The sequence below is a fragment of the Vicia villosa genome, unplaced genomic scaffold (assembly GCF_029867415.1).
Source record: "Vicia villosa cultivar HV-30 ecotype Madison, WI unplaced genomic scaffold, Vvil1.0 ctg.000339F_1_1, whole genome shotgun sequence".
Lineage (NCBI taxonomy): Eukaryota > Viridiplantae > Streptophyta > Magnoliopsida > Fabales > Fabaceae > Vicia > Vicia villosa.
In genome coordinates, this window is record NW_026705151.1 from 883870 (window position 1) to 944817 (window position 60948).

At 33.5% G+C, this 60948-nt stretch overlaps 2 protein-coding genes across 2 annotated transcripts; both read left to right on the forward strand.

The window, feature by feature from the left end:
* The first annotated feature begins 16882 nt into the window (after positions 1–16882).
* On the forward strand, positions 16883–39094 carry LOC131626983 (phytyl ester synthase 1, chloroplastic-like). Its single transcript, XM_058897818.1, has 14 exons — positions 16883–17404; positions 22233–22261; positions 33505–33612; positions 33717–33875; positions 34405–34509; positions 34893–34999; positions 35305–35426; positions 35944–36052; positions 36197–36327; positions 36569–36938; positions 37185–37298; positions 37463–37548; positions 37695–37804; positions 37879–39094. Exons 1-14 carry the CDS (start codon positions 17148–17150, stop codon positions 38067–38069), a joined length of 1998 nt encoding a protein of 665 aa, XP_058753801.1. The 5' UTR covers positions 16883–17147; the 3' UTR covers positions 38070–39094.
* A 3009-nt stretch (positions 39095–42103) lies between these two features.
* Positions 42104–42758, forward strand: LOC131626964 (protein MAIN-LIKE 1-like). Its single transcript, XM_058897797.1, has 2 exons — positions 42104–42205; positions 42273–42758. The coding sequence occupies exons 1-2, from the start codon at positions 42104–42106 to the stop codon at positions 42756–42758; spliced, it is 588 nt and encodes a 195-aa protein (XP_058753780.1).
* The last annotated feature ends 18190 nt before the right edge of the window (positions 42759–60948 follow it).

A 60948-nucleotide genomic window follows, 5' to 3' on the forward strand; every position in this document is an offset into this window, starting at 1 on the left:
CCATAAATTAGGAATACAAAGTTGCTCAAAATTAGCGGTGACAAAATGTGGCTGGTCTGTCCGGTATGTTTGTTTTGTCCATATTTTTCGTGTGGCGAACTAAGTTTTAGGTTTGCCCCCTCTATCGTGTCTGCCTTTGTCCTGTTTATTGTGGGTGCGTGCATTAATATAAATTTTTGTAATTTTTAGATTAGGAGTGCAAGGTTTGTCGGCTGTGCTCCGCCCTCATTTTTTTCGTAAGACAAACTAATAGTTTAGGTCTACAACCTCTACTATATTTGTCAAATCCTTTTTTTATAGGTTTTTGCGGAACATGACTAAACAGGACAAATATGTACATTGGCCACCCCTGCTTAAAAATAACGTAGAGCATGTAGGCCGATACTAAAAAAAACTTAACACATGATGGATAAATGATGAAAAGAGAGAAAGACAAAAGTATTGGGCATTGGTGAGGTGAGTATAAGTGAGCACAAGTTGCCTCAACGGGCATTAATGATGAGCATAGAGATGATGATGGTGGTTCAAGAGGACCAAAGGGGTGGAAGATGGCCGGAGCACATGCATTACTTTGATACAAAGCATGAGAAAATGGAGACAAGAGAGCCACGTGAAGAGCACCAAACTGTTACATGATATTTTTTTCATTAAAAACCTAACACATTTTAGATTGGTTACAACATAAACCAATGTAAAAAAACAATTTTACTGATAGAATAAGAATCAATTGTAAAAAACCACCATTCTTCAGATACATCCTTCAAGCAATGTGTTTGTCACATTTCCTCGTATATTTGACGACAAAGGGTGAATATGTATTATAATCTTCAGATGCACTTATGAGATAATTTTCTTTTTTTAAGGATAACTGAGATAATATTGTTGGTAAAGTTATAGTGGTAGTTTTGGATAACATAAATCATTAGTCATTCATAAACTAAATTTGTTTCTAACAAAAAGTGAATTTTCATAAGATATTTACACATTAGTCATTTGCATAAATCATTCACATATCATTCATTTGCATAAATTACATATAATTTATAACATAGTCATTCAAAATGTTTACATTAAAATACAATTGCAACAATACAATGATTTATGTTATAAACAATACATCTATGTTGGTGGAGAATATATGAGTCGTATGTTTCATAAGGGATGGTTGAATGGACCATTCCACTAAATCATTTTATCAAAACCATTTTCTTAAAAAAAATTAAAATGTTATAAATAAATTCACATTTAACAGGCGCAAGAAACATATAGAGGAGGAGGTTTTATAAATCGCCTAACACTGAACACTTCAAAGTCAATTAACGTTTAAGCCAACACATGGTTAAACATGAGTTTTTTTCTATTGTATCAAAACACTCTAAACTATTAACATCACAAGATCATCTTTTGATCTTGACATAAGAATCCTGTTAGACACAAAGTTCTGCTCCAGACTTCCATTCCATATCGATATTTACTCTATCCTACCGGTTCCTTGTTTGAACCCTTATTCTACCTATATATCATGGAAACTCCTAATTTATTCGGTAGCTACCTTATTTTGATACTACTGAAGTATTTAGTGGAGTACAAAATAATATATTCTTTGCTAGAAGTAATTCTCCAATCACCATAATCACAAGATTGAATATTCAATCTGATACACACAAAAATTTCACAAAAAGTTTAGATTCTCTGATGTACCTTATATCTACCCCTCACACTCAATCTTTAGAGTTAGGGACTAAAATGATGGGATTTCTTGTTTCAAAGTTGAAGGTAATTAGGTTTCTTAAAGAAACTCACACAATGTCTAAAGAGGTCTATCTTAATCACCATACTATGACGTTTATCTATATGTTAGACTTGAGAGAGAATGTGTGAACTAAAGAACGTTCATGATTTTTTTAGATTTGTGAAAAGTATGACTTGAGATTTGTACTTCCTAAAAAGTAAGATGAGGGTAAACCTGTATTTGGAGGACTATCTGTGGTGTTTATGGTTGTTGGTGGTGTTTAGAGATAACATATACAGAGTGATAAAAAAGTTATGTATATAAATTTCTAGGGGAAAAGATTTATCCCCTCTCATAAAGTTTTGATTTGAATCAAAGGAAATGATGGTTTTAAACAAGGTGATAAAGTCTAGAAGTGGCTTATTTGATTCGAAACATATGATTCGAATCAAACAAATGTCTGATTGGAGTCACACAACCAAGGGTGACCATGATTTCTGTCATGTCTAACTGTGATTCGAGTCAAGGTGTCTTCTAATTTGTGTCACTGATATAATTCCAAAATCTAAGTTTCACAGAATTATTAATCCAAGTCAATCATATGCTTGATTCAAATAAAACATAAAAAACTACTTGTATCAAGATTTTTGACTTGTAATTAAAGACACACATATAGTTAACTTTGAACAATTACTCAAACTAAAAAACAATTGTAATAGTTTCAACATTTGAAAGTGAAAAGGATAACTTAAGGTACACTACTTTGATAAAATGACGAAATCAAATAACAAATAAAATCATACAATAAAATGATATAATGAAATTACACATAAATTGACAATCGAAAAATATCAAAAAATGAAGAAAATCATCAAAATTGCAAAGATGAACTAAACAAAATCAACATTGTTATTGATCGTGAAATTTCAATTCACGACATGGTTCGTCCTTGTCTGTTTCTCTTATAATAACTCCTGATGAACTGACCTAGGGTGATCTCTGTCTAACACTGGTGTCATATAAGGATGAGACACTATAAAACCATTAGATGTAAATGTATATCGTACTCCATGGAAGAGGAGCTGACACACCAAATACATCCTCTAAAACTAGATACTAATTGTAGTTAGAATATCATTAGCAAACACAAACCAAATGATAAGCATACAAGTCAGTTTAAAATTCAGGATAAGTATAATGAAAATGGATATTATAGATTGTACCTTGTTCCTAGCATATGAACTCTTTTATACCTTGGGTCTAGTAGAGTGGACTTGAGATGGTTTGGGCCTTGATCACTAGGATCATTTGTTGGTCCAAAAAAGTGGCCCCTAAGGATTTGTTGGGATATGAAGGAGTTGTGGGAAACCTTAGGTATCATTGAATGACCTTCATGTCGTGATCTAACGCATAATATAACTGAAATACTTGGGATCAGTTTATGAAAAAGTAACGGGGAGAGGAACATATAATGCGGTCCCATCATTGAAAAGCTTCATCACCCTTTTTTCTAGCATGTGTTTTGACGTAACTAGTTATTGTATGGTGCAATCTATAGAGTCCTTGAGTAAACTCGAGTTGGTATGTATCCATGAATGGAAATCTAGTCATTGATCTTATGATTTCTTTCCATAGTTGATCTCGATCTTTCAGTCGTTATTGCTTATAAATAAAGTGAATTGAGAACTTTTAAGTTTTCACAACCTTTTAGTTTTCATGCTTACAAATACTTTCCAGAAAAAATGTTTTCGTTCCTTCCTCTTCGAGAGTATCACTAGAAGTGATTCAATGGTTCCCTTAAATATTTTTCTTTTTCATTCGTCATGCTACATCAACCTCCAACAACCAGGTATCCTTCTAACTCAAGCTTTAGTTCTAGCATTTCCAATTTTCTAGTTAAGATGAGTGATAATATTGATGATTTAGTGAGCAATTTTGAAGTGGAAACTTCATCTGGGTCATTCCCCGATTCCGCTCATCTTCTCTTAGTGGTGATCGTGTAGGATCGAAAATCATAGCCCTTTTTGTAGACTCTGGATCAGATTAGGCATTTGAGATTTCCTTGGAAGAAGAAATTTTTTTCTTCTGGGTCGTTAGATGCCCTCACATCGAATATTGGTGGAGGAGTAAGTTGCACTGGGATCCCTATGTCCCCTTATATCTTATCTGAAAAGGAGGTACGGGCCAATTTGCAAAGAAGGGAATGTGCTAGAAATTTAATTCATGATTGTTTGCAAACAGAAGGTTGTGAGCCTAGCGATGTTGAGGTGCTAGAACACTTAAATCTTCCATGTTGGCCAGTTGCATCGAAGTATAACTAGGTAGACGCAAAGGTAGTGGGAGTTTCCTGGGTTCTAAGCATTGAGGCTTCCCTGAGTGGTGTTGACATCATGGTCGACAAGCTTTTAAAATGGATGGTCCTTTTGGTATCAGGGGAGAAAAGGATATGCAGTTCTTTAGATGATTGCATGGTCCAGTTTTATGAGTGCATGTTTACAAGAATAGGACTTTGACTGCCTTTTTATGAATTTGAGGTAACCTTTTTGAAACATTTAAGATTTTCTCCTTTCTAGCTTCATTCAGGGTAATGGGCATGCATAAGGCACTTCCAACTCTACGCCTAGTATAAATTCTGGAAACCCTCTCTTAGCTTATTTTTTGATCTTTTCCATCTTAGGTGTACGTCCCTAAGGACTTATTGACTTCTATTCTGGAGAGTCAAATGAAAGACTCCTATCCTAAACTATTTGCTTGAGATATGTTTTTTAGGACGAAAACTCTTTTAGTGGGGGAGAATTGTAACACCCCATATTTTCTATTTTAATTTTATTGAGATTTAAATTAATTATTTGGAATTATTTAGTATTTTAATCGGATTATATTGGAGAATTGGGAAATAAGGTAACTGGGCCAGTGTTGTGATTAGTAAAGGGGAGGTACTAAGTGTTAGGCCTTTACTAAATTTATGTTCTATTTTTCATAAAAGAAGGAAAATAAGGAAATTGGAAAATAGAAGAGCAAAGGAGCAAAAGAGGAGAAAAAGAAGAACGTGAAAGAGCTTTGGAAGAGGAAGAACCCAAGAATTTGGCAAAGGTAAGAGGGGACTCTTCCGATTATCATCTTTTATCAGTTTATGGATAGTAGGACTGAATTTGTGTATTGTTTGATTCAATTCGGATGTATGTTAGGTTTTAGGGGTTTGGGGTTTAAGGTTCAATATCATGGATTATATGCAATTGAGTGTTTGTGAACGGTTGGTGATGTTTGATAGACTTGTGTTTGATAATATGGTGTGAAACATCTGAAATTAGCTTTGTAATTGTGTTATAATCGAACTGGTACGATTTGGATTGAGTGGAGAAGTTGAAATGCTGTCAAAAACGAAGTTGCTGCTGCAGAAGGGGTGTAGTCGGTTACGGTAACTGGTTACACTGAGTGTGTTTTCCAAAGAATTTCATTTTCGAGCTCGTAATCGGTTACGGTAACCGATTACAACCTGTTTGGAATAACGGCGAATAGGTTACTTCAAGCCTAACAGGCTACGCCATTTCCCGTAACCGGTTACACTGGGCATATTTTGAAAAATAAATGGTTTTTGTGTGTGTGTAATCGGTTACACCATATTGGTAACCGGTTACACTGTAGCTTTTTGGAAAAAAATTATTAATTTCTAAAACTCATAACTTTTGAACCGTAAGTCCGTTTTGAGCGCCGTTTTGTGTGTTGAAAAGGTGATTTAATTTTCTATCTAATAAAATAGATTAAAGAGCAGTAGCTCAATTTTATTTTAAAAAATGGTATTTGGTGGTGGTGAATTATACTTGTATGCATAAGTAATACATGTGTTATGCAGTGGTGTTGCGGCAATATAATTGCTCTGTCGATGTTGTGGTTGGTGTTATGTATATATTACATGATTGTTAAATGATGTTAAAATATAAATGCATTATTCGGTGTTAAATTCGTGAGTTGGATTATGATAAATGGTGTTCATTTATGATCAGTGTTGATGATTAGTATGTTATAGGTGATGCACGCATTCATAATCATATGTGTGGTTGTATCCTGGTGGTGTTGGATCAGCGGTAGCTAATTCCCATTGTATGGAATTAGTGAGTGGAAGTAGTCGTATCCTTAACGATGGAGGATCGGTGAGATGTGTTAATCCTATGATTAGTACCACATACATGTAGTTGCATTGTATTAGGATGTATGAATTATTATAACATGAATGGAATATGTCCAATGTTATAATGTGATAGAATTGATTTAATTGGTGTAGTTGGTGAATGTTGCTGTGAATCTTAATATATTTGCAATTGGGTGAATAATATACTAATGATGTTTTATTGTTTATGAGCTTATAACATTTTTTTAATTGTGAATGAGACTCACCCTTACTGTTGACATTTTTCAGATTGAGGAATAGCGGCTTTTACGCAACGGTGAGGATGACTCGTAGAGTAATTCGTTTAGAGTCAGTTGTGTCGGGTGTCATGTTCTGGTCTTGTAACACTGGGGGAACGCTCGTTTGTTTCAGAGTTGTTGATAACTCTTAATTTTATTTTGTTTAATAATTTTATTGGGTTTTGATGTGATTACCTGTTGGAGATGATAAACTTAGGTTTTGATATATGATAAACTTTTGTAGCATCCTTACTACATGTTTTACTCTGAATTTATTATATTATTCTGTGGGGTTTAGAAAGGTGTTACAATAGTGGTATCAGAGAATAGTCAGTCGTTGAGACCAGAGTCTTGTTATTATTCCCTTGTATGCGACTAGTGTGAGTATCACTGTCGATACTTTTGTTCTAACAAAATTGTTTTGTGGTTAGCAGAACAATGGCTGGAGGAGGTGGAAGGAATGATGATGCTATTGCAAAGGCTCTGGGCATGATTGTTGGTGTGCTAGGAGGGAATGCCAATGGAGCGGGGATTGGTGCTAACAGGAAGCTGGGGGAATTTCAGAGGAACAATCCTCCGTTGTTCAAAGGCACCTACGATCCTGATGGTGCTCAGAAGCGGATGAAGGAAATTGAAAGGATCTTCCGGGTGATTGATTGTGCAGAGAACCTAAAGGTGAGGTATGGTAGCATTTGTTGTCTGAGGAAGCTGACGATTGGTGGGTTACTACTAGAGCTGAACTTGATGTTGATGGTGTGGCAATCACTTGGGCTATTTTCAGAAGAGAATTTCTTAGAAAGTACTTTCCTGAAGATGTTCGGGGCAGGAAAGAGATTGAATTCTTAGAGCTGAAGCAGGGTAGTATGACGGTGCTTGAGTATGCTTCCAAATGTGTTGAGCTGGCTAAGTACTATACTCACTACAACAATGATGAGGCTAACGAATTCTCAAGGTGTATTAAGTTTGAGAATGGCCTCCGAGATGAAATTAAGCAAGGTATCAGATATCAGAGGATTCGCAGATTTGCTGATTTGGTGGATTGCAGTCGGATCTTTGAAGAAGATAACATAAAGTTAAAGTCATCTCACTCCCGCGAGTTGGTTGACAAAAAGGGAAAGAAGCCAATGGATAGAGGTAAGTCATATGTTAAAGGTAATCCTAAAGCTGGAGGTTGAAAGAGGCCTAGTGGGGGAGACTCCGGTGCTCCTGTTAGATGCTATAAGTGCAGTGAGCCTGGACATTGCATCCATGAATGCAAAAGTGAAGAGAAGAAGTGTTATAGGTGTGGTAAAGCGGGTCATGTTATTGCAGATTGTAAAGGAAAGACCGTGACTTACTACAACTGCGGCGAAGAGGGTTATATTAGCCCACAGTGTCCTAAGCCAAGGAAGAATCAAGCTGATGGTAAAGTTTTTACTTATTTGGGTCAGAGACTACTCCCGAAGATCGATTAATTAAAGGTACGTGTTTTATCCATGGCACACCTTTAATTGCAATTATAGATACTGGAGCAACTTATTCGTTTATTTTTATGGATTGTGCTAAAAGATTGAATTTCGAAATATCTGATATAAATGGAAGTATGGTTATTGAAACTCCAGCGTCAGGTTCAGTGACTATTTCATTTGCTTGTCTGAATTGCCCTATTGATATATTTGGTAGAGAGTTTGGAATGGACTTAGTGTGCCTTTCGCCGAACAACTTGATGTCATCCTAGGAATGAACTGGTTACAATTCAATCGGGTTCACATCAATTATTTTATGAAGACAGTTATTTTTCCTGAAGAGGTAAGTGTTGAAGACTTGGCGATGACTGCGAGACAGGTGGATGCAGCGGTTAAGGACGGGGCATACGTGTTTATGTTGTTTGCATCTATGGAATTGAAAGGAAAGGCAGTAGGGAGTGAATTACCAGTAGTATGTGATTTTCCGGAAGTTTTTCCAGAAGATGTTAGAGAGTTGCCACCTGAGAGAGAAGCGGAATTTGCTATTGATCTGATTCCTGGAACTAGTCCTGTGTCGATGGCACCTTATCCTATGTCAGTATCTGGGTTGACTGAATTGAAGAGTCAATTAGAAGAGTTGCTTGAGAAGGAATTTATTCGTCCTAGTGTTTCACCGTGGGGTGCCCCGGTGTTGCTAGTGAAGAAGAAGGAAGGTTCTATGAGATTGTGTGTGGATTATAGAAAGTTGAATAAAGTTACTATCAAGAATCGGTATCCGTTGCCGAGGATTGATGATTTAATGGACCAACTGGTTGGAGCGTGTGTATTCAGTATGATTGATCTTGAGGTCTGGGTATCATCAAATTCGTGTAAAGGCGGACGATATTCAGAAGACTGCATTCAGAACAAGGTATGGTCATTACGAGTATACAGTGATTCCATTTGGAGTGACTAATGCACCTGGTGTTTTTATGGAATATATGAATAGGATCTTCCATCCCTATCTCGACAAGTTCGTGGTGGTGTTTATAGATGATATTCTGATATATTCCAAGAATGAAGAAGAGCATGCAGATCATGTTAGAGTTGTAATAGAACTACTGAAAGAGAAAAAACTTTATGTGAAATTGTCAAAGTGTGAGTTCCGGTTAAGTGAAGTAAGCTTTCTTGTCCATGTGATTTCCAAGAATGGTATTGCTGTAGATCCTGCGAAAGTAGAAGCGGTATCTCAGTGGGAAGCTCCGAAGTCTGTTTCCCAGATTCGTAGTTTTCTTGGTCTTGCCGGTTACTACAGGAAGTTTATAGAAGGATTTTTGAAGTTAGCATTCCCGTTAACTAAGTTGACTAGGAAGGGTCAAGCATTCATTTGGGATTCGAAGTGCAAAGAAGGATTTCAAGAGTTGAAGAAGAGGTTGACCAGTGCTCCTATTATGATTTTTTCGAATTCGATAGATTCTTTAATAGTATATTGTGATGCTTCATTGATGGGATTAGGTGGTGTATTAATGCAAAATCAACAGGTAGTGGCTTATGCGTTTAGACAACTCAAAGTTCATGAAAGGAATTATCCAACTCATGATTTAGAATTGGCAGCCGTGATATTTGTGTTGAAATTATGGAGACACTATTTATATGGTTTGAGGTTCGAAGTATTCAGTGGTCACAAGAGTCTGAAGTATCTCTTTGATCAGAAAGAGCTTAATATGAGGCAGAGGAGATGGTTAGAGTTTCTCAAGGACTATGATTTTGGATTGAATTACCATCCGGGTAAAGTGAACGTTGTTGCTGATTCATTGAGTAGGAAGTCCTTACATATGTCTAAGCTAATGGTGCGAGAATTGGATTTAATTGAACAATTCAGAGATTTGAGTTTAGTATGCGAAGTTACTCCTAATAGTGTTAAATTGGACATGTTAAAGCTGACAAGTAACATTTTGGATGAGATTAGAGCGGGTCAGAAAACTGATGTCGACTTGGTTGATAAATTGGCTTTGATTAACCAAGGAAAAGGAGGTGAATTCAGAATTGACGAGAATGGTATATTGAGGTTTGGTGATCGAGTATGTGTCCCTAATGTTGTTGAGCTTAGAAAGAGTATTCTTGAAGAAGGACACCATAGTGGATTGAGTATTCATTATGGTTCTACCAAGATGTATCATGACTTGAAAAAGTTGTTTTGGTGGCCTGGAATGAAAAAGGAAATATCTGAGTTTGTTTATTCTTGTTTGACTTTTCAGAAGTCAAAGATTGAGCATCAGAAGCTGTATGGATTTATGCAACTGTTGTTTATTCCTGAATGGAAGTGGGATAGTATATCTATGAGTTTTGTTTATGGTTTACCGAGGACATTTAAGAATTGTAAAGCTATCTGGGTGATTGTGGACAGATTTACGAAGTCTTCTCACTTTATACCGATGCAAATGGATTACTCAATGAAGAAATTAGCTCAGTTGTATATTAGGAAGATAGTGAGTCTGCATGGTATCCTTTCGAGTATTGTGTCAGATAGAGATCCAAGATTTACATCAAAATTCTAGGAAGGTTTGTAGAAAGCTTTGAGTACTAATTTGAGATTGAGTTCTGCTTATCATCCGCAAACTGATGGTCAGACAGAAAGAACGATTCAATCGTCGGAAGACTTGTTGCGTGCATGTGTGTTAGAGAAAGGCGGTGCTTGGGATAGTTATCTACCCTTGATTGAATTTACTTACAACAATAGCTATCATTCGAGTATTAGTATGACTCTGTTTGAGGCCTTGTATGGTCGAAGGTGTAGGACACCATTATGCTGGTATGAATCTGGTGAAAGTGTCGTGATTGGACCAGAGATTGTGCAACAAACTACAGAGAAGATTAAGATGATTCTGGAGAAGATGAAAGCTTCTCAGAGTCGTCAGAAGAGCTATCATGATAAGAGGAAAAGGACACTTGAATTTCAAGAGGGAGATCATGTATTTCTGAGAGTGACTCCTATGACTAGTGTTGGTCGAGCTTTGAAGTCAAAGAAGTTGGCGCCGCGCTTCATTGGTCCGTTTCAGATTACGGAAAGGGTGGGAGAAGTATCATATCGCATTGCTCTGCCGCCGACACTTGCAAATTTGCACGATGTGTTCCATGTGTTGCAGTTGAGAAAGTATATTGCTGATCCGTCTCATGTGATCCAAGTGGATGATGTACAAGTGAAAGACAATCTTACAATTGAAGCTTTGCCTGTAAGGATTGAAGACTGAAAGTTGAAGAAATTACGTGGTAAAGAGATATCATTGGTCAGAGTAGTTTGGGAGGACCAACAGGTGGAAATGTTACCTGGGAGCTGGAGAGTCAAATGAAAGACTCCTATCCTGAACTGTTTGCTTGAGGTATGTTTTCGAGAACGAAAACTCTTTTAGTGGGGGAGAGATGTAACACCCCATATTTTCCATTTTAATTTAATTCAGATTTAAATTAATTATTTGGAATTATTTAGTATTTTAATCGGATTATATTAAAGAATTGGGAAATAAGGTAATTGGTCCAGTGTTGTGATTAGTAAAAGGGAGGTGCTAAGTGTTAGGCCTTTACTAAAGTTATGTTCTAATTTTTATAAAAGAAGGAAAATAAGGAAATTGGGAAATAGAAGAGCAAAAGAGCAAAAGAGGAGAAAAAGAAGAACGTGAAAAAGCTTTGGAAGAGGAAGAATCCAAGAATTTGGCTAAGGTAAGGGGGACTCTTCCGATTATCATCTTTTATCGGTATATGGATAGTAGGACTGAATTTGTGTTTTGTTTGATTCAATTCGGATGTATGTTAGGTTTTGGGGGTTTGGGGTTTAAGGTTCAATTTCATGGATTATATGCAATTGAGTGTTTGTGAAAGATTGGTGATGTTTGATAGACTTGTGTTTAATAATATGGTGTGAAACATATGAAATTAGCTCTGTAATTGTGTTATAATTGAACTTGTACGATTTGGATTGAGTGGAGAAGCTGAAATGCTGTAAAAAACGAAGTCGCGGTTGCAGAAGGGGTGTAATCGGTTACGGTAACCGGTTACACTGAGTGTGTTTTCCAAAGAATTTCATTTTCGAGCTCGTAATCGGTTACGGTAACCGATTACAACCTGTTTGAAATAATAGCGAATAGGTTACGTCAAGCGTAATCAGTTGTGCTATTTCCCATAACCGGTTACACTGGGCATATTTTGAAAAATAAATGGTTTTTCGTGTGTGTAATCGGTTACACCATATTGGTAACCGGTTACACTGTAGCTTTTTGGGAAAAAATTAATAATTTCTAAAACTCATAACGTTCAAACTGTAAGTCTGTTTTGAGCGCCGTTTTGTGCGTTGAAAAGGTGATTTAATTTTCTATCTAATAAAATAGCTTAAAGAGTAGTAGCTCAATTTTATTTAAAAACTGGTATTTAGTGGTGGTGAATTATACTTGTATGCATAAGTAATACATGTGTTAAGTAGTGGTGTTGCGGAAATATAATTGCTCTGTTGATGTTGTGGTTGGTGTGATGTATATATTACATGATTGTTGAATGGTGTTCATTTATGATCAGTGTTGATGATTAGCATGCTATAGGTGATGCATGCATTCATAATCATATGTGTGGTTGTATCCTGGTGGTGTTGGATCAGCGGTAGCTAATTCCCATTGTGTGGAATTAGTGAGTGGAAGTAGTCGTATCCTTGACGATGGTGGATCAGTGAGATGGGTTAATCCCATTATTGTTACCACATGCATGTAGTTGCATTGCATTAGGATGTATGAATTATTATAACATGAATGGAAGATGTCCAATGTTATACTGTGATAGAATTGATTTAATTGGTGTGGTTGGTGAATGTTGCTGTGAATCTGAATATATTTGCAATTGGGTGAATAATATACTAATGATGTTTTATTGTTTATGAGCTTATAACATTTGTTAATTGTGAATGAGACTCACCCTTACTGTTGACATTTTTTAGATTGAGGAGTAACGACTTTTACGCTTCGGTGAGGATGACTCGTAGAGTAATCCGTTTAGAGTCAGTTGTTTCGGGTGTCATACTCTGGTCTTGTAACACTAGGAGAACGCTCGTTTGTTTCAGAGTTGTTGATAACTCTTAATTTTATTTTGTTGAATAATTTTTGTTGGGTTTTGATGTGATTACCTGTTGGAGATGATAAACTTTGGTTTTGATATATTATTCAACTTATGAACTGATTTCCGCTGTGTTAACATGTTTTGTGAAAATGAGTTATTGTGTTTCCTCGTGATAAGCATGACATACGGACTTTTAAAATATTATTTGACGAATTGTAGCATCCTTACTACATGTTTTACTCTGAATTTATTATATTATTCCGTGGGGTTTAGAAGGGTGTTACAAGTATCGGTGCCTCGACTGCCGATGTTTAGACATGATTTTCCTTTTGCTTTGTATTATTATTATTATTATTTCGTGCAATATTTCCCAGGCTTTTGTGTTTTAGATGTAATAATATTTGATATTTAATGGAAATATTATACCTCGATGATTCAAGTGTTATTCACTATGGAGCTTTCCGCTTGTCATTTCTTTATCATTATTGTCGTTTACGAATTATTGTAACTCTAGGGCTTTCACTTTTACCCTGCATAGTATTTATTCACTTTAGAGGTTATGCTAAACTTCCAGTCTTCATCACCTATGGCGAGATGTAAGTTTTAGGTGTGAGAGCCTTATCTACTTTCTCTACTAAGGAAACAATGCATTTGATTATAGTGAAGTGGCAGATACACCTATAGAATTTTCCTACTTTTTTCAACGTGATGCATTGAATAATGTTAGCTATTATTTTTGGTTGCTAAACTCGTTTATTGGATTTAGTGCTTGTCGTAGTAGTGTATTAATTTATATATCACATTTGGTGATTTTCTTGTGTTCCACAGGGCGAGGTGTGGAGTTGGCAAAGTCGATTTCATTTGGTCGTACTTTTTATTGTGTTCCATGTCAAAGTGGATTGTTTCTTGACCAAGAGCCAGATCCCCATCCCAGCCCCGAGGCTTGGTTTGAATAAAGGTGGACATCTCCAAGATCCACCACCTATGCCTTGGGATTGTAGTAGATCCGGGGGGTTAGTAAGCTAAAGAAAAGTGTGTTTAATAAACCTCAGATGAGGAGTCAAACGAGGTGTGTGTTTGAGCCGTAGGAGAATCATAGAAGTGTGTTAAGTCTTCATCTGATACACAATATGACATGGAATGTACTTAGGCCATATCAGAATTACAAAAATGTCTCAAGTCTATATCAGTTATACTTCCATGCAGTCGGTGCGTTTAAGTCGTATCATAATTGAATAGATGCGTTAAGTGTGTATCAAATACGCAATTCTGTATATACTGTGTTTCAGTCATACCAGAATCATGAAGATGAGTTAATTCTATATCAGATATGCACTTGGACATTTTGTCTTCATTCCCCGATCTCAAGTGATCAAGTAGAAAGAGAGACAAAGAAGCATACAACAGGTGAAATAAGAGGATGTATATGAATTGAATTCGGCATAAATAAACGTTGAAATGAAGAGGTAGCTAACCTTCAATAGTGACCCTGGCGTGGTTGGAAGGCGTCTAGAGTCTTTGGCCATTGTATTTTATCGAGGCTCCAGGCTGGATACACGTCGAACTTCAAGCGTCTTCTTTAGTTGGGTGATGTCTGAGGTGTCCCGCCATGTATTTTCTTGCTCAAATACGCATGGATGTTTGGCTTCTATAGGGACATAGCTTGAAGATGACCACAAGTATCTTAAGACCACCAAAATTGCTTTATTGAACACGCCAACTGGATGCTTCTTGACCGCTGTAATTGGAACTCCCCAACTTCCTCCTTACTCGAGAGTTAGGATATACCTAAAGTACTCCACAGGAGACCAATAGGTATGATACTTTACTTACAGGGGATTTAGTCTTATGGTGAAACCTCTTTTGACCCAGAAAGAAGGTTGGATGTAAATGACGTTCTTTGAGAGAACCCTCCTGCTTGTCTTATGCGAGATGAGATCGGATAGCACACCCTTTATAGTATTTCCTTTGGGAAAGATATGTCAGTCGTAATTCCAAAGTTATGATCAATAGGTCACTTTACCATCAGAACCCGAGGCGTCCTTTCTTTGATTTTATAGTCGGCTAGCTATTCTGGTCAGTTGAGTCCAAAGCCTATTTTTCTCGATATATTGCTATGGGATAATGGCAATGAGGTGGTTCATCAATAGGTCGTTGTTGGAATCAATTGTTGTCTCAGGGGTTATAAACCCAAGCGATCATGGAAATTGCCTTATCAGACCTTAGTGTAACCCTAAATCTAGATCTGAGACTCCGTGGGTTGTGCATGGTGAAAATTGAAGGTGATTGTAGATCCTTCGAATGTGTAGAATAAAAAATCGACTTGTCTTTGCTTCAGTGATTTAAAGAGCTTACGAATTGGTAAATCAAATATTTGGATCAGAAATGCAAGAACCCAGATCTAGAATTTTTTTAGTTTTGTTCAGTGGTGTTTGTGATTTCGAGGAAATCGTAGGAATTAGAAATTAATTTTTTTGTACTACACCAATGTTCCATATGAGAACCAGAAATGGATGCTCTTGCTCCACTTAGGAACTAAAAACGAAGATAGTTGGATAACTGACAATCTTTAACGGAGGCTCTAATCTCCTTTATGGTGGCGTGGGGTGGGACAACATGGCTAGCACTCCAACGCCCAAGTTAGTTCATGATTCAAGATAAGTATAATGAAAGTGGAGATCAAAGATTATACCTTGCTCTTAACATGTAACTTATTTTATACCTTGAGTCGAGTGGAGTGGACTTGAGATGGATTGGGCCTTGGTCAGTTGGGACTTTGGCCGATCAAGAACAATATCCATCACTTTGTTTCCAAATTCTTTTTGACACAAATTAGTTTCCATTTGCCACCATGTCAAATATTTCACCCCTTAAAAACTCTCGGTCTTTCTTCTGTAAACCTTCCACTCACCGATCACTCCATAACAACCCCAAACAGATACCCATATGTTATTCACCGTTTAGATAATTCTTCAATTGTTCTTGTCACCCCTATACTTACAGGTGATAACTACGGTTCATGGAGTTGTGCATTGACAAAGGCACTTTGTGCAAGAAACAAACTAGATTTTGTTGATGGGTCACTTACCATCCCAAAGAAAAAAGAAGGTGTTCCTATGTGACAACGATGCAATGATTTGGTTGCAAGTTGGATTCTTAATTCAGTTCCAACTGAGATTCATCCTAGTATTTTATATGCTGAAACTACAACATAAATCTGGTCCGACATAAAGGATCTATTTTCTCAATAAAATGCTCCTAAAATATATCAATTAAAACAATCAACTTCTTCCATCAAACAAGAAGGCATGTTCGTTTCTCTCTATTTCACTCAACTCAAATCTCTCTGGGATGAACTCAACTCTATTGTTCCCGTCAATCTATGTATATATTTGTGGTAATGCTAAAAGCAATCTTGACCAACGTAATCAAGAACGCGTCATGGAATTCCTTCAAGGTGTTCATGATCGTTTTTCGGCTGTTCACAATCAAATTCTTTAGATGGACTTTATTTCCCCTTTGATTAGTTAGGTTTCTCTCGCCACCACCATCAAAAAAGTTTATTGTAACAGTTAAGCTGCCATTCACATTTGCCAAAAATCAAGTTTTTCACAAACACACAAAACACATTGAAATTTATTGTCATTTTGTTTGTGAGAATATCAAATAAGGTCTTATCATTCTTTCATATTCTTCAATCTTCTGACCAACTAGCTGACATATTTACTAAACCATTTGAAAGTGATGCATATTTACACCTCTAATCTAACTTAAGCAAGAAGTGTAAATAGATGTCAGTCAACTCAACACACATCAAAACAAACATATTAATTAGGGGTGGTAAAACGAATCGTGGTCAGATTCGTTTAATGTCCAAATTCCTTTTATACTTATACTTATATATAGAAAGTAAATAATATGAATAAATAAATAACACTTTGTATCAATTTATTTCTTTATTCTATAAAAATATTAGTATGTGGATATATTTTTGCAAAAAAATCAAAATCAAAATTTATTATACAATAAAATTAATTAAATAAAATTTTATTTTAATTTTTATATGTATATAAATAATATGAAATATTCAAAAAGATCAATTGACTTAAAAAATATTTATCATTAGAAAGTAATAATTAGACACCCCATAATTTTTCAACACATTTTATAACACGTTATATTATCTTTATCGTTATTTCTCTCTCTATGTTCTTCTTATCCCATCGCATCTATTACACCACTTTTTGTATATCTTTTTCTCTGAAATGAAATGCACCTAGATAGGATATCCACAAAACAAGTCTCTATTATTTTGTTGAATAGAAAACAAAACGTTAAACAAGTGTTTATATCAAAGAAAGAAAACAACGTACGTTATATCTCCTTTGCATTTTGTATATATCTTATATGACTACTAGTAGTAGTTACTAGTTAGTAATAACTAATTCAAATCTCCTGCAACCTCTGCTGAGATACCAAAAACAGCCATGATTGCCGCTGGAGCTTGTTTCTCCTCGCTTTTCCGCCGCAAGCAGCCGTTTCAGGCCTTGAAACTTAAGTCAGGCAGTATACGGAGCATAACCTCTGCTCGGTTTGCCATGTCAATCAACAGTGTTGGAGCAATGGAGGAGAAGCAGAGACTGAGCGGTTGGAAGGAATACTTGGAGCAAGCGAAAGAGGTGATAAAAGCAGACGGTGGACCTCCGCGGTGGTTTTCGCCGTTAGACTGCGGTTTGCCGTTGGAGAATTCTATTAAATAATACATAATGTATATTAGTTTAGGCCCATTAGGTCCATTAGGCCCATTAGGTCCATTAGGTCTTCAGTGCAGAGTCCATATATATTTGTAATACTCTGCTAATGTTCGTATTATGAAATACACATTGATAATTTCAAATTACTTTTTAGCCGCGCAAGTTCATCTTCAACAATGGTCAATTCACCATTGTAATATGGTATCAGAAGACTAAAACCTTTTTCATCATCTTCCTTCTCTGTCTACACCATCATCATACTCATCTTCTCATGGCGTCTGACAGCGAGGAAGAACCCACCACACCCATTAAAACTCTTCATTCTTCAAAGAAAGACCCAATCGATCCATCTCTAAACCCTAGAAATCCATACTATCTGCATCCCGGTGAAAATCCCGGCGCCACCATTGTCGCACCACCGTTAGACGACAACAACTACTACAACTGGAGCAAATCAATGCGCCGTGCCCTCACCTCCAAGAACAAACTCGCCTTCATCAATGGCAATCTTCCTAAACCAGCATCATCTGACCCTAATTTCGAGCTATGGGATCGCGCAAACAGCATGGTAATTTCTTGGCTCAATCGTACTCTTTCTCCACATATTGCTCAAAGCACTATTTGTTTCGATTCGGCATACGATCTCTGGGAAGATTTGCGAGAAAGATTCACCAAAGGTAATCACTTCCGCTTCTCCGATCTTCTTCGTGATATCCATTCCATTCAACAGGGCGACAGATCTTTATCCACATACTTCACTGATCTAAAGATCCTATGGGATGAATTAGAAGACCTGCGCCCTACGCCTTCTTGTACATGTTCTACACCCTGCACCTGCGATCTATCACAAGCTGTGCGAAAATTCAAACACATGGAGTACGTTACTTGTTTCTTGAAAGGTTTAAATGATAATTACCAAAACATTCGAACTCAGATCTTGCTTCTCGATCCCTTACCTAGCATAAGTCGTGTTTACTCCCTCATTGTTCAACAACAAATCGTCCCTGCTGCAAATCCCAGTCCTCTCATTCTATATGCTAACCAAAAGGAAAATTCACGCAACAAAGGCAAACCAAATACCAAAACCTCTATGATATGTACCAATTGCACTAAAACAAATCATACTATCGAGAACTGTTACTTTAAGCATGGATTTCCCCCTGGATATCGCAGCAAGAACTCCAAAAACACCTCTGAAACCAAAGCTTCAACAGCTTCGGATAAAGAACATGTCCTCTCAAAAGAAGACTACCAACATCTCATGATGCTGCTTCAACAATCGCGCAAAAATCAGACACCAGATCCACAGGACAATGATAAATCCTCCAATCATGACACAGGAGTGATCTCAGGTATGTTTTCAGGTAATCCCTTTCATCAAAACTCTACATGGATTCTGGATTCTGGTGCTTCACACCACGTTTGTCCTCATATTACCTGCTTCTCTGACATTGATGCTATCAAACCTATCAAAATTTTTCTCCCAAATGGTATATACCTAACTGCTCATTATTCTGGAACTGTTATACTTGAGGCTTCATTAAGTTTACACAATGTCATATATTTACCTGCATTCAAATTTAGCTTAATTTCAATTTCTAAACTATGTCAAAACAATCAATATAGCATCTCTTTCTCACACAATTCCTGCTTTATTCAGGATGTGTATACCAGACAAATGATTGGCCATGTGACTCAACATAACAACCTATATCTGCTGCACACACAACCTATCCATCATTTTTCTGTTTTGAATAGCTGCAATTCTTCTACTAGTTATAATCACTCAAACACTAATGATTCCCTATGGCATTGTCGCCTAGGTCATCCTTCTAATGAGGTCCTACACACAATGTCCCAAAATTTTACTACTATTACACATTGTAAAGTCTCTGCTTGTAACACATGCCATTTATCAAAGCAATGCAAACTCCCTTTTCCCACTAGTAAATCTGTTTCCTTAAAATGTTTTGATTTAGTCCATATGGACATATGGGGACCTATATCTACTGCTTCTATGGATGGATTTCAATACTTCTTAACTGTTGTAGATGACTTTTCTAAGTATACATGGATATTTTTAATGCTTCACAAATCTGAAACTAGAACACATATTAAGAACTTCATTGCATACTGTGAAACTCAATTCTCTTGCAGGATTAAAATCATTAGAAGTGACAATGGGGCAGAATTTCTCATGCCTTCATACTATGCCTCTTTAGGTATTGTTCATCAAAGGAGTTGTGTTGAAACACCTCAACAAAACTCCACTGTTGAAAGAAAGCATCGCCACTTACTTAATGTTACTAGATCTTTATTATTTCATGCCCATTTACCCAAAATTTTCTGGTCTTTTGCATTATGTCATGCTGTTTTTTTAATAAATAGATTATGTAGTCCCACCATTGATAACCACACACCCTATGAGCTGCTTTTTAAAACTGCCCCTACTTATGATACACTTAAAACCTTTGGATGTTTGACTTATGCCACTACTCTTGCAAAACAGAGAGATAAACTAGATCCTAGAAGTATCAAATGCATCTTCTTAGGTTTTACCTTAGGCATAAAAGGATACCTCCTTTTTAACCTCACCAACAGATCCCTTTTCACCAGTAGGAATTGTATTTTTTATGAGAATATCTACCCTTATACACCTTCTCCTCTACCTCAAACCAATGAAATTCCTATCACAGATACCTCCAACCACCCATTTATATTTGACATACCAAACAGCCCACATAACAATATTCCTACACAATCCAACCAAACACCTATCCAACACCATAACCCTCACAACAGCCCCACCATCACTACTCCACACTCCATACAACAAACAGATTTAGCAAACCAAAACAATCCCCCTTCTCCTAACCCCTATGATACTGATCCCTCACCCATTAATGTCCAACATAGACAATCTACTAGATTAAAGACAGCACCTGCATACCTTAAGGATTTCATTTGCCATCATTCATACAAATGCATTCCTCATGACATATCAAATTATATATGCTATCAAAATATTTCTCCTGACCATCATTCATACATATCATCCATAACTGCCATTACTGATCCTAAAAACTATAAACAAGCCTCAACAGACCCACTTTGGGTTACTGCTATGCAAACAGAACTTCAGGCTTTAATTGACAATCAGACTTGGATTTTGACAACTCTTCCAAATGGTAAGAAAGCCATCGGATGCAAGTGGGTTTATAAAACCAAATTCAAATCTGATGGTACTATAGAACGACACAAGGCTCGATTAGTAGCACAAGGCTTTAACCAAACACAAGGTATTGACTTCTTTGAAACCTTTTCACCTGTAGCAAAACTTACATCTGTCAGGTTAATTCTTGCCCTTGCCTCTTCTATGAATTTACATTTACACCAATTAGACGTTTATAACGCTTTTCTTCATGGAGATTTAGATGAAGATGTTTATATGACTCCTCCTAAAGGTCTAAAAACATCTCATCCAAATCAAGTTTGTAAACTATTGAAATCTCTATATGGATTGAAACAATCCAGTAGAAAGTGGTTTGAGAAGCTATCCAACATTCTTATAACTCACAAATACAAACAATGCTCCTCCGATCATTCTTTATTTATACAACACACTGATCAACATTTTACTTGTGTTTTGATATACGTTGATGACCTTCTTATTGCAGGAAACAATTTGCACCACATCAACCAAACCAAAGCTCTCCTGCATCAACACTTCCGTATCAAAGATTTGGGCACTTTGAAGTACTTCTTAGGCCTGGAAATTGCACGCAACGCCTCCGGCATCAACATATGTCAACGCAAATACACCTTGGATTTACTAAACAACACAGGTTTACTTGGATGCAAGCCTGCCAAAACACCTATGGCACGAGATACTCGCCTCCAATCAACCGATGGTACTCCATTAGCTGATGCAACAAAATTCCGAAGACTAGTTGGCCAACTCATATACTTGCTCAACACACGACCGGATATTTCATATGCAGTACAACAGCTGAGCCAACATATGCAACAACCAACTGACACACACTATAACGCTGCACTACGAGTTCTTCACTACCTGAAGAATTCTCCTGGTCAAGGCATTTTCTTCCCCAGCAAAACACCACTGCAACTTAAGGCTTTCTCCGACTCAGACTGGGCTACCTGTCCAGAAACGCGAAGATCTATTACCGGATTCTGCATATACCTTGGTGACTCTCTTATCTCTTGGAAATCCAAGAAACAACCCACAATATCCAGAAGTTCTACTGAAGCTGAATATAGATCTATGGCGTCTGCTGTTTGTGAACTCCAATGGTTAACAAACATTCTACATGAACTCGGTATCTCATTCAAACAACCAGCATTGTTGTACTGCGACAATGCGTCTGCGCGTCACATTGCAACAAACTCCTCCTTCCATGAAAGAACCAAACACATCGAATTAGATTGCCACCTTGTCCGAGAAAAACTACAACAACACTTGTTCCATCTTCTACCCGTGACTTCCTCTCAACAAGTTGCTGACGTTTTCACGAAACCTTTGGACACTAAACCATTTTACTGTAACATCCGTAAGCTTGGCATTCATTCCATATACCCCCAAGCTTATGGGGGGGTATTAAATAATACATAATGTATATTAGTTTAGGCCCATTAGGTCCATTAGGCCCATTAGGTCCATTAGGTCTTCAGTGCAGAGTCCATATATATTTGTAATACTCTGCTAATGTTCGTATTATGAAATACACATTGATAATTTCAAATTACTTTTTAGCCGCGCAAGTTCATCTTCAACAATGGTCAATTCACCATTGTAATAAATTCTCCGCTGATGCTGTTCTTGCCAGGTCAGTCATTGTTTTGTTATTAATTAGTTGCTGAAAAACTTCTAAACCAATACATAAATCCAACGTAGATTCAAGCATCATAGAACGACAAAATCCAATGAAGATTTTTATGAAAAAGAAATTTACAGAAGATAGTAAATTCTTGTTTTATTTTACAGTAGTTATATTTTAGAAGTGGCGCCACCATTCGATAAAACGTTTCTGTATCAAACGAATCTATCAATTCCACATTTATTTGACACCTAATTATTTTATTTCTTCTTTTGACAAAACATAAGTTTTTTATTCCTTTATCTATTAATAGTAGATAGATGATAAGTCGACAAAACAATAAATAGACCAATTTTTTTTAATTGAACAAACTAAAAATTTGAAAATAAAGTATGGCGAGATTAAAATCGTACCAAAGTATCGGGAGAAAATACACTTGGGTCGAAAATACCTTAATCTGCAAGTCTAAAGACGTTGGTTCAACATAGGTCAAATTGATTTTTTTTTAACAAAATGTTAAATTGATTTTAAAAGTGTATAATTGAATATTTGTATTGATATAAAATATTACAGTATATTAATATTTTATTAATAAGTTTTAAATATTCTACTAACAACAATAATTTGAATAAACCATCAATTTTGGGCCCGTTTATTTTGGCTTTTTTTAAAAATGATTTTTATAGTGTTACTAAATTTTGCGAAAAATTTTTTTACAAAGAAACTTTTTATAAAAGCTTGAAATGAAAAATCTGTTTGAATAGTTATTCTTAAAATGTGATTTTAGGTATTTCATCTATTTATGGGGAAAAATTTTGGATATCAAAATTTTAAAAAATCACTTAATTTTGAAGCTATTTCAAATAGATTTTCATAAAAATCATTTTTGAAATACAATTTTTTGAAAAAAAATTATGATTTTGACTAAGTTTTGGTCTTCAATTATGTATGTTTATGTTATAGGATGTCAAATTAAGTGTTTCATTTTAGAAAAAACGAATATAAAAAAACTTGTAATATTTTGAAAAACGGTTTTAGAAAATCTATTTTCAAAAATACAAAGAAAAAATCCATTTTTTTAAAGCTGAAACAAACTGGCCCTTTATGCGACAACTAACATATAAAATATATTTAATACACGTATAAATTTAAATGAATTATTTGTAAAATAATAATATCATATAAACTCAATTGTATTAAATAATTATATAAAAATAAAAAAATAAAAACCCATAAAATAAAAAAATAAAATTAAAAAAAAAGTTTCTTTTGTATTTATCTCTCAAATAAAGACAATTATAGTAAAATAGACACATGTCCCGATGGTGATGTGTTAATTTGTCATAGATAAATCAATTTCATGAACTCCCTCAATTTTCCTTTCACTATAAATTATTTATACTCAAAAAAGAGTATTTGACTAATCAAGTCATGTTTACCTTTTTAATTCTCATCTTCATTACAACATATCATGTCTTAATTTTAACAATCTACTATATATTTAACTCTTTCTAAAATTGACATGTGACATTCATTTTTCAACCTTCATTAATTAAATTACAATTAAATATTACATTCACTCGTTCTCTCTGGATTAAAATTTCAAATTTCTCTCACATTTCTTTTTCCCACTCATTCTCACTTTTATTTTAATTTTTTCTCTATTTATTTACCATCACTAAAAATACTAATAATCTATTTTTTTATTTTAATAAAATTAACCGTTTTATTTTATCTCACAGATTACTATCAACACAATATTTATTTTATTTTAATCAACCACTGCCTTAATTTGAAAAACAATCTTTATTTCTAAATATTAATTTTTTTTTCTCCATCTCACAACTACTTTTTTCTTCCTTTTTGTATAACTATTTAATATAATTAAATTCATATGATTATTATTCATTTTACAATTAAGTCAATCATTTTAAGTTTTACATATGTATCTAAATACAATTTATATGGTACCAAATAATTTATTTTAACTCACGAATCATTCAGTATACTGTCTATTTTATTTTAATCAACAATTTATCTTGATTTGAAAGATAGAATCCTTATTTTAAAATCTCAAACTTTTTATTTTAGGGGTCACTATCAGCAGAATACGTATTTTATTTTAATAAACAATTAGTTTATTTTAAAAGATAAAAATCTTATTTTTAAATATTAAATACTCAATTTTCTTTCATCTCACGAATCATTTTTTTCTCTTTGTATTTTAATACAATTGATTTTATATAATTATTGTTCATTTAAAATTAACTAAAAAAATATTTGTTCATCCACATGGATAAATTTATTTAATATGATATAAATTTTATTTAGATATACATATAAATTTGAAATGAATTATTTAATTATAAAGTTAATAATGATAATATAAATTCAATTGTATCAAACAATTATACAAAAAATAAAAAAAGTTTGTAAAATGGAGAAAGAAAAAAAATAAAATCTTGAAAATTGAAAATAAAAATTTTCTGTTTCTAATAAAGGCAATTGTTAATTAAATAAAATAGGTACTTTGCTGATAGTGACCCGTGAAAAAAAAGAAATTTTAGCAATTGAAAAATAAGAATTTTGTGTCTCCAAATAAAGACAATTGTTGATCTTATCCCGTGAGAAAAAAAATGACGTTTAAAAATAAGAATCTCGTGTGTCAAATAAAGACAATTTTGATTAAAATATAATATGTATTTTATTGATAAAGTCCTATGAGAAAAAGAGAAAAATTGACATTTGAAAATAATAATTGTGTCCTAAATAAAACTAATTGTTAATTAAAATAAAATAGGTATTTTGTTGATAGTGACCCGTGAAAAAAAAAAGGAAGTTTGACATTTGCAAATAAAAATCCTGTGTGTTAAATAAAGACAATTGTTAATTAAAATAAAATAGATACTTTATTGATAGTGACTTGTGAGGAAAAAGGAAGAAATTTGATATTTAATAATAAAAAATTTGTATCTCAAATAATAAAAATTATTAATTAAAAATATTTATTTTTCGGATAGGGATTCTCTAACTTTGCCTTCTCTACCTTTGGTGACTTTTAGCAATTTTTTGAAGAAAAAAGTGAGAAAAAAAAAAGAAGAAAAGGGAGGGGAATATGATGAGAGAGAGTATGTAATAGGAGAGAGACAGAAGAAAAGTTAGAGGGAAGTTTCCTCCTTAAAGTTAGAGGATCTCAATTAGTATTTTTTTATATAGTGATCTGTGAAATAGAAAGTTAGTTGTGTGTAGCTATTTAAAATAGATTAATAAATAATTTTTATAATAATAAATAAATAAAATTGATTAAATTTATCGTAAAAACAAAACTAAATGTCATCATTATATATATATATATATATATATATATATATATATATATATTTATACACTAATAAATATTTAATATGATAATCATATACTCTAATTATACATTTTAATATATTCAAAATAATTAAGAGAAAATAAAATAATTAGGTATAAAAGATAAAATAATGAAACAAAAAGAGAAAGAAATATAAAAGAAAAATGAATGTAATTTGAAAGAATAATGAAATGGTGAGTGAAAGAGAGGGAAGTGGAATAAAAAGTTAAATTTGAAAAGTGTCAAATAAGAACTTGACACTTGGTAGCATTTGGTTGAAGTAGAGTGAATTAATTGAAGACTTATATTTTTACTATTTTAATATTTTGTAAGTGTAAAAAATCTTAAAGTAAAGGGCATTATTGGTAGTTTGGTGGTATTTAATTTTAATAGATAGGTAGTTGATTGATAGCTTATTTCAAATTTAGATATGTATTTAAATATAATTTATATCGTATCAAATAATGGTGGTTTGGTGCTAGTTAATTTTGATAAATAGATAATTGATTGATAGTTGATAGTTGAAGCCAATATACAATTAGTAGTTAAGAGCATCTCTAATGGTAGTTTTGAGAGGTTTATGAAAGCTTAATTTTATTTTTCAAATGTAATCTATATTATTATAATACTTTAAAAATTAAAAAATAATGCACTTTCGTTTATTATTCTATACAAAAATATAATTTTAAAAAATATTACAGTTTTCTCTATAATTTTAAAAAAAATTATAGTTTTCTCTATTTTTTTCTTTAGATTTTATTTGAGAGTTTGAAAAGGAAGGGAGGTGAAAGTTTTGAAAAAAAGAGAAGATAGAATGGAAAGAATTGAAAAATTTTGGAAAGGAGAATTTTGAAGAAATTATTTCTACATAATACAAAATCCTCGGGGAACTCAAAATTATTTTAGAAAAATTGCATAAATTTTTCAAATATATATTTGTGTTGTTCAAAAAATACAAGTGTCCATGTTACCGTCGCAACGACAGGGACACTCAAAAGTCAGTAGGTGTATGACAAATTATGGTGGTTAGGACTTATCCACGACGGTGAGAAGTCCTGTAAAACAAAATTAAAAATACTTTTGTCTTATAGCTGTGAGATTTTCGATTGAACTCTATTATCTCGACAAGGATAACTTCTTGTTTGACATAGGTTAAGCATGTTGTCGAAATTTGTTCACATGCTAATGTCGAAGTCCTGCATGATGTAGTCGAAATGTATTCTAGCATGCAATAGTCGATAATTCTAGGCTTCTTAGCATGTCAAATTAGGCCTGTTTGTTTAGCTCATTCATTTAAGTTAGTTTGTAGCTTAACTTAGCTTAGTAGTCTATAAATTGACTAGTTCTCTTAGGTTGTTGGGAGAAGTTAGTTGTATTTATTCACTTGTAATCTTTGAATCCTTATTGAGTAAGTGAATAGTAAAATAATTATAACCAATCTTGAAATTTTTCTTCTTCTTCTGTCTCTTTAGTGAAAACCTAATAAATGTGTTTGTTCAAGAAACTCAATATTTCTTATAGTTTTGGTTTGTTCTTGACGGCACTCCGTTACAACAAACTAGTACGGTGAGCATGGAAAAGAAGATGTCGTCAATGAAATATGAGATTGAGAAATTTACCGGTGTGAATAACTTTGGTTTGTGGCGCTTGAAGATGCAAGCCTTTCTTGTTCAAAAAGGTTTGTTAGAAGAATTGAAAGGATCAGAGATGATGGATGTTGCTTTATCGGAGAAGGAGATAACGATGATGGTAGAGAAAACCCACATCGCCATCGTATTGAGCCTTGTTGATAAGGTTCTCCGACAGGTTTCGAAGGAGAAGACGACGACGGGTGTGTGGAAGAAACTCGAAAGGTCGTACATGACCAAATCGTTGGTCATTCACCTCTATCTGAAGCAAGCTCTATATTTATTCAAGATGAGTGAAGACAAAGTCTTGACTGAGCAGTTGGATATGTTCAAAAAATTGCTTCTTGATCTTGAAAATATCGATGTCAAGATTATTGGTGAAGATTAAGCATTGTTGTTGTTGTTGTGTGCTTTACCATGTTCTCATGCTCATTTCAAAGAAACTCTATTGTATTAAAGATATTCCTTAACCTTTGAAAATTTTAATCCACCTTGTACTCAAAGTACTTGAACAAGAGGAAGGAGCATAAACCATCGTTTGTTGGTGAAGGTTTGTCTGTTAAGGGGAAATTCTTGAAAACAAATGGTAAGTTTGAAAAGAAGAAGGGTAAAGGTCAGCAGAAATATTATGATGGTGATACTTTTACAATTTGGAGTTATCACTGTAAGAAAGAGGGTCACACACAAAAAAGGCGTGCCCTGATCAACAGTGGTTGTAACGACAATGGTAATGCAACCATTGTGCAACATGATTTTGAATCATCTGATGTTCTTGTAGTTTTAAGTAGCAATTCTTGCAAGGAATGGTTCATGGATTCATATTGAACTTGGCACATGACACCAAACAAAGATGTGTTTGAGGAATGTTGTGATCAAGATGGTGGATTAGTGCTGCTAGGAAACAATAAAGCTTTCAAAATTGCAGGAATTAGATTTGTAAGATTCAAGCTCCATGATGAGTCAATACACCTATTGACCAATGTTACATATGTACCTAATTTAAAGAGAAGTTTGATTTATCTTGGTGAATTTGACAAGAAAATATATGTTTTCAAAGGAGAGCAAGGTATCCTAAGGGTAATAAGGGGTCGAAGGAAGTCTTGAGAGGCATAAAAAGTAAAGGCTTGTATATCCTTGAGGATGAGGTTGTGAATGGTTCAACAGATGTGGTGTCCACAAAACCTGTGTCGAAGAATGAGCTATGGCACAAGAGACTTAGCCACGTCAATAAAAGGGGCCTGGTCAAATTGTCAAAACAAAATCTGCTATGTGGTGACAAGGTCGAAAAGCTGGAGTTTTATGAACCTTATGTATCTGGTAAATCCTGTTGGGTGAAGTTTAACAAAGGTAAACAAAGAACACATGGATCCCTTGATTATATTCATGCTGATCTTTGGGGGCTTGTAAGGTGTCCTTCACACTCAGGTGCAAGGTATTTTCTATACATAGTTGATGATTATTCCAGAAAGTTATGGGCATTCATTCAAAAAGCTAAGGATGAAACTTTTGAAAATTTGAGAAGTTGGAAGACTCTGGTTGAAAAATAAATCGAAAGGAAGGTTAAGAGGTTGAGGACCTACAATAGTCTTGAATTTTTCAATGAGGTGTTTGATAGCTACTATGTTGTATTTGGTATTGCAAGACACATAACTACTGCAGGTACTACCCAACAAAATGGTTTAGCAGAAAGGTTTAGTCGGGCCGTTTTAAAAAGAGTTAGATGCATGTTAGTTAGTGTTGGATTGAAGAAGATGTTTTAGGCTGAAGCTATTTTGTCAAAAGCATATCTGATAAATAGATTTCCCTCGACTGCCTTGAGGATGAAGACACATGAACAAGGCTGGTCGGTACATCCACCTGATCTCGAGAGACTTAGATTACTTTGTTGTGTAGGCTATGCTCACATTAGGAAAGACAAGGTCGAACCTAGAGCTCTGAGATGTATGTTCATGGGGTAACTTGAAGGAGTCAAAAATTATAGGTTGTGGTGCCTAGAGACGGTTATAAGAGGTGTATCACCGGGAAGTAGTTTTCAACGAATCAGAAATGGTATTAAAAAAACTGATGATGTAGGTCAAATTGCAAAAATCTATGGAGAAGAGCTGGAACAGGAAGAGATTCTTGTTGAGGTGGAACATAGTGATGCTGAATTACACAACCTAGATGAAGTCGAAGAAGAAACCCAAGTTGATGATGAAGAAACTGAGGAAACAGTTGATGACTACCTGTTGGCAAGAGACAGGTCGAGAGTAATCATTGAGCCACCTTAGAAACTTGGTTATGCATATCTCTTAGCCTTTGCCTTAATCTCTGCATGTGAGGTCCTTGATGAAGAACTTATAGACTTCAAGGAAGCTGTGAGGAGTTGAAATAAGACTGAATGGCTGAAATCCATGGATGATGAGATAAAATCTCTCCATGATAATAATACTTGGGAGCTGATCAAGAAACTTCCAGGGCCAGGTTAGTCAACTATCAGTGGATTTTCAAGGTTAAGGAAGGAATTGAATGAGTGATGTCGAAGAGATACAAGGAAATATTGGTTGCTAGGGGGTTCACTCAGAAATAAGGAGTAGACTTCAATGATGTGTTCTCACCTATTATGAAGCACATATCCATTCGAATGCTGCTTGCCATGGTGGGAAAGTTCGACCTAGAGTTGAAATAGATGGATGTGAAGAATGCTTTCTTGTATGGTGATCTAGATGAAATAATCCTGATGAGGCAACTTGAAGGGTATGCAGAAAAGGGAAAGCAATATTATGTGTGCAAGCTAAATAAATCTTTATATGAACAGAAACAATTTTCTCGATAATGGAATAGGAGATTCGGCAAGTTCATGGCACACATAGGTTTCATTAGGATTCAGTTTGACCACTGTGTTTACTTCAGATTTTGACCTGGAAATTCACTTGTTATTTTGTTGCTTTATGTGGATGACATCCTTATAGCAAACAACTATGTCAAGGAAATATATAAGGTGAAGGTTGAACTCGATAAGGAGTTCGACATGAAGGATCTGGGAGCTGTTTCTAGAATTCTTGGGATTGACATCCGGAGAGATAGAAAGCAGTTGAGATTATGCTTATCTCAAGAGACATACTTGAAAATATTCTCGACAAGTTTGGTATATCGAATTCAAAGCTTGTTGTAACACCGACTAATCCTCAACTCAAGCTGAGTACGACTCAAAGTCCTTGTACTGAAGTCGAAAGAGCCTATATGAATAACATTCCATATGCTTGTATAGTAAGTTCTTTGATGTATGCTATGGTATGTACAAGGCCAGACATAATGTATGGAGTGGACCTTGTAAGCAGATATATGGAAAATCTTAGAAAGGCATACTAGAAAGCATTGGAGTGGATTCTAAGGTACATAAATGAGTATTTGAGCATAGTACTAATTTATGGTGGAGCATGTGGTGATGATAGTAAAGTAGAAATCAAAGGATATGTCGACTTTGATTATGCGGGTTGTATGGATTCTAGAAAATCTATTTTTGGATATGTGTTCACTATGTTTGGCACAACAATTAATTGGAAAGCGACACTTTAGAAGGTTGTTGCCTTATCAACCATTGAAGCAGAATATATTTCCCTTAGTGAAGCTGTGAAAGAAGCATTATGGCTTGAAGGTTTTGTTAAGGAGCTGAAACTTCAAGATCGAGTTATCATTGTTGAATGTGATAGTCAAAATGACATACATCTGTCAAAGAATCCAGTCTATCATGAGCAAACCAAACACGTCGATGTGAGGCAGTATTTCGTCAAAGAAATCATCGAGCCTGGAGAAGTGCTGAAGGTTTCGATTGAAGATAATGTTGCTGATATGATCACTAAGACACTGCCAAGTAGCAAGTTTTTTTTATTGTATGTAGTTGATAAAGCTGCACGATGAAAGCTAGTTTGTTTCCCTTATGTTATAAAGTTTGTTCCCAGGTGGGGATTTGTGAGATTTTGGATCGAACACTCGTTTCTTGACAGTGATAGCTTCTTAGTTCGATAGAGTTTAAGTAGGTTGTCGAAATTTGTTTCCATGTTGATGTCGAAGTCTTGCATGATGTAGTCAAAATGTGTTCTAGCATGCAGAAGTCGATAATGCTAGGTTTGTTAGCATGTCGAATTGGGCTTGTTTGTTTAGCCCAATTGTTTTAGTTAGCTTGTTTCTTAAGTTATCTTAGTAGTATATAAATAGACTAGTTCTCTTAAGTTGTTGAGAGAGGTTAGTTGTTGTTGTTGTTCGCATTAATATTTGTTGTTGTTATTCACTTGTAGTCTTTGTACCCTTATTGAGTAAGTGAATAATAAAACATCTATAACCAATCATGAATTTCTTCTTCTTCTTTTTCTTCGTCTCCCTTCTCTTTCTCTTTAGTGAAAACCTAATAAAGATTCTTGTGTTTCTTCAAGAAACTCAATCTTTTTCATAGTTTTGGTTTGTTCTTAATGGCACTCCGTTACAATAATGACGAAGCAAATTTTTAAAATCTTTCTAACCAGGGGGCAGTTTGTTAAAGATAACAGCAACTTGAAATTATTCATATAGGGGCATACCTTCAGTAATGATTTTGTGAGCAATCTTCTGAAGTTGGTGGCATTGAGCTTCCACTGAATTTTTTTATCTACCATTTGATACTTTAGGTAGGGGCTAAGAACATACTTCTTTGTTCCAGCTTCTTCAGTATCATATTTCTTCTTCAAAGTTTCCAAAACATGTTTTGCGGTTTTGCAGTTACAATAATAATCATAAAGATCATCAATGAGTCCATTTAGAATGTGATAATCATTTTATTTCTATATGGAGATTTCTTTCCTGAGCTATAAATCGCTCACATCAGATTCAGTTTCAGCAAAATTATCAGTTCCATCTGAATCCACATATTTTCTTATTGTTAGTTTGTTCGGTTAATCCAAAATCAAAATATTGACAACCTTTTTCAGGGTTAGAAAAGTGCATCTTTTGTTGCCAGCATTTGAAACAACTTTCCTCAAATTTGAACGGTTTGTTAGAGACAACAACTGTAGAATTACCAATAATTTCTTTGATAACCATGACAGTTTTAGAAATGTCATAAAATTGTTGTTTTACAATTTCGAAAAATTCCCACTAAAGAAATTACTAGGTCGAGTTGCAGACTAGGTCGCTCTCATAATGACGTTTGGCTGTATTACCAAAAATTATACAAAACAATCACTCTACCACGACGCTTCTAGGATAATACAACTCAATTATATACTATACGAATACTATTTGTACAATAACTAATTGATCTAAAATTACACTCTCATTTGAATAAATGGTATAAATATGTTTCGACAATTCAAAAAACGCAGAGTTATGAGAGCAAGGAAGAAAAAAATTTAATAGTAGTTTTTAATGTGTTTTGAAATAAAACAAATAATTTGTGTATAAGGTAAGAAGTTAACCAAAATATATCTAATTTAAACAATATTTTCAATTAACACGTTTCTTTTTTTCCAACAACACGATATTTAAGGAACTTTTCCAAATTCATCTCTTTAATAAAATATTAACATATTCTTACTGAATTTTTTGAGAAAATATTATAAAATAACTCTCTCATCTTTATTTTCTGCCGGTAAGTAATTCTTGAAAGATAAGTATTTGATTATCGAGAAATTCTTGCATGGACACGACCCTAAATCTATTTCTTAGGCACAACCAATAAGAAGAGAGCAATTTTTTAAATTTATTTTAATTTTAATTTTATTTTTAATTGAATTGATGAGGTGGTTGAAATTATGAAGGAGAGAGAAAACTCTTAATTTATTTTTTAATTAATTAAAATTTTGTGATTGGTTGTCCAATTTCTTAAATTCAATAACAGTACGTCTCTAGAGTGTAGTGTGCTTTTGGTGATGTACATTACACGACTAAGTTTAATTGTAAAAATATATCCCCAAATTTTACAACATTTAGACTTTCAGCACTCTCTCTTTCTCTCATCTTCCCTTTCACTTCATATACTTGATGAGATCACGCAGAGATCAGAGAATTGGATTGAGGTTTCCCTGGTGGCAGAATTGCCGCCACCTTCTTGCGGCAACTATCGGAATGTGAGATGAGAGCGTCTTACTTCGCACAATGCTTTCAGCTCCACCATTCCTGTAACCTCATTTGCAATTACATTGCTAGTTCTATATCTTGGTTGTGCACCATACAGTTTATTTCACCACAATATTTATTCATCTAATCTAATTCCATATGTATCAAACAACTACCTTATAATTAGTTTACAGGAATTGATGGCGTGGGTTTGGGACTTGTTTCGCATCATCGCAAACTCGGAAGGTTATTTAATTTCTGGTGCTTGCATATTCCAGTTGCCGATCGAACACCATTTACAGGTTCTTTTTCCTTCTACTGCTCATCTTCAATTCTCTAATTAACAATATACATTATGTTTATTTTTTAGTACTGTATTCCATCATTATTTATTTTCCTGTTGCAGACCTTGTGAAGTTAGTTGAGACAACTGTTAAGTTAGAGTATCAACGTTCACCAAATAGGCCCATTTATCTCGTCGGAGAATCTCTAGGAGCCTGCCTTGCGCTGGCTGTTGCCGCTCGTAACCGTGATGTTGATATTGTACTAATTTTGGCAAACCCAGGTAACTTTTTAGCTTTTAGTGATGTATATAAGATTTAATAGCTTTCCTTTTACGTACTAATTTTGGAAAAACCAAGTAACATTTTGTAATTTGGATCATGTTGGTGTTAGTTAGCACTAATAGCATACTTCTCATGCTTCCCCAACAATGAAAATTTGGTGTGAACTTATGGAGTTGTTAATGACAAGTCTGATAATTAGCGCAGCCAAGCTTTAGCCTGGACTAAGATGTCTATTTTTTTTTTTGTGTAAGCAATATGGAATTAATACGAGAACAAAGGGTTCTCAAAACCTGATTAGTGTAAGCAATATGGAACTAAGATGTCTATTATTGCCTATGAATAAGCTGGAGATTAGTGTTTTCCAAGTGATGCCATTTATTGGAAATGGTTCATTGAAAATGCGTTTCATAGCTAGAACTTTTGAGTGAAAATTGTTGAATATTATCCAGGTTGATTTTGATGTAACAGCAAATCTGTAAAGAATCATAAAGTACCTGATCATCTGACCATGACCTTCCTATTTGGCAGCTACTTCTTTCAGTAGGTCCCAGGTGCAACTTCTAACACCATTGTTGGATGCTTTGCCTGCCTCACTCTCTCCTGCTCTGCCTAACATTCTCAGTTTGAGTGCAGGTTTGCTCATTTTTCTTTGCTGTTTTTAATATGTACTATTTTCTCAACATCCATGTCAGGCGCCTTTAGTCCAATTTTGATCTTCATAGCTCCTAACCATATAAATGTTTGATGCCTTTGCTCTTCTTGTCTTCGATTCTTTTTTTCATTTTCCGCTAAAATTTAATTTATTTATGTTTTCTAGTTAATTAAATTAACAAATACTTAACTTCGTCTATGTCACTAGGAACTTGTGCTAAATTTTCACTTCAATATCTTACAAACCTAGTTTTTTTGGTGAAGTTCAAATTTCACAGTGGAGAACTTGTATTCCGTCTTTATCTTTTACCAAAGAAAATGATATTTTTCTCCATTTATGCCATCAACTTTTTTCTTAACTTTAGGCGACATTCTGAGGACGGTGTTCGATAACACTGTGAAAGGACTACCACTACTAAATGCAGCAAGAGAGCCACTAGGCAATTTTACTACATTTGCATCATCTCTTCCTGTAAGGTTCTATTATTGTTTTTAATTAACAAATTAAATAAAAACAATTTCAATTAGAAGAGGAGTGTGTGACTTTTTCTTTATGTTTGGAATATTTGAAGCATGTTGTGTGAGTAATAATGAGTTAATGCCATTGACAGTGCTTAAAGGATAATTCAGAATAAATATTAAGTGGAACATGCTGGACTTTGGAAGACCATGGTTGCACATCACTGCAATTTCTTTGATATGGCTAGTTGTTGCTCATTTGAGCTTTCACTTCATTTACTTTCAATATTGAAAATCTATTGTTGATTGAATTATCAGGTTCTTACAGACATTTTACCAAAAGAAACATTTTTGTGGAAACTAAAGATGCTTAAGTCTGCTTCAGCATATGCTGATTCACGCCTATATGCTATCAAAGCTCAGACTTTGATACTTTGCAGGTTCATCTCCTTGTGACTGTATATCTTACATTGGTCATCATATTAAATCATATGTTCTATCACATAGCAGAATTGTGATAGAACCAACTGGTATATTATAACAGAAAATGGGGAAGAATCCCCTTTCATTACAAACAATGGCACCACTTCGAGGGTTTGCCAATCTCCCAATGCCAAAGAGGCCCCATTCCTCTTTATTAATAGGCAGCATGCCTTATTTAACCTAACTACCCCTCATCAGAACTATTAGCTATCCATTAACTAACTAACCGACTATTAACTAACAAATTACTACTTCTTAACTAACAATAACAGACCTATCAAAATGCTATTGCAAAATAAATTGATAAAAAGAGTGTTTTGTGTGAACAACCAATTTATGAAAATTTATTACTTCTAAACCTTTTAATTCATATACATACCATGATTTCCTTTTCATAAACATATCACACTTTCCTTTTTCAGTGTATGACTCTTTCTGCAAAATGAAACTGAGTTATTTCATTTGTTCTTTTAGTGGAAAGGACCAGTTACTACCTAGCCAACAGGAAGGTGAAAGACTACGTCAGTTACTGCCTAACTGTGAACTCCGTAAATTTGATGACAGTGGCCATTTCCTATTCTTGGTATTCTTTTCTCCTTTTTTTTTTCCTGCTGGCATGCTTCTCGTTAAGTTTCCATCCAGAAATGCATCGTGATCTTATTTGTCTGATACAGATGATATCAAACCAGTAGGAAGTTAACTGACCCTAGCTTTGGGGCCTTTGCAGGAAGGCAGCCTTGACCTAGTAACTATAATCAAGGGAACTTCTTACTACCGGCGTGGCAAGTATCATGACTATGCTTCGGATTTCATACCGCCTACACGAGATGAGGCCAATAAAATAATAGAATCATACAGGTAAAACTTACTGAATATATTTGACTATTTAAGCTATTAACACAAAGCAAGAGAATTCATATTAAATAAGCATAGAAGAGTGCAGGGAAAGCTTAACCTGCAGCTACCATGATGAGTTGTTTGATATTGATGTCTTGATGACATTGTATGCCTGTCAATTCGTATTTGTTTATTCTTGTTCATTGAATTGATTTGTAATGAACTAATAGCATTTAACACTTTTCTATTATAATGCTTCCAGTTTGTTTAACTTCATCACTAGCTCTGTAATGCTTTCAACTTTGGAGAATGGAAAGATTGTAAAGGGCCTTGCTGGAATTCCTTCCAAGGGGCCTGTTTTGTTAGTTGGGAACCACATGCTGCTAGCATTGGACAAAGTTTCCTTGTTATCTCGAATTTATACTGAGCAAGACATCATTGTTCGAGGAATGGCACATCCCTTAATGTTTAGGAGACAGAAAAGGGGAAGATTGCCAGAAGTATCTTCTTTTGACTGGTTAAGAGTTATGGGTATTTTTCCTGTAACAGCAACTAACCTTTTCAAGCTTTTTTCTTCCAAGTCACATGTCATATTATTTCCTGGAGGAATTCGCGAGGCTTTTCATAGGAAGGTAAATCTATTAAGTTGGCTCTTTATTTTGAGTTTAATCTTTCTCATGGAATCCAGATTCGGTCACTTGACTCTTTCTAAAGTCTCTGACTTGTTCTTCTTGGACAGTGATAATAAACTCTCACACTAGAGTCACCTATAACTATGCCTAATACACCACAAGGATTATTCTCATGTAATCGGAGTATTTATGATCTAAAATATACTAGTATTATTAATCTCTCCATCATTTTGTGATAATTATCAGGGTGAAGAATACAAGTTATTCTGGCCTGAACAATCTGAGTTTGTCAGGATGGCTGCCAGATTTGGAGCCAAAATCGTACCTTTTGGTTCTGTTGGAGAAGATGATCTTGGTCAAGTAAGTTTCAGTATTTAATCAGCCAATGGTTTTCCTTTACAAAGTAATTATTTTTCTCAAAATGCTGGCATTGAAGGCAAATCATTACCAATGTTCTTGTGAATGTTTTGAACCTAGATTTGAATATCACAATTCACAATCGCATATCACATTGTTCTTTTCAGGTTGTGGTTGATTACGATGACTTGGTAAAGATTCCTTACTTCAGGTCTGAAATAGAAAGCCTTACAAATGAGGCTGTGCAGTTGAGGTACCTAACTTTGCTTCTTATTGATTTATACTGACTAACTATAACATTATGTATATACTTTTATTTTTTCGTTCTTTTCCCTCTTTTATACATATGATATATACATATGCATTATTTTTTTTCCATCTTATTTATTGTTAAACTAGGGCTGGTGTTGGTGGTGAGGTGGAAAATCAACAAGTGTATCTGCCTGGAGTTTTGCCAAAAGTTCCGGGCCGGTTCTACTATTATTTTGGAAAACCAATTGAAACCGAAGGTATGCCCAATGCATATTTCTCAACATGGAATAAACTAAAATGTGGTGGTAAAATTTGAGATATTGTTTGACAGGAAGGAAACAGGAACTTAAGGACAAGGAGAAATCTCAAGAATTATATTTTGAAGTGAAAACCGAGGTAGAGAGATGTATTGCTTATTTGAAGGAAAAACGAGAAAGTGATCCCTATAGAAGTATATTGACTCGGTCATTATACCAAGCTACACACGGTCCTGCATCTGACATTCCAACTTTTGAAATTTGATTGTTCCACAGAGAAAATGGTAAGTTCTAATTTATCCATAAAATTTAGATTTAGGTTAGAGGGGCAAACAATGTAAACTGTGAATAGTTTCAGGAATTGCTTTCTTGCCAGAAGGCATGATAGCTCATAGAAGGTTGAACAATTGTGCTAATCTCCCTATAGTTTAAATAAAAAAGAAGCAAATGAATAAATTACATGATTGGGATAGGAACATACTCAAGTTGCATGTAAATTTGTAAATTTTTATTCTAGGATTATGGCATCTTGAACCATGTACGAGGTATCAATGTATCATTCTCTACCATAGTGAAACTATATGTCTATAGTCTATATTCATACACCAGAAGTGTTTGGATTTCATTCTAAGGCTTTCTATGGTTGGTTTTTAGTTTGGATGATTGTTTGCGTTGATAAGTCTGATACTTATGAACCTTTGGTTTGTGTTTATGCCATTTTCTCCAACTCAGATCAACTTTTGAGTTGAGATATATATATTTTTAATTCATAAGCTAAGGTTCCGTTTGCTTTATAAAACTGTTGTCTTATTTTTTAAAACAGAAATGATAGTTTTACACTGCGGATGACACTTACACAGTATACCTATTCAGTTTTGGTTTTTCAGAATTTTAATAATTATATACAGTAGGGATGACACACTAACACATGCTTAGCTATGTTGTATTTCTATATGGTGTAGATGTAAAATGATAAATTTTTGGTGTAAAGATAGCACCCTCTTTTTAAAATAAATCTTCAAATAGTCGGTAGAAAAACCAAATGATCAAATTATAACAACGTCAATCATCATTAAGACAAATTCAACATACAAGACAACACCAAAGAAAAATATATCTTCAAAGAGCAGGTAGTTGAAGCACTTATCTGTACGGGTGTTCAACACAATTCACAATTCGTTCTGGTACGTGGTACGAATTCGGGTTCGCGGTACGCAACTCTAAAAAAATTTAAGAGAATTTCTTCACCCACCTCCCAACCTTCGTGGCCACCTCCGGTGAATTTACCACAATACCCCTTGTTTCGGAAGTTCATTTCCGAAACGGTACTTTTTTTTGGAAAAAAGGTGTTTTCGGAAATGAACTTTCGAAAACGTGTTTTTTTTAATATTAAATATTGATTTCGGAGATGCATCTCCGAAATAAAGTCACTTTTCAGAAAATGTGGTGTTTCGGAAGTTCATCTCCGAGCGCACCCCCCTTGGAGGAATTCGGAAATGAACTTCCGAAAATAGGTCTGGACAGAAGAAAATGAACAATTCGCTTTATTTAATCGGGTGAAAATTACAACGATAATATTACATAAAATTAAAGTTACATATTGTTAAACACGGGTAGGTGGGGATGAGAGAGTGGTGGGGAGAAAAAAAGGCTTCCAAATTTCAAAAGGTTTATTTATTATTTTAATAAAAATACGTACAACTGAAAGTAACAAATGACGGAGGAGGTGTAACCGGAGCCGAAACATATGACGGAGGAGGTGGATGTCCGGAGGAAGAAGACCCGGAGGTACGTCCACCGCGAGACAAAGGAGCCAATCAATGTAAGTTATAATTTATCATTATCATCAGGGGACGTCATTACAAAAAATTGGAAAAAAAAATCTTATTATTTTTAATCTTGATTTTTTAGAAATGACCTCCCCAGATGATAATCATAAACTATAGCTTACATTGATTGGCTACTTTGTCTCGTGGTGGACGTATCTCCAGTTCTACTTCCTCCAGACATCCACCTCATCCGTCATATGTTCCGACCCCGATTACCACTTCCAAAAACTAACATGATAAATCCAATACAAATACACTGTGCGATACAATCCGAAATCAGAACAAAACAAAACAAAAACATGTTATTCTGCCCGACGAGCGTTACAAAATACACATCAAACAAAAAAAACACGTTATTCTTCCCGACGAGCGAACTCCTCCGAATGAAGATAATTATACCAATCCTCATCCCACTCAGTCTCAGAACCATCAGCGTTGATCACGACTCTCACGCCTGAAGACTGAGCTTGAGCATCCGGGCCCCGGGCCCCCTGGGAACGAGAAGTAGAGCCGGTCGAAACCTTCTTCTTCTCCTTCACCTCCTTCACCTCCTTCACCTCTTTCACCTCTTTCTTTGAAGAATCCTTTCTTCCCTTAGCGCCCTCTCTAGAAGACATGTTCCTGTAAACAATTGAAATCGATTAATATGCGCAAAATAAAAAACAAAAAAATTTGAACTTCTGATATATTTCGGAAGTTCATTTCCGAAAACTAGGATGGAGGTGTTTTCGGAAATGAACTTCCGAAACACCCCTGCGATGCAATTTCCTGCAACTTCCATGGCAGACCCCTAAGTCAACCTTCAAACCAAATCAAAATGCTTGTAAACAACCTAAATACTACTAACAACCTAGCCATATATCATTTATGCAATTAAAAACCTAAATAACATGCATTTGAATAATAGATCTAAAAATTTCAAAACTTACAAAGTGTTAGGATTGAGGGCTTTTGAATGTTGTTTTGCAGTGTGATTGGAGCCTTGATGCAGCTTTGGAATTCTGTTTGCACAAATTTTCGCCTCTGCCACTTTTTGTTTTGATTTAGGGTAAATGATTGGGGGAGGGGGAGTGTTTTGATAAATCTGCAGAAATCGCAGTATTTCGGAAGTGAACTTCCGAAATAATTGTTTCGGAAATGAACTTCCGAAGTAAGTCAATTTTTTTAAAAAAACACGCTTTCGGAAATGAACTTCCGAAGCAGGGGTAGTTTTGGTTTTTCGCAGGAGGTGACCACCCATAGGGAGGTGGGTAAAGAAATTTTCAAATTAAATACGTGAAGGGTATACATAGTCGGTACGTTTATTTGGGTTCGTGGTACGTTTATTTGGGTTTGTGGGTTCGTAGATGCATTTCCGGAAACACGCATTTTTTTTAACGTTGTTTTGTTCTGTAGATGCATCTACGGAAGTATTCCGTATGTGGATCTACGGAAAGGTTTGGTGTTATAGCTCACGCCAGACCTTTCCCCTCCTTCGTTCTCTTCATTTCAAACTCAAATACAAACACAAACTCTCCTCATACTCTCTCAACTTCAAATCTCTTTCATGTTCAACTTCAAATCTCTTTCAAGTTCTACCTCAAATCTCTTGTCAACATCAACTTCAAACAAGGTTTAACAACATCAACATCGACTTTAATCGGTAAGTTTTTCGAATTTTTAATTAATTTAGAGTAGTTTTGAAATTAAATTGGAATGTGATATTTAGGAGTAGAAATAAATTGATAGGTTAAGCAATAGTGTTTAGAGATAATGTAGGGTTCGTTTGACGTTTTAAATGGATGATCAAGCCACCAAAAATAGATTTTGTAGTGGCTGGACTGACTCAAACGCCATTGTTGCGTTTCTGAGTTTCAGTTGCTTCCGTAGATCCATCTACGGAAGAGATGAACGTTGGGGATTTCCGTAGATGCATCTACGGAAGCACCTAATGTTTTGAAACAAAGGTACTTCCGTAGATGCATCTACGGAAAAATCCAGTGTTTTGTAAATAACATACTTCCGTAGATGCATCTACGGAAGAGTAATTTTCTGTTTTTTATTTTGATGTTTATTTATAAATATGCAGTATCTAAATCGAGCTTTTTTGTATCATAATGTAGACATCATGCCCATGGCCCGGATAGAGACATTCATGGGAGGACCACACAACACGCATCCGTCCGACGAGAACGGTCGCGTGTAGTATCTCAGGTCACTAATGGAGCAACTGTTCCACCTGATTCACCTACGACGTCTCATACACCCGCCTCAACAATACCTTCTCCATCACCCACTTCAGCCGGGCCTGCTCCTTCACCCGTCGGGCCTTAACCATCTCCTTCCCTCTCTACTACTGCACAACGGAGGCCTCGAAACGATCCTGAGGGTTCCTCACAGATGCTACCACCCTGCAGACGTCGTCATGACACTACTTCTACTTCTACTCCTGATGCAGGATCTGATGTGCCACCTACGTAGGGCCACGAGGATGAGCCGGTGCCAGCCTATTTGGTACCCTGGGGGTCCTGTAGACGCATCCCTTTTGACAGGGTATGACGAACATGCAGCTAGACGTATATGGGATGGAGAGGTACATTTTATTTGCGTCATTTTTACCTTGCTTATTATTAACCGTTTTAAGTTTTTAAAAATTTCAGAATAGGGATCCCCAAAGGTTTTACAATTATGGGCAGATGATTAAAGATCCCGCACAGCCTGACGAGCCATGGTTTCAGGAGGTACTGGCAGCTTCAGGCATGAGGGACCTCTGCATGCTCGACTACGATACCATACATAATGGTATGCTTGCGGCCTTTGCGGAGAGATGGCATCGTGAGACATCCTCATTTCATCTACCCCACGGTGAGATTACCATCACCTTAGACGATGTGGCATGCCTACTTCATCTTCCTATCAAGGATACCCTCCTTTGTCATAGTAGGCTGACGAAGGCGGAAGCTCAGGAGATGTTGATTGCTGAGCTAGGGGCTGATCCCGATGACGCCCTTGAGGAGGTGGAGAGGACACGAGGGGCCCACAAGTTGGAGCAGGCTACACACAAAGAGAGGGTGCTAAGATCCTACTTCCTATATTTGATAGGCACTCAGCTCTTTATGGACACGAGCTCGACGTGCACAGATTGATAGCATCACATGGTCCATGAGGAGGCATGGGCGACGCTAGCAGAGCACGACTGAAGTTGTGCCGAGGGGTGCATTACATGGTACTATAGAATCTCACATCCATACATGCTTCCAGCTGCAGAGGGAGGTCCTCCCAGACCAACCCACGAGGAGATTCTCCGTGCGCATCAGGCTCAGTTGGACAACACTGAGGATCTTCTTTCTCTGTGTCGTCAGATAGCTGACAGGGGCATCATAGCCATTGCAGAAGGTTTATTCCTTGAGGGTACTGCTTTTAGGCGTGTGCTGGATGATATGATTAGGATGGCAGAGAGTGCATTTCTGTATCTTCGACATTGTGCCAGGACTCGTGGGACGCTTGATGCTAGGGGTAGAGCTAGCAGATCCCTTCGTGGATTCGGAGGGGATGCGCATGATGGTACGCAGGAGGATGCCTGACATACTCAGTAGTTATATTTGATGATGTATTTATATTTATTTTTGTTTGTATTTGATGATGTACTCGACACTTTGACCGACATTATTTATATTGTATTTTTTTTGTTCTACCTATTGTTGTCTTTAAATTGCATTACTGAATCTGAAAATGTATGTCTTTATACATGGAGTTTCGTCATAAAAATGACATGAATTCAAAAAAAAAAACATACTGTTCCGTAGATGCACCTACGAAACACTATATTTCACCACCTTCTGTAGATGCATCTACGAAAGTATTATTAAAATGAAAATAAGGTGAAATTAACTGTGTTTTCTTTTATTTTATACACTTCTGTAGATGCATCTACAGAAGGAATCATTTTTTAAAAAAAAAATAGGGTGCTTCCGGATGTGCATCTACAGAAGCAGGGGACAAAAATGGAAATTTATGTGGTGTGTAAGAGACTTATGTGGTGGGTTGAGAAACTTTCCAATATAATAATATATAGGCTGTAACTATCTTACTCGTGCGTTCGCACGGGTACCCGTCGTTTTCGCGTATTGTGATTGAGGGAAATAAAAGATGATAGGGAAAGTGTTATTTTGTTCAATATAGATATTATTGTAGAAGTAAATATCCTAAAAACAAATATGTAAAATATAGAAATTTCTTTTCAACAGGTTGGGCCAAAGTTTGGGATATATTGATTAAAAAACATTATTTTCCCCTTAATATTCAATATTTCGATCGGTAACTTCATGTTCCCGTTAATATTTAATATTTTGATCAGTAACTCACGTTCTCGTTAATATTGAATATTTTATTCAGTAACTTCATGTTCCCGTTAATAGTCAATAATTTGATCAGTAACTTCATGTTCCCACTAATATTCATTATTTTGATCCGTAACTCCGTATTCCCGTTAATATTCCAAATTTGTTCCCGTTAATATTTAATATTTTGATCAGTAACTTCATGTTCCCGTTAATATTCATTATTTTAATCAGTAAGTCCGTGTTCCCGTTAATATTAATTATTTTGATCAATAAATTCGTGTTCCCGTTAATATTTCAAATTTATTCCCGTTAATATTCAAAAAAATTATCAGTAAAAGGTATCAGTAAAAGATTAAATTTGGGTTAAAATTGAAAAAGTTATAAAAAATACTAATATTAAAAAATAGAATATTGAAAATAAAAAGTAAAAAGTAATTAGGAAAATAAAGTTTATATGTTGTTTTATTAGTATGCAATAAAAATTGGAAAGATCAATTATTTGACTTAAATTATTAATGTTTTACCAATAGTAGAACAAAATGTGACCTGCATAAAGAACAGACAACACAATGTCGATTGTCCAATGCAATAAACTTATTCACATTTACTTTTAACTTACTAACATTGGTTCCTGTTAATATTGAATATTTTAATTAATAACTCCATTTTCCCGTTAACATTCATTAGTTTGATCAATATCTTCATGTTATGTTTAATATACAATATTTTGATCAGTAACTTCATGTTCCCGTTAATTTTTTATCAATAAACATCATTTTCCCGTTAATAATCAATATTTCGATAAGTAACTTCATGTTCCCGTTAATATTTAATATTTTGATCACTAATTCATATTATCGTTAATATTCAATATTTTATTCAATAACTTCATGTTTCCATTAATATTCAATATTTTGATTAGTAAGTTCATGTTTCCGCTAATATTCATTATTTTGATCAGTAACTTTGTATTCCCGTTAATATTCCAAATTTGTTCTCGTTAATATTCAATATTTTGATCAGTAACTTCATGTTCCCGTTAATATTTATTATTTTGATCAGTAACTCTGTGTTCCCGTTAATATTCATTCCTACTAATTCTCCCTTAACAACTCTTAATATGTCCATATACTTAATGACATCTTGCCACTTAGTAGCCGTTAGATCTTATTACTTATTCTCATGCTTAGAGAAATATGGATGTTACATGAATCAACAGTATAATTATTCTTATATATAAATATTTTTGTTTTGGAATTATTTATAATTTTTTTAAATCATTAGTAAACTTATTTGCGTTATTATTCAATATTTAATTAAATGTGTTAATATCATTACCATATGCGCGTACCATATCAGGACTTGTGTGTTCGCACAAGTGATAATTTTTGTTTTGGAATGGTTTATAAAAATATTTAAATCAATAGTAAACTTGTTCTAGTTATTAATTAATATTTAAACCAATAGCTTAATATCAGTATTATATGCGCGTGCTATATCAATACCCGTGTGTTCGCATGAGTACCGGTATGGTATGTTAAGTTCTCGTGAATTATTTACAAATTTGAAAAAATAAGGCATTGTGATGAAATAAAGAAAAATTAAATAATATATTAATTATTCATAATCAAAATAGTTTATTATTTTTAAAAGAGATAATATTTGAATCAATAAAAAATTTGTTCCCATTTACAAAAAGAAAGAAAGTAAGATTCTCGTATTTGGATCACTCTTATTTTTTCACACAAATATTTATTCAATTATTATTATTATAGTTGTATACGTAAAATTCAATGATTAGCCTTTTTTTTGTATTTAACTTAAATTTTAATATTTCAATTATTTTATATTATATATAGAATATATAGATAAATATGTATTAATCATTGATGAGGTTGTTCCCGTTAAAATTTTAAATTTTATAAATGACAAAAAATTGTACGATTAATAAAAAATATCATACAATTTTGATACTATTTATTTATACATTACTTATGTTTCATTCAATTAGTATTTATATTGAACTTCATTTCATTCATTTAGATTATATGCTTATTTTGTATCAAAAAATATGCGATTTTACTATCAACTTATAGATTGAAAACTCTATACACTATTTTAGGTAAAGTAATAAACCATCTTGTTCCCGTTCATAAATAATTACCCGTTCATAAATATATAATTATTTGTTATGTGATTCTCATATTTAATATTTCATTGTCCTTTCATTGTGAAAATAGCTTTCTTCTTAATTTAAACCAAGTCATAATCTCATATAAAATTAAAATAAAATTATAGGTTATATTAAAACTGGAAATTAATATATTTGATTAAGATTTATTGAATTATTTAAAGTTATTTAAAAAAAAATTATTCTATATTTATATTTTTAAATAAAAGGATATATTGTTGAAGTAATTGATTCAACTAATGACATGAATATTTTTCTGTTTTTATTTTTTCACAGTATCAGTAAAATATTTTCACCCATAATATCGTAATTTTTTTTATTAATTTATAAGTCACACACACACACACATATATATATATATATATATATATATATATATATATATATATATATATATATATATATATATATATATATATATATATATGAGGAGGGATCAAATTACACCCGAAGAGTTACACCACGAATTACACTCGTTCAATAACTGCATCTCGAAATAATATTTTTTAAATTCAACCGTTGGATTGAAACATAATATCATATAGATCATACCTATAAAGTTTGAGCTTAATCTATAATGATTTACTATATCATCAAGATATCCAAAGATTAACGTCAAAATGAGCTTTCATATAACGTTAATTTTGATGTTATTCAATGACATAGTAAATCATTATAGATTAAGCTCAAACTTTATAGGAATGATCTATATGATATTATGTTTCAATCCAACGGTTGAATTTAAAAAATATTATTTCGAGATGTAGTTATTGAACGAGTGTAACTCGTGGTGTAACTCTTCGGGTGTAATTTGATCCCTCCTCTCTCTCTCTCTCTCTCTCTCTCTATATATATATATATATATATATATATATATATATATATATATATATTTAAATTTTAATTAATATACATTATGACGGTATATTTTCATTTATTTGCATTAGTTATACAAATATAGATGTTATTGCAATTAATGGTATATTTTTACAATCATTGGTTTAGTTATTTGTACGACTAATATATAGTGTAGAAACTAACCTAAAGAGCATTATTTGTTAACATAATTGTAACGTAACACTAATTTTATAGACAATAAGAGTTATGTGATGCATGTTAAAAATAAAAAATTACTTAACTTTAGAGTAAATAAATTATTACTTTTAGTATTTTTTACAAATAAAACTATTATTTTAAAATAAAGATTATTTTAAATGCATCACTTAATTTTTTTAACATAATTTAAAAAAGTAAGTATCAATAAATTTATTATATTTATGTTATTTATTGATATTTTAAAACATAATTAGTTTATTAAAATTTTTATATTTTAAGAATAAATTAATAGTATTAAAAGTCTAAAGTTTAGGATTTATTTATACTATTATATCATTAAATAACATAAATTATATTTAAATTAATTTTTTAATCAATATTCATAAAATATAAGATTTGAGTGTAGTCATAAAATAGCATAAATTATATTAATAACTCTAATTAATATTAAATTTACCAAACAATATATGTACTTTGTTATAAAAACTCTAATTAATATTAATAAATCGTTTATTTAATTTTTAAAATTTAATTAAAAACTTCAAATAGAAAAATTTGAATCGTTTATATTTATTTGACTTATTCTATTTAATACTTAATAACATATAGACAATAAGAGTCATGTGATGCATGTTAAAAATAAAAAAATTATTTAACTTTATAATAAATAAATTATTACTTTTCCCCTTGACATACAGCTTCATCAGAATATTATTTACAACATAGCTATTAGATGTAGTTTAAGTAGAAGTCTTCAAGGTCATGTGAGCATAGAACACCTATGTATTGAAGACTAGGTTCCGTTTGTGAGTAGACTTGTTGACTCATCTCCTTGATCATTTTGATCGGTTGTACTTCATGGTTTTTGGAAATAAAAAGTTATTTTGATTCCAAAAATAAAAGTATATTACTTTTAGTATTTTTTACTAATAAAACTATTATTTTAAAATAAAGATTATTTTAAATACATCACTTAATTTTTGTTACACAATTTAAAAAAAGTAAGTATCAATAAATTTATTATATTTATATTATTTATTGATATTTTAAAATATAATTAGTTTATTAAAAAATTTATATTTTAAGAATAAATTAATAATATTAAAAATCTAAAGTTGAGGATTTATTTATACTATTTTGTCATTAAATAACATAAATTATATTTAAATTAATTTTTTATTCAATATTCATAAAGTATAGGATTTGAGTGTACTCTTCAGTCATAAAGTAGCATAAATTATATTAAAAACTCTAATTAATATTAAATTTACCAAACAATATATGTACTTCTAAAGATAAAATAACCAAAAGGCCACACAAAGGAAAACGTTTTATGTGCTTTTACTTGAGTTACAGTTATAAAAAATCTAATTAATATTAAATATTTATCAAATAATATATGCACTTCTAAAGATTAAAGAGCCAAAAGGCCACAAAAAGGAAAATGATTTTTGTTTCTTCCACTGCTTCTACTTGAGTTACAATTAACATAAAGAAGAGTTACTCCTGAAACATACACAAAGAAAAGTTTAGCAAAAACTTATCTAGTTGTTCTGCGATCAATGTATGAAACTTTAACTAATATACTAATAAGCCAAAACATCAACACTGATAAAGCTATACTGATAAAAAAAATTCAATTCCATTCAACACAAAAAAAAAAATTCAATCCAAACCATTTAATTCACAATAATAGAAACTTGAAAAGATGATTAAATCCTATTAAGACTACCAACCTTGCACCATCTTTTGGAGGACTTCCACCCTAAAATAAAGATTTATATCTGAGAAGGTTTCATAATATTAAGAAATCAATAATACACAACGCAACATTGTAAAAGAAAAAAAAACAAACAATAACATTAAAAAAAAGTAGAGATAAATCAAATGTATCTAAACAATAACATTAAAAAAAAGTAGAGATAAATCGAATGTATCTAAAGAATAAACTTTCTTCATTTCCGAGAAACATGATGTGTCGGTGTCGTGTTTTTGGTGTCCTTAGTATGTAATTTTAAATTTGAAAATGCTCCTAACCTGAAATAGCTCTGAAGCAGCATTAACATTCCCTTCTTTGAGCTTAGCCATTGTCAAATCATGATAACCATTCCTTTTCCTAAAACAACCAAATTCACACAAACATCAAAAATAAATTGATTCAAATCCTAAAACTTGAAAAAGAAAAATTTTAAAAACAGAAATAAAACAAATACTTGTTTCTCTCTTTCTCAGATGCTGATTTGTAAGGAACATTACCACCATAAAAAACAACAATCGATGTTACTTTATAGTACCGAAGCAGATTCACTCTATGCCTAAAGTATTCAATGTAACGTAATTATTTTCACTATCAGAATCAAAACAAAGTTCCATAAGACATAAATAAGCTAAAACCAAAACAAAAACAAATAAAAAAAATCAATACAATGAATGAGTGAATTTCAAAACGGGATAAAAATAGATTTTTACTCACCTCCTTTATGAAGCCATGAATATGCATCAATACCCACCTGCAGATTTTGCAATGTGAATGAGAATAAGCTATGAGAATGAAAAATTGAACACAACCCAGATAAAATTTTGAGGAAAAATCAAAACTTTGTCAAAATAATATTAAATCTAGCAAACCATTAACCATGAAGCAGTAAAACATTTCATTCAGAGCACGGTCATCGTCGGATCACCGGTAAAACACAACAACCATTTCGAATTCGACGTCCACCACACTCACCGCTAGAAATTCGTTGTCGTTGCCACAGATCTACCACCGCAATAAAAAAATCCTATAAAAAACAAACATTAGAACACCAAATCAATTAAAAGAGAAAACTTTCAAATTTCATAGTATCAGTTATACCATTCAACAACTATATAACATCAAATACTTTCAGTAGTTTAGCAAATTTAAAAAATCAATTCAAATTAAAAGAAAATTTAAAACAGAACAGTAAATCTGCTGCGGAATTATATGAATGGTTGTTACCTTTGTTTCTAGATTTCACTGGTGAAACGGCGACGGAGCATCATCAACCTTCAAACACAACAAAAAAATAATAAGCGATTAGAATTAGAAAAAATGATTCAGGAATTGGTTCGGATAAAAATTCACTGTTTTAATTGTTGGTTTGTGGTTCTTGAATCAAGGGTTATGTGATGTGATCGATTGATTTTGTTTCGGTACCATCGTTATGGGTTTGAGGTGAATTGAGATTCTCAACGGGAAGTTAGGGATTTGGATATGGGTGAGAGATAAAATGAATTTGTGAGAAGATTTAGTTATTGGGTAACGTAATGAATTTTTTTTTTTTGGAATTGGAATAGAATCCGTTCGGTAGAAGAAAGAAAACGTGAGAAACAGTTTTTAAAATTGGAATTGGAATAGATACGTGAAACAAAAGGTTGAGAGAATAGAATATTGAGGCTGCTGATGTGGAATATTGTGGAGACAACCGCTGATGTGGACAGTCCCATTTCAAGAAAAGGGAGACTTTTCTTATATGATAGATTAAAAAACTATTAAGTAAAAAAAATTAAATGATACAAAAAATAAAAATCACTTGAGTTTCTTCACATTTATTTATACTTATTAATTAAACCTTTACAAAGTCCCACATCGATTTGTATGTAACTTGTTGAGGGAAAAATAGCTTATAAATATAGAATTATTTTGACGCCTAGACCTTCCCTATGCAAATTCAAGTGCTTAAATTTGTGGGGCCAGTAAAAGGTGAAGTGAAACAGTTAAAATATTGATCGAATAAAATAATTAAAATTTAGTTACGCGGTTCATGCGAACTTCTGCTAACCCTCCGCGTGGGACCAGTTACAAATTAGTTCAAAATTTTAGTATGTGAAATATTTTTGCTAAGTTCGCTGGGCACGTTTTTGCGAATTTTGTAAAAATTATCGCGAACTGGTTTGCAAAATTACTGTGTATCGGTGCTCACGTACCAATTCGTGGTTCGTTAGGTTAAGTAGCGAATTATGTGACTATGGTTCAAAATCAAACCGATCCAAAAGAAAACCACAAAATTAAATTGGACTAAATCGAAATCGCAAAAAACCATTTTTGGTTTAGATAAGTTTGGGTCAGTTTTTAATAAATCGCGCGGTTCGGTTCAGTTTGCGGTTTATATTTTATAAACCAAACCAAACTGCATTATGTTACAAACCTAAAACTTCAATTAACTTATATTCAACCCAAACTCAAACCTATTATGCCTTAGTCTTATGATTTCATTTAAGTCGTCTTAAATCTCTCTTAACGGTATTGCGCTTTCTTCTCATCTTCTTTTCCAAGTACATATCACCTCTTCTTTTCTAGTTTTTCATCTCTTAAGTTCTTTCTTTTTTATCTTATTATTTTTATTCTACTGTTCTCTCTTCTTATCTAATCTCTCTCATCCTCTACTATTTCTTTTTCATCTTCTCTAATCTTTCATCTCCTTTTTTCAATTTCATCATAATACTTTTGATATTGTTTTATGCTACTATTTTATGTTTTTTATTCCACTTTTATCTAATATAATTTTTTTATATTAAATGGAAAGTTGTTATCCAAATAGGATGAATTTTGTGGTTATTTGGTAACGTATAAATGACTAAATACAAAGTTATGTTGTCATTTATATGTGTATGTATGGCTCAATAATTTTTTGTAAAAAAATCGAACCAATCCAAACCGCATTGGTTTGGTTCAATTTTATTTCTAAAAGTCAACCGAACCACACACTTTTTTCTCTTGCGGATCGAATGATTTTTTTACGTAAAAACCGCCCAAACCGCACCGCGAATACTCCTACTTATCTGAATTGACATGAGTGTCAGATACCGATTCAAAGAATGTTAGGCTACGTTTGCGAGTTTGGAAGGGAGGGGAGGGCTTTGTAAAATAGGAAGAATCGAGTGAAAAGAATAAAAAGATTTTGGGTATGAGGGTTTTTTAGGGTTATATTTTATTTATAACACCAAAAACCTCATATAATGGGGGAACTCAAAAATTGTATTGAAGGAGGGTTTTGAAGGGTTTACATAAATTTTCCAAATATATTTTAGGTTGTTATAGTATTCTGAAAATTAAAACTTTAGTAATGATAATGACACTTTTATCATTCTAAACGAAATTATTTTTTCAAAAAATGTCAAATATTTTTCTATATTTTTTTAAATTTTCGTTTTCGGAAGCCTTCCCCTCCCCGCCCCTCCAAACTCGCAAACTTAGCCTTAAAAAAATAAAGAAATAATTTTTTGAGACACTTGGTTTAATTTTTTTGACACATTATCGTTCATGTGTCATACAAATGTCAAACACCGCGACACACCTACTTTTAGAGGTATTAGTGCTTCATATATTCAAACCTTCAATTTTCACACTATTATAAATCACAGCCAATTCTAAAGGAAAATTTTCCATAAAGTTATAAAACAAAATTCCTCAAAAGAAGGGGGTGGCAAAATGGGTCGGTCTTGTCAATCACGCTTGTTTTATCATTTTTTGACAAGGAGAATCAAGTTTTAGGCACACATTATCTACTATGTTCGTCCTACTCAGCCTTTTTTTTGCGGGCGCGTGCATTAACATAATATATTTTGCAATTTTTAGACTTTAGGAATGCAAGGTTTGTCGGGCCCGACCCACCCTCATTTTTCGTGAGGCGTACTAATGTTTTAGGTCCACACTTCTACTATGTTCGTCCAATCCTATTTTTTTAGACTTTTGCGGAATAGAGCAAAACGGAACGAACATGCCTATTTGTCATCCACTCAAAAGTTACGTAGAGCATATAGACACAACACTAAAACAATTTAACACAAGATGAAGAAATGATGAACAGAGTCAAAAACAAAAATTAAATTTAAGATTCTTCTTAAGTAGTGTCTCTAAAATAATTTAAGATTATTTCAATTTTGAAAAATTAAATGGTGTAGTTCTTTCATTTTTTTTACTTAATTGCCTTTTCCTACTGTTAGGAGATTGAAATTAAGGCGAATCTAAAATACAACAATCTAAGACTTTAATGGATGTGTATTAGGTATATATGCATACGATAAATCCAAAGTTCAATATTAGATACACCACAGGAACCATGTACGACACATTCCTCGTATATTTGATAACAAATTGTGCATATGTATTTGACACATTTCCTCGTATATTTGATATCAAATGGTTAATCCAAATTCCCATATTCGGATGCACCCCTAAGACAATATTGTTGGTATAAGTTATAGTGGCAATTTTGGATAACATACATCACAATTCATTCATAAACTAAATTTTATTTCCAACAAAAAGTGAATTTTGATAAGTTATTCACACATCACTCATTTGCATAATTCATTCACACATCACTCGTTTTCATAAGTCATTCACATATCAATCATTTGCATAAATCATACATAATTCATAACATAACCAATCAAAATCTTTACATTAAAATAAAAATTCAAATATAACTACAAGGTATATCTTATGTCCTTGTTCCTCCTTTTCCTCCTATAATGCAGTGCAAATCGTGCCTCTGATAATATTGCATCTAAAGTGACACTCTCAACAGTTTCTTCCTAAAACTCTCCCCTAGTTATAACATCTCTTCCAAGCGCAATAATACGGTGAGATATAAGTAATACATTTGCGACATGGTCTGCCCTTGCTTGTTCATCTTCTAGTAACTCCTAATGGACTGACCTAGGGGGATTTCCTTCTAGCACTAGTGTCATATAAGAATGAGACACTTTATAAAATCATTGGATGTATTTGTATATCACTCCATTGACGAGGATTTGACACACTACATACATTCTCTAGCACCAGATGCTCATGGTAGTCGGCAAATCATTAGCCAACACAAACATAATGAGAAAAATAATAACGAGCATAAAAATCCATATTTTGTTATCCATAATAGGGTTTCGATTTTGAAATATGAATTTTCAAAGAGGCAAATACAAATTGAATTCTAGATTTTCTCGTATTTGAGAGAAATCCTAACAATCACCCTGCATCCTCCATTGCATAATGATTCAATGAATGATGTAACATAATGTAGCTTAAGTAGTTTCTTATGGACGTAACCTAAGAATTTTAATTAAAATCATTTAAGGAATTTTTATTGCATGGATCAAAAACATAAAAAGCAAGATTGAATAAGAAGTTTGTCAACAGTGAGAGATGAAGCTGCTTGTCTTGAATGGAGAGGAGTAGAAGTTGATAAAGTTATTTGGTTTGGAAGCACATAAGTAGGTAGTGAGAGAAAAGGTTGCAAAAATGTTAAACCCAAATTTGTGAGAGCTTTGATGTTCTTGAGAGAATTTTTTTTATTTGAACTGTAAGAGAAAGGACATGGAAAGATTGTCACACCACTTAAATGGTAACGTCCAAATTTTAAAGTTTGTATGGTGCATCTGGATTTTATAATCCGAACATATTTTTTACTTTCCTTTGACGTGGTTTTGATATTGAGTTTGTAGTGCTGGGGTGCGTTTGAATTTTAAAATCCAAATAGTAAGAAAGAGATATTTTTGAATTTATGTGAGTAATAATATAAGGTGTAGTGAACAATTTCTTTGAAATTTGAGATTTTTTCAAAAGATTTATCAAAAAGTAGTCATTTTTTTTCCTAAAGTGGTAATTTTTGCTCTTACTTTTCAATTTTGAAATGGAGGTCAAACATCTTTATTGAAACCAAAATTGCAAAAATGTATGAGTTTGGATGACAAAAGACAAAAAATTTAATATGAATGATTTAAAATTTTATTTATGATAAAATATAAAATTATGAATTGATAAATTATTATTGGTCCTAGAGTTGCTTATTATCGACTAGTTTTATTATATATCCTATTTCTAACCCTAATTGTCATAAGTTATACTATTTACAAACCCTAACTTAGTTTCTCTTTTTCCTACTTTGCCATCTATTATTAACACTAAATGAAATTGTAGTCATCATAAATATCATTTTAGTTTCAGACGATTTGTCAATTTGTGTGTATATGTATTATTTAATTTATTGTTGTGTGTATATGCATTACTTTATGATTTGATAAAAACCCTTTGTTCATGTTGTTTTAAGAGGGAGTCTACCCTATAAAACCTTAATTCTTTTATATCTTTTGTTTTTGTCTATGATAGAGGGCGTGTCACAAAATAAGTAAGAATCTCAAAGTGTGAGGAAACATAATCTCTAGTAACATCATTGTGTTTTCTTGCAGTAGAATAAAAAATCAAGAGAGAGAGAGAGGGGCGAGAGGGAGTTGATCAATCTCTGAACCATCACCAAGAACAAGGAAACCCATTTTTTCCAAGAATCTTGAGAGAAACTAACATGTGTTCTTCATGCACCAACACTTATATCCTTGTTGATACCTGGTGATTAGCCTCCTAAAATATGGAAATTGTGAGTTTTAGCTCTATGTGTGAGAGATCCTCTAGATACTATTCATCATCTTCAACCTTTGTCAAGAACCATTGTTATGGATCTCAAACTCTAAATATTAAGTGTTAGAGGTAGACCAAAGGTACATTAGAAAATCTAATGTTTTCTTTATAGTTATATTTTTATGTATCAGTAGAAGAATCGTTTCTTGGACATAGATTTCGCTTGTGTGTCATTCATAATGAGAGAAGAATTTATGTATACTCCATTGAAGACTTTGGTGAAACCTTGTGAAGGTTGTCTCAAAACAAAGTTGGGGGTTATCTAATTAATCGAGGCTAATGGCAATTGTTCAGACAAGTCTCCATCAGATTCAAGAAAAGAATGTTGCAAAAATGAAGCTTGGAGCAGGCTATTGTGGATAACAAGACTATTTGATCAAGATCATTGAGGATTTATTCAACCCCCTTCTAGACCTCGTTCATATTTATATTCCCAACCTACACTAAGAACACCCTAGTACCTTCCTTACTTCTCAATAACGAATAATCCTGATAGCTAGTGCAATATTTGTTCTTGTGCAAACCTAAACATAAAATAGACTTCCAAAAATAGAAGTAGGCATATGGAATACCTCTTGCGTTAGTATTGTTATAAATAGAGATAGCGTATAAAAATGGAAAGATGGAAATGCAAAGGAAAGTAAATAGAGACAGAGATAAGAGAGACTCCACAAGGATTTATAAAGGTTTGGTCGATTTCTTGTCCTACTCTTCTTCCCCAAAAAAATTTAGAGTCCCAGTGATAATTTTTTTGAGCTTTTACCAAGTTATTCTCATGAACTTTATTACAACTGGATGGGAATTTTCACAAGCTCACCCTTAAACCAAGTGAAGCTTTTTCACTAGCTAAGCTCACAAACCAATAATTAGATGTTGAATGGAAGATCTCGAAAACAAAATAGAAGTTTTACCAGGATAAACTCAACAATCAAATAACATAAATTTCATGAGAATCACACTATTGATAAAATAGTTAAACACCAGTACAACAAAATTATTTCACTCACAAAGGCAATAAGGAAAATTTTAGTGATAGAAAGAATAAGAGAGATAGAGAGAGGGGGAGAGAGAGAAATTAAAGCAAGAGAAAAATGATTTAGAATTGAATTATGGTGTATAAATATTGAAGAGGCATCCTCCTTATATAAGAGAAAATATAGCTCAAAAAAGGAAAATGATCCATGAACTTTTTAATGCTCATAATCAATTATGCCATATGTAGAATCGATTAGTGCAAACATGGAAAGTTTTCAAATACGTCATTAATAATCAACTATCAACCTTAATAATCGATTATGAGACAATACAATTGACATGATCGACTAGAACTAATGGATAATAGATTTTTAAGTGTAATTTTCATCCATAAGGGATTATTTGGGATTGCAATCAATTAATTATATGCGAAAAACATTTTCTAGTGATTCTATCAAAAAGAAAGGGTCCTCAAAATCCTTGTGACTGTGTGAGTAGTAACTTATGAGTCTCTAACACTTTTATAATACTCTTGTCACTGATGAACTCCGCTAAGCACACGACTACTCAGACGAGCTTTCATACTTCATCTCTTTCACAACTTTGAATCTTCAAGATCCTTGCTAAGCTATCTTTGAGTTTAGCACTTCACTAGGATTTTAAAAATTCTCCCTAATTATGCTTGAGATCACATTAGGAAGAGCAACATCATCAAAGACAATTAGAAATATATTACCAGATATTAACAATAAACTAGATTAGAAATATCAACCAGATTAGAAATATATTGAACTGTAAGGTTAACATTCCAACGTTCAAGTAAGTGAGAGAATAAGGAGTAATGTGAGAGTGAAAATGAATTTGAATATTTAAAATGACACGCTTTTGTCCTTATATAGTGAAAGTGGTTACAACCGTCTAAGTGAGATGAAATGCGATATGCGGGGTAGCTGTTGGATCTAATCAGATAATATTATACTGATATTGCTTGATAAATACCTCAACAAGCTCTCCCTAACTACGAATACAGGTCTTCTCTAACTGCATATACCATTCCAATGATGCCTCACTTAGGCTATCTTAGAAAAAATGCATCTCCAACTTTTCATCCTCAGAATAAGCAGACATCTTTCTGTAATATGCCCTAATATGAGTCTTAGGACAAGTTGTTCCTTTATACTTATCAAATTCTGGGACTTTGAAATTAGCAGGAACCCTTATACCTGGTACCATACCTAGGTCAACAACATTTATTCCAAAATCACTCTGGCTTTCCATGGCCCCCATTCTTTCCTCAAGCATACAAATATTTTTCTGAGCTTCAGAAGGAAATCCCTTATCAGTATTGTGCATAGAAAACACATCACCATGATTATCCATCTTCATTTGGGGTATATTAATATCAACAGGCCTTCTTCTTTGATGCGCCAGGAACTCTTCGGTGAATCATTCTATGGAGGAGGATCATAGGGTGAATTATTCACCACAGCAGGATTGTAACTAGAAGGTTGACCTTGGTTAACAGCGGGTTCAGTGACAACATGAGGTCTTTGAACAATTGTCCTTAGTTCTTCTTGACCATGAGGCATGGCCTGAATTACATCCATAATCTGGCTCATCTGGGACCTCATTTGTGTCCTCGTCTCAGTAAATTCATCACGAAGTTGCTTCATAGCTAACTTCAGATTGTTGCGAGTTGCGTCTTAGTGAAACGTCAAGTTCGCAATTTATGAAGAGAAAACCAGATTAGAATAAAAAATCCATCTATTAATACCTGTAATGAATGAATGTATGCGTGATGATGCATGAATGTATGCAATGTTTACATTTCCAAGGGATCCTGAAGTCTTGTCATTTATTAAGCATAACGAACAGTAATAAAATAAAACAAGACAGTAGACAAAGAAAAGGTACATCAGACAAACCATTCATTTCATTCAACGAAAGATAATAAAGGATTGCAATGAGTTCATTACAACCAAAAGCTACAAAGATAAAAATAAAACTCTAAGAATCATCTACGAACCCCAAGTTGGAAAGCCCTCCCTAACCAAGGTGCTTCTTGTTCCACTCCTGAGCCTCTTTCAAAATTTTCTTAGTTGCTTCATGCTTTGACCTAAGAATAAACTATTGAACAAGAGTATCCCTTTTACTTATTATAACCTCCAGATGACACCATTACTGCTCCCAATGATCATTTTCTCCACACACTTTACTGCTTGATAACACTCTTGGACGTTTCGTTTTACGTTTTGTTACCCATTATGCTTAAAATTTTGAGTCATTTAAATTTATAAACTTATTTTAAATCTTATTAAATCTTGTGATATAATTATTTAAAAAAATTAAATTACAAATTTTAATAGTCTTGCATAATCTTTAAATTTTTAGAAAAGAAACCTTTTTTTATACAAAAGTTTCTAATCTAATATACTTTTTACTTTTACTTTTCCATCCTAAAAAGTAAACTGTTATAATTATAATTCACTATATAAACAAAAACATTTCAATTCTAACAATGAATTTAAAGTAATTTAATACTAAAATAAAAAGGACATATTAGTTTACTTTTATCTTTATATATCTTGAGAATATCTCATTACACCCCTTGGATCTCTTAGACATCTAGCAAAATTTCAATTATGCCCCCTACTTCCGTAAATACATATCAGGAAGTACCTTTTTTTAAATAAAAAATTAGTTTTTTCGTATGTGTATCTACAGAAGAATTTTAAACTAGCGTAAGTTGACAAAAACTACAAATAAATTCAGTTCAGGTATTGTTCCGTAGGTACATCTACGGAATGACACCAGAATATTTCGTAGATGTACCTACAGAAACATCTGATATAGTTTGAACCAGCATGATCACTCTCCCATTGTCACATTTCTTCTTCAACACTCACTCTCACCACCATAAAAAACCTACATCATCAATATCATTTTCCATTCCAAAGCTCTAATTTTTTGGTGCAACAAATCAAAGGGAGCAAGAGAAGACTGAATTTTAAGTAAATAGTCATCTTTATCCATTGCATTGCCCACATTATGCATCAATTTTCTACAAAAAAAGTTATGTTGCTTCCGTAAGTACATCTACATAACGTGTTGAAGATGAACACGTTCCGGAGGTGCATCTACAGAAGGTGTCTGTGTTGTTTTTTTACAGCAGTCTTGTAATTTTGTGTTATTTTTGTTATTGGTTACGAATAAGTATGGTACAAATCAGAGCATGACACCGACGCTACTTTAAACGGACTAGCCTATAAGTTATCCTCACCAAGCCAAAAGCCGCTACTCTTCAATATGAAAAATGTCAACAGTAAGGGTGAGTCTCATTCGCAATTAACAAATATTATGCGTTCATAAATAATAAAACGTTATAAGTATACCATTCACCCAATCACAATATATTCAGATTTTCAGACATGCATTCAACAACAACAACAACAAGTACATCACCAAAATATAACACTGGAAACCATCCATTCATGTTATAACAATAATGCATATGAGATACACTGACTCTATGCATGTGGTACCAAACATGGGATTAACCCATCCGACCGATCTAAACATCACCGAGATACGACCCTACCGACACAAATTTTACACAATGGGAATTATGCCCTCACTGATCCAAAAGATCATCGGGATTCAACCACCAAAATTATTATGAATGCATGCACATATAAAATACTTACCATCACCAATAACGATGAACAATTCATCTCAACACCACATCACCGAATAAAGTATGTACATGTCGTCAACATCATTTAAATCATTCACATATTCATCTCACAATCATAATAATAATCACAATCAATCCATCACCACATCAAATACATTGTTACACCTAACGTCATATGCACACAATGCTTAATTTCACCAAACTAATTAAATCGGGATTTTAAAATAAAATCGGCCATTGCCCATTTCACCACTTCATCATATAGAATATTTAATTAGTTTCGCAACATCCAAAACGGAACTCAAAACGGATACACGGTTTAAAAGATACAAATTTTAGAAAATAATTTATTTTTCAAAAACACACAGCAGTAACCGGTTACCTCAATCCAAGTAACCGGTTACTGCATCTGGCAGAAACTTTTATTTTGAAAAACCCTCAGTGGTAATCGGTTACCTCAATTGGGGTAACCGTTTATTGCTTGACGGACAAACCAACATCCCTATTCGTAACAGCGGTAACCGGTTACCTCAATCCAAGTAACCGGTTACTGCCTCCCAGACAGCAACAATAACACTAAATCCAACAGTGGTAACCAGTTACCTCACCTCATTTAACTGATTACTTCACAACGGAA

What these genes read in the sequence shown, in the direction of transcription:
- LOC131626983 (XM_058897818.1), top strand. Translation starts at nt 17,148, where the DNA reads ATGATTGCCGCTGGAGCTTGTTTCTCCTCGCTTTTCCGCCGCAAGCAG. An exon ending in CATTCTCAGTTTGAGTGCAG is followed by an intron (nt 34,510 to 34,892) that starts GTTTGCTCATTT and finishes TCTTAACTTTAG; the next exon opens with GCGACATTCTGAGGACGGTG. An exon ending in GAGAAGATGATCTTGGTCAA is followed by an intron (nt 37,299 to 37,462) that starts GTAAGTTTCAGT and finishes TGTTCTTTTCAG; the next exon opens with GTTGTGGTTGATTACGATGA.
- LOC131626964 (XM_058897797.1), top strand. Translation starts at nt 42,104, where the DNA reads ATGAGCCGGTGCCAGCCTATTTGGTACCCTGGGGGTCCTGTAGACGCA. An exon ending in GACGTATATGGGATGGAGAG is followed by an intron (nt 42,206 to 42,272) that starts GTACATTTTATT and finishes TAAAAATTTCAG; the next exon opens with AATAGGGATCCCCAAAGGTT.